The following is a 68,499-nucleotide window of genomic DNA, read 5'->3' as shown; positions in this document are numbered from 1 at the left end:
CAGAGGCGCCTGGGTGGCTCAGTGGGTTAAAGCCTCTGCCTTCAGCTCAGGTCATGATCCCAGAGTCCTGGGATCGAGCCCCACATCGGGCTCTCTGCTCAGCAGGGAGCCTGCTTCCTCCTCTCTCTCTGCCTGCCTCTCTGCCTACTTGTGATCTCTGTCTGTTAAATAAATAAATAAAATCTTTTAAAAAAAAAAAAGAAGAAGAAGCAGCTTAAAATCAACTAAGAACAATCTGGTCCATAGATAATCAAGTACCAAGTTATATGGTTCACTTGATAGGAATAGATCACAGAAGGATCATTAGTGAAAGTTGTTGCATTTTATATGTGAAGTGTTAAAAGCCTACATTAGATTTGGTTAGGGCAATAGAAATGAAGAAGAAAGAATAAATTTAAAAGTTTTTAAAGGATAAAACTTGATAATGACCTCATTCCTTTTTGGGGAGAGTAATATTATCAAAGGAGGATAGAAGTTAGGAGCAGGACGTTTGAGGCAGGGTGAGAACAAAAAATTCAAATGGAAATGATCCCTAACTGGTTGATAAGCCCCAGAGAGGATAGACCTTGACAGAGAGATTTCAGAATCTCTGCAGACATGGGAATTTTGAATTCTTATGAGGGCTGGGCCCTTTTTGGTTTGGCCACACACCTAGAATGCAGTGCTTCTGAGATCTCAAAAGAAAGCCAGGGTTGGTTCTCTGTGCCTGGCCCTGAACTCCCACCAGCCTGTCTCCCGAGCACCTAAGGTGGTTGGAGTCATTGCTGAGCCCTGGACACTCCCAGCTGCTGCTTTGTGCTTAGCTTCTGGGAGTTTCACCACTTGTGTGCACCTGAAGTTCCTTTTTATTTTATTTTATTTTATTTATTTATTTATTTATAGACTCTCTTTTTTTTTTTTTTTAACATATTCTCCACGCAATCTCTACATAGGGCTTGAACTCATGACCCCAAGATTAAGAGTAGCATGCTCCACCTCCTGAACCAGCCAGGCACACCCCTCACCCCCAAAGATCCTTTTTAGAAGTTTTTGAGAAGTGGGAGAATTTAGGAGCAAGACTGGTATGGGGATGAGGGAAGTAAGTCTAAGATCTGAGGTTAAGGAATGTTTGGGAATTTAGGATGTGACCATGCCATTCTGACTGATGTAAAAGACTTCTCTAGTTCACTAAATGATGTGATGATAGATGACATAGAACGAGAAATCAGAAGAAACTGAGAATAACAGAAAGGTAGAGAATGAGAGACTCTTAGCAAAATTAGACCTCAGTAAGTAATTCTCAGTGGAGAAATTTGGAAATGTGACTAATTGATTGCAAAATTTTTGATGAGAAAAAAATCAGGGAAAGGGTTTCTGGGTCTAAGGCATGGAAGATATGTTAGAATGTGGGAAAAAAAAGTTGATCATTTGTTATCATTAATGTAAGGGAAGTGAGAGAAGGCATAAAAAGAGAATCAAGTACTAATTATGATCAGATACTGTAGTTTAAAGTTAGAAATGTGTTTATAATGCAAGAGTTTGCTGTGCCCCCACTGGATTGGGGGAGGAGGGAGTCTTGGACACAAAGAGAGTTGGAATGAGAATGGCAGAGGTTGTGAAGTTAAAGACAGGGATGGGGTATGAGACTTAAGTACAGATAATAGAATTAGAGAATTCGTATCAAGGTAGTGATTTGGGTTAGTTGATTTTGACATTTACCAGCTGAGTTTCCTTTACTTCATATAATGGTGGCTTATTTTTCAGAACAATAAACGACTTGAAATCTTCGAATGCCATGGCCCTCGGGCTGTTAGCTGTCTTGCCACAGCACAGGAAGGCGCCCGAAAGCTGCTCGTTGTTGGGTCTTATGACTGTACCATTAGTGTTCGTGATGCACGGAATGGACTCCTCCTCAGAACTCTGGAGGGCCACAGCAAAACCATTCTTTGCATGAAGGCAAGTACAGGGCAAGAGAAGAGGAGTGGGTTGTCTGTCACCCATAGAAGGGTTTGAGTGGCAATTCCCTTGTTGTCTAATGTCTTGTTTAGAGCACATCATCTTGAAAAGAGCAATGATATTACAGTGCTTGCGTCACTGTACTGTATTTTAATGTATTAACAGAGAGGTGTATTTTATTATAGAATGTACATATACTTTAAAGCTCTCTTGGCTATTTCACAATCATTCTGAGGAGGCAGCAAACCCAATAATACGTTGTCGATTCATCCCAGTACCTGGTGGTAGGACAGAAGTTTCACTTTAGAAAATTTGAGGAACTTACTGTTTTGTCCCTAGTTCATGCTCATTTCAAAGTAGGTTATAAATTAGAATTCAACAATGTGCTTTACAGGTTACAGAGAAAGCTCAGACCCTTATACCAAATCTAACTCAATGAATTTTTTTCTTTAAGGTGGTGAATGACCTTGTGTTCAGTGGCTCCAGCGATCAGTCAGTCCATGCCCATAACATTCATGTAAGTTGTGTTGATGTAAAGAAATCTTTAATGGAATGATGGTGAAAGCTTGAAGGATTCCTCAGACCTCCTGCAGTTCAAATGAAAGCCCTTTTTCTAGTGAAAAGCTTAATAACAGTCTGTACCTGCATGAGCTCTTGGAAGGTAGTGAGCAATCTGGAAATTCTGACCCGATCAACATTTTTAATGGGGGACAGATTCAAAGTTTATGTAAGGTTTAGTTTGTTTCATTTGAACTTGAGATAAATTGAGCAGCTGAGGCTCCAAGAAAGTGTGTATGTTATGTAGTTTAAAATAGAACAAATAAAAACATCCAAGAGACTCTGCTCGGGTCCTAGAGGCAGCTGTGTGGAGCTCAGTGCCTGGCTATAAACCTGGGGACAGTGCAGCCTCAGGGACTTGTCCAGGTGCAGTGGGATGAGAAAAATGGAAATACGTCAACACCTACAAAATACACGCAGATAGAGTTGTGGGCCTTCCCTTTCTGTGACACCAGCTTCTCTCCGTCAGGGTACATTTCGTATATGTTGTATACCTGTATTGTGATAAATGCTTGTGTGAGTACTTCAGCTGTTAAAATTAGTTCAGCTCCCTTACGTATAAGTAGCTTCGGAATTATGACTTAGGGAATAATGGAACCCGAAATCTCAAAAGTCGAAAGGAATCTTGAAAATCAATCTAGTGACTTGTCTCTTTTTGGATGCAGACTGGTGAGCTCGTGCGGATCTATAAAGGTCACAATCATGCAGTGACTGTGGTGAATATCCTAGGAAAAGTGATGGTGACTGCTTGCCTGGATAAATTTGTTCGTGTCTATGAATTACAGGTAGAATTTAGATCTACTCTTTTGCTTCAACAATTTGGGGAGAAGATCTGCCTGGGTTAGGTGTTAAATTTTTTTTTAAATATAGTAAGGTTGAGGGTGGGCCCAGAAATCTGCACTTTTTCAGAAGACCTCTAGATAATGAAGTAGATGGTCCGTGGGCTATACTTTCAGAAAAATACTCCGAGGCTTGTGGTGAGGCTCAGGTCCCTACCGGAGGGTTACAGGCTGCAGCGGTAGTCTCTAAAGCTTGCCTAGTGCTCCCCGTGTGCAGTTTCAGGTTGGAGACTTTGACACGACACAGAAATTACGTTTCTGTGAAATTGCTCCCGGTGCCCCACATAGTGCCTCGGGTATGGTTTTAATCCTGCCAGAGGCCTCCGGGGATTATGCTTATTAAACACAGTATATGAATAACCTTAATTATCTTTCTGTTTTGTTCCTCCACCTAAGTCCCATGATCGACTGCAAGTTTATGGAGGACACAAAGACATGATTATGTGTATGACCATCCATAAAAGTATGGTGAGTATTATTAGCCATGTCACATATTGCTTTAAAATATGTTCACTAAAAACTACAAACTGATGATAATGTTCCTCTCTATCACTCCCAAAGATGATATCTGTTTCTGATATGCCTCATTATTGAATCCTTTATCTTTTGGTGTAGTATCACTGAGAAGTAACCCAGTGACATTGTTGAATATTCTCTTTGCTATATTGATAAGTGAAAATAATTACAATAAAAATCTGATACCCCCATGAAAGAGAAAATAAGTTTAAGACCTGTCCCCTAAAAATTGAGTGGTGCTTTTTCCAGAGCCATTACGATCCGAACATAACATTGGAATGGAGTCAGGAGACCTGGCCAGTATGGCGAAACGAAAGCAGTCAAAAGTAGAAGCTAATTCACTCAACCCTGCTAAACCTCAATTTATTTTATTTTTAAATTATGGGGTTGAAGCAGAGTGGATGTTTATCAGATTCTGATTAGTAGCACCTCTTATAGCGATGGAATGCAGCTGGCTCCCGTGTAATGCGTAGTATAGCGTGCCGTGCTCAGGGGCCTGGGGTCCTGGGGCCTCCAGCCCTGCACTGCTGCTCTCAGCTGGGCTCTCAGCAGTGGCTCTCTAAGAAGCAGAGCTTCACAGTACCTGCGCTAGAACATACTTAGCCATGGTAGGACTCAGGGCTGGCCTTGGTTTTGGTTTGTGTTTTCTTACAGCCGGCACAAAGAGCTTTTGACACATATTTTGAGGATGTTTAGTTATTGATTTTTTTGTGTGTTTTGTTTTGGTCTAATACGAGAAACCACTTTTTCCAGATTTATACTGGCTGTTACGATGGCAGTATTCAAGCTGTGAGGCTGAATCTGATGCAGAATTACCGTTGTTGGGTAAGGAGTGAAACTGTTCTCCTAGCAAGACTTAGGAGTTGCTTAATGCTAGGCTAATTTATAGATCGTCATTAGCATCAATTAAGCACTTTTATATTTGAGCATCTACTTTTTGCCTCCCACTGGAGGACAAGGAAGCTTATTTTTATTGTTTTATTTTTTATTTTTAAAAATGATTTATTTATTTTAGATGGAGGAGGAGAGAGAGAGAGCACGAGAGCGAGCATGAATGGGAGAGGAAGAGAGAGAGAGGGAGAGAGAATCAAGCAGACTCCACACTGAGCATGTAGCTTGACATGTGGCTTGATCTCACCACCCTGAGATCACAACCTGAGCCAAAACCATGAGTCGGATGCTTACCCAACTACGCCACCCAGATTCCCCAAGGAAACTTATTTTTTAAAGCTATACATAAAATGTTTCCATACTTCTTTCATGAATAATATAAGATTAGATATGAAGTATGGCTACATATTATCCCTTCAGAGGTCCTCTCTCTGGTGATTTTTGCTTGTTTTATTATAAATCAGTACATTTTTACAAAAATATCACTTGTTACAGAAGTACAGTTGACCCTTGAACAGTGTAGGGGCTTAGGGGTACCAAACCCTGTGCAGTTGAAAATCCACATATAACTTTTGACTCCCTAAAACTTACCTGCTAATAGCCTCCTCTTGATCAGAAGCCTTACCGATAACACATATTTTGTATGTTATATGTCCTATATACTGTTTCCTCACATTATGGTAAGCTAGAAGAAAGAAGGTGTTACTAAGATTTAAGAAGCGGTGCCTGGCTTCTTGACATGTGACTTGATTACGGGGTCATGAGTTTGAGTTCCATGTTGGGCCTGGAGCTTACTTAAATAAGTAAATAAAATCATAAGGGAATGAAGATAATTTACAGTACTGTACTATATTTACTGAAAAAAGTTCACATGTAAGTGGACCCGTGCATTTCTTTTTTAATTTTTTCAATTTATTTATTTTCAGAAAAACAGTATTCATTATTTTTTCACCACACCCAGTGCTCCATGCAATCCGTGCCTCTATAATACCCATCACCTGGTACCCCAACCTCCCACACCCCCGCCACTTCAATCCCCTCAGACTGTTTTTCAGAGTCCATAGTCTCTCATGGTTCACCTCCCCTTCCAGTTTACCCCAACCCCTTCTCCTCTCTAACACCCCTTGTCCTCCATGCTATTTGTTATGCTCCACAAATAAATGAAACCATATGATAATTGACTCTCTCTGCTTGACTTATTTCACTCAGCATAATCTCTTCCAGTCCCGTCCATGTTGCTACAAAAGTTGGGTATTCGTCCTTTCTGATGGAGGCATAATACTCCATAGTGTATATGGACCGTGCATTTTGAGACCATGTTGTTCAAGGGCCAACTGTATGTGAAATAAAACGTGGAAGTGCTTATTTTTGTGACCTGCCCACTATCCTATACTCATGTATTCATGGTTTGGTTTGCTTTTTGGTTTTCTCAGTGAAGGACACAAAATATAGTACAGCAGGATCTAGAATACAGAGGGTTAATTCACCTACAGAAATGGAGAAAATACCATCTGGTTTTAAGGGTGGAGGGATGGAATAGTGCTGCAGGAAAAATCAAATTTGCATTATTTTATAGAAATGAACCTGTTAGAATTGTAGGGTTTAAGATAAGCAAGCCTTGAGGGGAAAAAACCAAGACAAAGAGTCTTGATGCTTTCTGACTAACAAGTGAAATTGAGAATTGAGTCACATTTTTAGTAAAGTAGGAATTTAAAAAAAAAAAGAGAGAGAGAGAGGCGCCTGGGTGGATCTGTTGATTAAGCATCCAGCTCTTGGTTTCAGCTCAGGTCATGATGTCAGGGTCATGAGATTGAGCCCCAAGTTGGACACCATGCTCAGTGGGAAGTTGGCTTGAGATTCTTTCCCTCTGCCTCTCCTCTCTCCCTCTCCCCACTTGCATGCTAAATGAATGAATAAATAAATAAATAAAATCTGTAAAAAGTAAAAACAAAGATTGTGATTCAAGTGATAAAGATTCTCTGTAAAGTCAGTCTTCCAGGGTGTAGTTTTCTTTGTCAGACATATTTATTTTCAAGTTCACGAGTCAGCAGTTCTCAGAAATTGTGAAACTGAAGCCCCTTCAGTATTATAGAGAACTCTTTGCCCTTTTTTTTTTTTTTTTTAAGATTTTATTTATTTATGTAGAAAGCAAGCAGTGGGGGAGAGGTGAGGGTGGGGAGGAAAGAGAGAATTTCAAGCAGACTCCCGGCTGAGCATGGAGCCTGACTCAGGGCTCCATCTCATGATCCTGAAATTGTGACCTGAGCTGAAATCAAGAGTCAGATGCTTAACTGATTGAGCCACCCAGCAACCCCCTTTTTATAATAAATGGACTAGGGAACACATTTTATGATGGCAAGATAAAAAAATAAAGTGGCTTAAACTGAATTTTATGGTAACATGTCCGTCAATATTTGCTAACCTTTTCCTCTAACAATGTGGCTATCTGGGTGCCTCACCTTCTCAGTAGAGCAAAGTGTTGAGACTTTCCAGTCACCTCAGAATATTGGTGATTGATGTGGGTGCCTCCAGCTTTGTTATATTTTCTAGCCAAGAATTAAAGAATAAGGGGCTTGCTTTTTGCTTCTGCAGTCCGTACAGGATACAAGCGAGGACTGCTCTAATTGTGATTGCATGGTTCCTGTACTTGTTCTGCTTACCCTTTCATTGCCTTTCTCCCTAGTGGCACGGCTGCTCTCTGATATTTGGTGTTGTGGATCATTTGAAACAACATTTGCTCACTGACCATACAAATCCAAACTTTCAAACTCTGAAATGTCGCTGGAAGAACTGTGATGCTTTCTTCACTGCAAGGAAAGGATCCAAACAGGTACGTGAGTGGGACCAGAGGCCTACCTGGGGTCATTGGACTCCTCAGAGCAGGCAGACCTTTAGGCCTTATTAGAATGTTCAGAATTGGAATAAATAGAGTTTAGGGATTTTCCTTTTTATTATTATTCAGAGATTTGGGGAATAGCTTAATGAGGTTTCAAATGATGAATTAGGTAGTCCTTTTGAGAGTTTTTGAGAAAGAGCCTTAAGAGAATGTTTTTAAATGTTTCTAATCTAATAACTGGACCTGGAGGATTATTACAATATTTTTGTGTGAGATAAGAACTGATCGTTAAGTGCACAGTTTCATATAAATCGCCTTCCATGTATGGATCTTAGAATGTACCCGGGAAGCTCTCCTTGGCTTGAATTTTCTCTTGTCTTACTACCAGCTTTTCTCTCACAGGCCCTTTTCCCTTTATTCCTAGGACGCTGCGGGACACATTGAACGACATGCTGAGGATGACAGCAAAATTGATTCGTGAAGTTTTTTGCCTCCCATGTTGGGAAGTTATTGTTTGAACTAATTTTACTTTGGCCCTTCTCAGAGGCCACAGTCTTCCCTTCCCCAGAGAAGCAGGGAGGGAGAAAATGGTTACTAGCCAGGCTTACCACTAGTGTAAGTCTGGGCAGCTCTATGGGATGATAGGTACACTTTAAGTTCTTACTGGAGGTTTGTCAGATTTAAACAGATTTTAAGGAACCATACTTCTCTGGGACAGCATGGAACGTAGTAATCTGTGCTACTAGTATTCTCCAGATGTTGATTAAAGATACAGATCTTAATTCGATGCCCGGTCTGACCCTAATCATATCTATTTTTTTATTGCTTTTAGTTTGTGATTTTTAGTTTATGTTCTTATGATGGTTTAAACCGTAGTCCAGCTTTTACGTACAAGTTTGTGCAAATGCTAGATTTTTAGGATCACTTTTAATTTTTTTAGTTCTAATAACTGGGTATTTAAATTAGAAGCAACTAGTTGCCTTTCTTAACAATTATGTGCAGTGTGTTTCACTATTCTCTTGCCTTGTAGATGGACAGAGCTGGCTTTATATGCCAAAGGGACACACAGTAGATTTTCAACAGCTAGAGTGACTGCTCTGCTGATTATATTTTAGGAATTCAGCAAATCACATAATGACAGGTCCTCACTGACAGCATTTCCTATCAGACATCTATGCACATTTGGCTGGGAGTGCTCAGTTCAGGAAAGTACACAGACCTAACATCTACCTTACAATGTTGCTGTTAGGCCCCGGGCGCACACGGTGTAGGTATTGTCAGGCTGTTTGGACTGGAGTGTAGCCTTTATTTCCCTCTCCAGTTTCTGACTCTAGGCCTGTTGTGGGTGTGAAACCCCTTAGTTTGCTCCATTGCCAAACCCTCTCCGTTCCGCTCTCTGGCTGTGCCTAGACTCTTGGCAGCCATCACATACTTCCTCTAGGCTCCCAGAGTGCTTATCCCCCACCTACAGCACCCAAGATGGGGGAGTTAAGATAAAGCATCTGCATACAGTCTTTAGGATCTCAAGCAGCTTTTTAGAAACTGATTTCTGAAACTGGAGTCTTGCCTTCACCTCCCTTCTAGCTGGCAAAGAAGAGTAGAGTATGAGGAAGGTAAAGACTCCAATTTTCCACTGAGAACAGCCAAGTTAACACAGCCTAGTGAGACTGCTTTTGGAATTTCTCTGGACTCTTGAGAGAAGCTGTAGAAGTGTTGCTTTCTAGCCTTTTGTTTCTGGATTCTCAAAACCATGAAAAAGTCTCCAGAGAGCTAGAAGAAGGGAAAAGAGCCCAGTGCCACATATGAGACTTGGGGATGTGATACATACTGTTTTCTGGGATTGCCGAGCACACAGGTTTCTCCAGCCCTGTTTGTGTGCACACATCTACTCACAGCTCTTCACCTGGGCTCTGGGGCTGGGGACTTCACCCAGCTTCATGAGGGATTTCAGGAGGGTATGATAGTGAATGCAAGACTAAATATGTGTTCTTTTTTTCCAGGGAAGGCTCTAGCGGTTCTTACTGGAACCATAAACAAGAACTAATCTAGGAGGTACTACCAAATAATGAATGGCCCCACAGACTATTTACTTCTATCCTTATGAACAGGAAAACTTTTTTTTTTTGACCGCACTATTGATGGTTGCATGATACTTGAGAGAGAACAGAGGGAAGATTCTCTTACATAAAATGTATCTGTGCTATTTCTTTATGAGATTCAGAAGCTTTCTTACCTCTCCTTCCCATTTCTTATAAGGATGACCAGAGCAGTCAGGCTGTTGTGTGGATTTGGGAAGGGTGATTTCCCAGGAAGGCGTATTGGAATTTATTACTAATCCTGGTGTTTTACTCAGGTCTGTAGTGATGCCGCGTTCCATGGTGACTGGGCAGTGTGCTATGAAAGTCTTCCATGCTCTGTTGCATGGGTGCCCTTCTGTCCTGCCCGAGGACATGTCTGAAAAGAGGAGAGTGGTGGAGCTTTGGTACAGCAGGAAGGGGTTATGTGAAGTGCTGGGCAATCGTGGGGAAGGTATGAGCAGATTGACAGAATCAGTAACAACTGATTTGGGTTTAATTTTGGTAGAATTGTGCACAGTCTTTCTGCCTTTGTGTGTGCAGCTGTGACTGTTCCTTGTATGTGTGTATGGGTGTGGGTACCTATATTTGTAATACTTTTCCTCATTTCACAAACTTTTTTTTTTGAAGCCATGGTAATACCGTCTTTCTTTCAAGAAATTGTAAAATTCTTCTAACCCCAGGTTGGTGTGTTATCCTAAATGCACGGTTCTAGCTGTCTATTTAGAAATAAAGGCACCATAAGCATCTTGGCTGCTTATGGTTGTGTTATTGCTTTTAAGAGTCTTGAAAGTTACACAGAACTTAGGCTGCTTTCTGTCTTTAACAATGTCTTAACTGATTCTAGCCTTCTGTCTTCCCTTAGAGAAGAGCTGTGGCTCAGCTTTTTGTGTTGACTTGGTGTTTAGTACTTAATGAAGGAAGGGAAATGTTCCATGACCTGATAAAACCCACCTCGTTTCTTATAAGGGGTTGGGGGCCATTATGAGAATGTTATCTTTAGTTGCCTGTGTCTACTTTGAATGGCTGGAAGCCAAGAAAACCATAGTATCCGTCCGTTGGTGTGCATATGCTAGTATTTTAATGACAGTTTACGGCAAACTATCAATCACTTCAAGTTTTTTCCTAAAGTTTTTAATCAGGTTCAGAATGTGTTTTAACACACTCCTCTGCTGAGTGATAAAGCAGTTAAACACATAAGAGCAAAGAATTATCTCCACCTGATGTTACTTGAATTTGAGGGAATGCCATTGCTACTACACTCCTGCTTTTGTGGGGGAAACTGTTTTCCTGCCTCAGAAGTTAGCAGTTGAGTGTTTAGCTCCTGACCTACCTATGATGTATAGGCAATATTATTGCTGTTTAAGTGATCATTTGCCTAACAGGGGCTTTTTGGTTTTGGTTTTGGGGTAGATAATATAGTAGATACCTTTAGTGACTAGGTATGTGGATGGTATGGTGGGAGTAGATGTACAACACTTAGTGGAATGGCATGATATATTTTATGGAAGAGAATTCACTGGAGGGGAGATCACAGTATATTGTGAAGTGGGATTTAAACAGCACATACCCTCTGGTTTGTGCAAACAACTATAATTTGTATACGCTGACTTACAAATTTTGTTTCTGCTACCAAAAGGAGAGCTCCTAGAACTGTTACGAAGGCCATGCCTGCCACATTGGGAAAACTGTGGTTTCATCCCTGCCCCAAATCATCATGATCTTCAGGATTTCAGAGTGACTGATAGGGTAGAAGCTATGGTGGAGGTGATTTGGGCTATACTGAGTTCCATGTGTAAGTGGATATGAAGTCCTTGTATAAACCAGACATAGTGCTTATTAGACAATAATCTCTAACCTCACCTCCAGACTACAGCTGCTGGGTCACATGGCAACTAAAGTTTCCTAGATTTGCTTTACAGTTGAAGGTAGTAGCCCAGTTGAATTGGTGGGGGAGGAAGTCAAGGAGGAAAGGCTGTTGAAGAGCTTTTCTCCTGCTTAAAAGAAATATATGCCCTAGAGCTGCTCCAGTACCCTTGGTATCTGAATTTTTTTATATATTGAATATGGATTCGAAGAATGAAATCAGATGACATTTGACTGCAAAAATGTTTATAAGCAAATAGCTTAGCCTTCTTACATTTTGGTATAAAGCTGTGAACTTCATAACTTTGTAAAGCAAGATATAAAGCAAATTCAAGAGGATAATAAAGTACTTTTACTAATTGTTTACTTTTGCTACCTTATCTGCATATTAATAGCCAACCTTTTTTTCTCCATGTCGTGATAGACTGCAAGAAGGAAATTGGGTGGAAGGCACGAGATGGCTATAGATATACCACACACCATGGTCCGGATAAGTTTGGCAAACAGCTACATTTAAGGATTTGTCCAAGGTCATAAGACTGTTAATTAGTTAGTGAAGGAACTAGGATTAAAACTACATCTTTGGGGTTCAAGATGGCTATGTAAGAAGATCTTGAATTCACCTCCTCCACAGAAAACAAATTTACGGCTATATAAGGAATAATTTTTCTCTGCAGATGACCTGGGAACTAGATTAACAGCACCTCCACAGCAAAAGAGAAAAGAGATGCATTGAGACAGGTAGGAGAGGCAGAGACTCAGTCTCCCTCTGGATCCTACCTGAGGTACGATGACCCACTATCAGGAAGGGATCCCATAAATACAGAGCTTTTTATCGAAGAGTGAAGTGGATATGCCCGCACTTCAGGCATCCAGACCCTTGTGTCTGGAACCAGAAAGACAAGCTCCCAAAACACATGTTTTTTTAAAAAATCAACAAGGGGAACCATAAGTTCAGGGGAACCATAGAACTGTAGAGAACAAAGAACCTGCTCGTAAAGGGCTCACACGCCCATGCATGCATCCTGAAATCCATTGCAAAAATAATTTGAAAAGTACCTAGACTACAACTGAGGGAGAGACCCATTTGCTAATCCTAATGTGGCTGTAGGACACTTCTCAACTGCAGTGACTTTCTCTGGGAACGGAAGCACTGGCTGGTGCCATTTTTGCAATCTCATTCTAACTAGCTGGTAACAGAGCTGGTGGGCACCATGTTTGGGGCCCTCCCTTTAGCCTGCCAGCACTGGTAAGCATCCTTCTTGTCCCGCTGAACCTATGCAAGCAGCCATACCACAACTGGGCCAAGTGAGTATATTGCATCTGGGCTGGGCATGTTCCATGTCCACCCTCCCCTCCTTGCAGCAGTTGTGCCACAACCAGATGGACTCAATAGATAGGTATAGAACATTCCATTCAAGCAGCAGAATACATATTCTTATCAAGTGCATGTGGAACAATTTCCAGCGTAGGTGAGCTGGGCCACAAAACAAGTTTCAATAAATTCACTATTGAAGTCATATCAAGCATCTTCTCCAACTACAGTGGTATAAACCTAGAAATCAGTTATAATAAGAAAACAGGAAAAACCACAAAAATATGGAGATTAAACAACATGCCACTGAACAGTCAATAAGTCATTGAAGAAATCAAAGGAGATATTAAAAAAATACCTAGAGACAAATGAGAACAGAAATATGAGATACCAAAACTATGGGATACTGCACAGGCCTACCTCAAGAAAAGATAAAAATATCACATAGTCTAATGTTATAGCTAAAATAACTAAAAAAGAAAAAAAAAAAAAGAAGAAAAGAAACAGGTCCCTGGATGACTCAGTTGGTTAAGCAGTGAACTCTATAGATTTTAGCTCAGGTCATGGTTTCAGGGTTGTGAGATTGAGCCCCAAGTCAGGCTCTGTGCTGGGTGTAGAGCCTACTTAAGATTCTCTCCCTTTTCTCTTCCTCGCCTCATGTGCACGCTTGCTCTTAAAAAAAAAAAAAAAAAAAGGAATGAAGCCCAAAAAGTAGAAGGAAGAAAACAAATATATTTATATAAAAAATCGAGACTACCAAGATAGGAGAGAGATAAATGACTAAGAGCTGCTTCTTTGATAAGATAAAACTAACAAACCTTTACCTAGACTCACCAAGAAAAGAAGAGGACTCAAAATCAGAAATGAAAGAGGAGACATGATACCGATACCACAGAAATACGGAGAATCGTAAGAGACTTACTATGAACAATTACACACCAACAAATTCGGTGACCTGGGAAAGATAAATTTCTAGATACAAAAAACCTACCAATGCTGAATCAAGAGGAAATAGAAAATCTGAACAGACTGATTGCTCCTAAGGAAACTCAATAATCAAAAATCTCCCAACAAACAAAAGCCCAGGACCAGACAGCTTCACTGGTGAGTTCTCCCAGACATTCAAGGAAGAATGAATACCAGTTCTTATCAAATTCTTCCCAAAACATGGAAGAGGAGGGAACATTCCCAAACTCATTTTACAAGCCCATCATGACCCTAATACCAAAACCAGACAAGGATGACACTAGAAAATTACAAGCCAATATTCCTGATGAATATACATTCAAAAATCCTCAACAAAATACTAGCAAGTCAAGTTAAACAATGCATGAAAAGGGTTATACCCTGTGGTAAAATGGGATTTACTCCACTGATACAAGGATGGTTCAACATTTGTAAATAAATATGATTAATTACATTAATAAAAATAACGATAAAAACATGATCATCTTCATAAATGGAGAAAACGTCTTTGACATAATTCAACACTCATTTATGATAAAAAATCTCAAAAGTGGTGGGTACAGAGGAAACATACCTCAACATAATAAGCCATATATGACAAGCCCACAGCTAACAACATAGTCGGGGGAAAACTGCAAGCTTTTTCTCTAAGATCAGGAATGAGACAAGGATGCCCACTTTCACCACTTATTCAACATAGGTATTAAAAGTCCTAACCAAAGCAATTGGCAAGAAAAAGATATAAAAGTCACCCAGATTGGAAAGGAAGAAGTAAAACTGTCACTATTTGCAGATGATATGATATATATATAGAAAGCCCCAAAGACCCCACAAAAAAAACAGAATAAAAAATTCAGTAAAGTTTCAGGATACAAAATCAATATATATAAAAATATGTTGCACTGCTAAACACTGATAATGAACTATCAAAAAGAAATCCAGAAAAAAATCCCAGTTACAACTGTATCATGAAGAATAAAGTGCCCAAGAATAAATATAACCAAGGAGGTAAAAAACTCATACACTGGAAACTATAAAACTAATGAATGAAATTGAAGAAGACAGAAATAAATGGAAAGATATTCAGTGCTCATGGATTGGAAGATTAATATTGTTACAATGCCTGTATTACCCAGAGTGATCTACAGATTTCAGTGCAATCCCTCTCAAAACCCCAGTAACATATTTCACAGAAGTAGAACAGACAATCCTGAAATTTTTGTAGAAGCACAAGAGAGCCCCAAAACCCAAAGCAATCTTCACAAAGAAGAGCCAAGCTGGTTACTCCCTGGTTTCAAACTGTTCTACAAAGCTATAGGTATCAAAATAGAATGATACTGGCACAAAAACACACCCAGGTCAATGGAACAGAACTGGGAACCTAGAAATGCACCTACACTTAAATGGACAATTAATTTCTGGCAAAGAAACAAAGAACATACAATGAGAAGGGACACTCAGATACACAGTGTTGGGAAAACTGATCAGCCACATGCAAAAGAATGAAGTCAGACCATTATCTTATGCCAAACATAAAACTTTACTCGAAATGGATTAAAGGCTTGAATGTGAGACTTGAAACCATAAAATTGCTAGAAGAAAACAGGTGGTAAGCTCCGTGACATCAGTCTTCACATTGTTTTTGTGATCAGACTCCAAAGGCAATAGAAACAAAAGCAAAAATAAGGACCTGGTAAGTTAAAGGGTTTCTGCGCAGCAAGGAAGCCATCATCAAAACGAAAAGGTAGAGGCACCTGGGTGGCTCAGTGGGTTAAAGCCTCTGCCTTTGGTTCAGGTCATGATCCCAGGATCCTGGGATGGAGCCCCGCATTGGTCTCTCTGCTCAGCGGAGAGCCTGCTTCCCCCTCTCTCTCTGCCTGCCTCTCTGCCTACTTGTGTTCTCTGTCTGTCAAATAAATAAATAAAATCTTTAAAAAAAAAAAAAAAAAGAAAAGTTAACCTACTAAAATGGGAGAACACAATTGGAAACAATACATCTGATAAGGGGTTCATATATAAAATATATGAAGAACTCAACAACAACAACAAAACCTATTAAAAAATGGAGAGAAATAGACATTTCTCCAAAGAAGACATTCAGATGGCCAGGAGGCATGTGAAAAGATACTTAACATTATTAATTATTAGGGAAATGTGAATGAAAACCACAGTGAGTTATTACCTCACATCTGTCAGAATGGCTATTATCAAAAAGATAAGAAGTAGCAAGTGTCAGTAAGGATGTAGAGGAAAGGGGACTGTCAGACACTGGTGGGCTAGAAGTTGGCACAGCCACTATGGAGAACAGTATGGAGATTGCTCAAAAAATAAGAATGACCATGTGATCCAGCTGTGGAACTACAGAGTATTTATTTGAAGGATACCAAAACACTAATTTGAAAAGATAAATACACCCCATGTTCACTGCAGCATTCTTTGCAATAACCAAAATATGGAAATAACCTAAGTGCCCGTCAGTGGAGCCATGAATAAAGAAATTATGGTGTATATGTATGGCGTACTGCTGAGCCATAAAAAAAGAATAAAATCTTGCTATTGGCAACAGCACAGCTGGACCTTGAGGGTATTAAGCAAAGTGAAATAACTCAGAAGGACAAAGACAAATACTGTACGGTTTTGCTCCTACATGGAATCTAAAACAAAACTCAAGATACAGGAAACCCATCAGTGGTTACCAGAGGGGGAGGGGTTTCGAGGGCAGGGGGTGTGGGGGTGATAGGCACGAAAGTGGGCCGCCGGTAGGGTGATGGATAGTATGCAGACTTTCGGGTGATTATAGTGTATACAGATGTCAAATCACAGTGTCGTATACCTGACACTCCTCAGAGACAAAACCCACGCATACATCTCTGTTCTATTACACTCAGGTGACTGGCCCCTCTGGTGTCAGGGCGACCCATTTATTCTTGATACTCGATACACCAACAGCTCTTCCCTTTCCTTTCCTTGCTGATCTTGAGACATGCTGGAGTGATTCCCATGTTTAAGAAATACCAATTGACACGGTTACCAGGGGGTCCAGGTTCTGTTTGTGTGTGCATAGGTGTCTTTGTCTCTGTCTGACAGTGTGACCGTAACACTGGAAGCTACTCTGCCCTGCTCTGGCTGATCCTCTGAATGTGAAAAGACAAAACACAACTGAACCAGCCATACACATGCCTTTATTTAGATCAACTCTTTCTTCAGAATACAACCGAACTTATGGGTCAGACACCCCGAAGTACCCAGCCCTCTTCCACTGAGCTTGTTTATGCTGGGGCAGGCCCCTCCTGAAACGACGAGACAGAACCAAGTGCTAGTTGGGTTACTGTCCCGTGGGTGGGAGAACTTGAAGGCAATGGAGAGGCTAGCACAGGAAGCGTGGAGGGCCACTGCCGGATGCTTCTGTGAACAACCTAGGGCAAGCTAAGGAGAGCATTTGCTTCACAGCTGAGGCCACTCAGATCCTGAGCAAACCTCTCAGCTGGGCTCCCACGAGCTGAAGCAGACAGACACTTGGCTCCATGTATGTGGCGAAGGGACAAAATTGTGCTCTCTCATTCCTTAACTGAAGGGTGGATGTGGGTGTGACAGATGGACAGATGCCCTGAGGCCGAGTGGGGAGCGAAGTAGAGGAGGAATAAGACCGATGAGGCACATGGAGGCTTGCTGCGGGGCAGGGTGGGGGGCACAGCTACTGTGTCCTTTGAGGTAAGTGGCTCTAGATATATTGGATGAAATGGCAATCCTGAGTGATCTGTACGGTCTTGGACGAGGCCAGCTTGGTTCAGGCATACATGGTGAGCTGCAGCCACTGAAAGAGTTAAGTCCCGAGATCAGAGTGCAGCCAAGGAAAGCGAGCCCAACCCTAAGGGTCTGATGGGGGAGGCGGGAAAGGGACAGTCCCAGCATGCCCAGTCCCGGGAAGATTTTCTAAGAAGCGATTTAGGGCCTGCTCCCCTTTCCCTACTAGGAAGGTATGTTTTCCAGCAAAAAAGCCCTTTACGATCTGAGACCCCTTTGGGGCCTTCCCCCCAGGACCCATTCCCTATGAGCTTGCCTTTCTGCTCCTTTCCTAGCCCATACCTCCCCCAGCATTTGGAAGTGAGGAGTTCACCGGCCCCAGTCGGCCTCACTGGCTTCCCACCTGGAATTTTAAGAACAGGGTAAATCGACTGCTTCTGTTACGCTTTACCTCTAGAACGTTGAGTTTGATGATACCATCTCCATCCTTGTCAAATGCATTAAAAGCTCCTGTGGGAAGAACACACAGGCCAGAGGCGAGTTACAGACTCCCTTCCCCTCCACTGTTGTGACTTTTCTTCAGAGGACCGTGTACTAAGTGGTGTCCTTTGGCACAAAACCGTGCCAGGCAGGGTATCCACAATCACCCTCCCTTCACCAGCCCGTTCGGAGCTTAAAGCGGGCCTTTGCCTTTGTTCAGCTTGGAAAGAGGAGACTGGAAGGTGGCCAGGCCGAGATTCCCACCGCTGCAGCGGTCTGGCCCCAGAGCGCGAAAGGGCGGCCCCCCACTTACTGAACATGCCCTCTAGCCTGACGAAGCAGCAGATAAAGCTGTCGAAGTCTATGTTCATGTGCTTGTCTGCATAGCGCATGGTAATGATGTCGTAGAGCTGGCTGTTGAGGTGGAAGCCTGTGGAGGACGGGGTGGGGGAGGAGGAAGTAGTCTGAGTCCTTGCCTGCATTCTGTCCTGTTCCCTGCCTCACAGCCACCCTGTGTCACCCAGAAACACTCCTTCCTCCCCCCGCCCCCCGCAATCCTTTGGTTCCACCAGCCCTCGTCCCTGCTCCCCGACAGCCACTGCTTTCCCCAGCACCTGCATCATTGACTGCGTTTCGCATCTCATAGCTGTTGATGGTGCCGGAATGGTCTGTGTCATAGTGTTTGAAAATTTTCTGGCAATTGAAAATTTGTGGACAGAGGTCACACAGTAAAACACTGAATTAGCCCCCGCACTCCTTCACTCCCATGCTTCCTTCTCTCCTTACCTGCCAGGCTTTAATCTTCTTCCAGAGGTGATGGAACTCTTGCAAGTTCAGCCTCCCAGAGCCGTCTGTCTGGAGGAAGGAGGTCAGGGCTACAGGGCACGCATAGCGAGATCCCCCTGGACCAGGAGAAGGGGTCCCTGCGACTTCCTCACAGGAAGGCTCTGCCCCAGGTAGCCTCCCATTGCCCTGTCCTGGTATTTAACCCTCCCTTCCTCACCTCTGCAGTCAGAGTTCGTGTCTGCTCTAAAACCCAGGGGACAAGTCTCCTCAGGACCATTTTGGCTTGGGCCAGGTCTTAGGCAGAAACCCAGGCCTGAGGTGAGGGCAGAATTTAGGGGCTGGATACAAACCAATGCCCTGCCCAACTGTGCCTCGTCCAACAGCCCCCTTCAGACTAGTAGCCTAGGCCTCAAGTCCTCCCTTAGGCATGGATTTGGGCCTTTTTGACTGGGCACCCCCCATTGCCTTGGCCCCCGTGGCTGCACAGGGGCTGATGACAGAGAAGCGTGGTTGGGAAGGGTGGCAGGAAGGATACATCCATGAGAGCAATCATGCTACGGCAGGACTCCAGCGTGAACCCTTGTGTCTTCAGGTCCTTATCTGGGAGGTAGGGAGAAGAGTGAGGAGCTTTCTTCAGGTAACTGGACCTCCCACTCCTGCCTGCCCGCCTCCACACACAGCGTGAGCCACTCACGTTTGTTCACCACTGTGTTAAGGATATTCTTGAGCTCATCTGCACAGACCTCCATGTCCTGAGGAGGAAGGGAGTAGAGAATAACCGTTCTAGAGGACAGCTCCTGATGGAGCACGTGGTTTGCAAAACAAGAGCCAGCTGTCCGTGTGTGTAAGGTCTCTGTCACTACCACCCTGTCATGGGAAGCGGGGACTTTTCCAAGGAAGACACGGCACCCTCCGCGTCCAGACTGCACTGGGCGGCTCAGGGTAGGAAGGCCTCCAAGCCACCCCAGCAGATGGTGGTCTCGGACCTGACTGGTGGACTTCTGTGCTACCCATACGTAGCCCCTGCTTCCACCAAAAGCCATACGACCCCTCCTGAACAATAGTGAGATAACTGGTCATTTGAGCAGTTAGTCAAGGAGAGGAGTCAGGACTGGTGGTACTCACATCGCCTGCTATCTGCCTGAAAATGTTCCGGAATTGCAGCTGCTCCTCACTCTCTTGGTCAGTGTTGCCAGGCCGGGGCTGTGGAAGCATAAAGGAAAGCTGGTTTCCAGTGATCCGGGAGATGGGCAGACCCATGAAGGGCCGAAGGAGCCAGGGTGCCTTCCTAGCCCTAGGTGGCTGCAGGAGCCAGGTACAGCACAAAGGCTTTTCTCCCTGAGCTGAGCCTAGTGAGCTGGAGTGAGACTCCTCTAGGCCCCAGTGACCCTTCCTTCCAGACATGCTAGCCAGAGAGGTTACAGCAGCCATGCAGATGTATGGACAGCCACCCGTGTCCCTCTCTCCCACCCCCACCAGCTAAAGCCTCCCCACCATTTTCAGCTTGACCTTCTCAACCAGATGAGTCCCAGAAGGACAGAGGGGACCAGACCATCTGGGTACCTCCGGCTACCTGCGTCATCAGGGTGAAGTCCTCAGAGAACCCCTACTCCACTGCAGGGACACTGCAGCATCGAGGATGTGGCTGGGGCTTTGTCTGTGGGCTTTGGTCCCTTAGCCCCACATCCTCTAAGCTTTAGATGCCTCCTCTCCCCTCTTCAATAGAATACCCTTCCCAGGGCTCTGCAGGCCTCCATTTCTGAGGTCCACCCCCTTTTCTGCCACTGTCCTCTATCCTCTCACTGTCAAGAGCTCAAGGATACCAGGAAGCAGGAGTTGCTCTGTCCTGAGCCCTCTCAAGCTGGTTGCATCTCAGGCTTTGGCTCCCGTTTCCTTCACTGTCCAGGCTGGGGGCTCCAGCGGGCAGACTCACCCTGTCCCTCCCAGGCCGGGGACTGGCTTGGCGTGGTTGCCAACCCCCAAGACATTCACGTAAGCATCACCCCCAATTTTAGGAAAACTCGATGCGAGGAAAGATCAGTGGGATATATCTAAACCTCCAGATGTTACAGGGACACCCCCCCAGAGCCCCTCCAATCCAGAGGACCCCAGTGTGTACTGGCCACCCCATTCATGCCACATGCTCAAAAACCTGTGGGGATTTCTCTTGCTTATCAGGGCTCGTTTTGTCTTTGCCCTCCTCTGATTCCTGGTCCACACCCAGTTCCTTGTTGCTGTTTGCTCTGTCCGAAACGAAGATGATGGGCTGGAGAGAAGAGGGAAGTGGGGAAGGGGCAGGAAGGAAGCAGGGATTACAGGCTGAGCGGGCACGTGGACACAGCCCCCCTCCTGGAGCAGCTTTGTCCAGTGAAGAGAAGAGCAGAGTTGGGAGCTCTTGAACCTCAGTCCAAGCTCCATCCCTGCCACTAGCAAGCTGTCTGGGACTTGGGGAAAGACGCTACGTGTCTCGGACCTCAGTTCCTTAGCTCCTGATGGTGGGAGCTCTGAGGGGTCGTTAGCACACGTGAAACTGCTAAGAATGCTCAAAGCAGTGTGAACTAGTGCAGGGATTTTCAAATATTTTGTAGGCTTTTTTTTTTTTTTTTGAAATGGAAATACTTTTCAAATCAAATTTCCCTAGAAGCCCAGTGTATTTGAAGTCTTTAAAAACCAGCTGCTCCGCTCGATGAAGAGGGTAGAGCTTTTTTCCCTCGGCACACCCACATCACCCATGGCAGCTGGGGGGCACCTCCAAGGAACCTCTAGCACTCCGCAGAGGACTGAACAGAGGGCTCGGATTAGTGGCATGGTCAGTGGGGGAGAGGTCGGAACACTGACCTGTAGGTCCAGCCCTGCCCTCACACACAGGAAATGTCCTCTCTGGCCTCAGGTTACTCATCCATACATATGGATGACAAAACCTGCTTGAACTTTCCCATAGGGCTCTTGGGGGAAGGGGACAGGAGATACCGAATATAAAATTGTACCACAAAACATTTAAGATGCCGCACAAATATAAGGGATATTTTCGAGACATGCTCATGCAAGTGAAGAGGACACAAGAAGAGTAGAGAGCAGCTGCCATGCTATGCAGATCCTGGCTGGAGACATACGTCCCACAGGGGAAGCCAGAAGAAGGCTAAGCCAGCAGAGCTTATGGCTGCAGTGCAGAAGGCAATGGGAAAACCGGAGTCTCTGACCAGTTTCTGAATCCCCATCTGCCTTTCCATGCTATGCATCTAGAACAGCACCCATGGGCAGACCTGTGGAAATAAGCTTCCAGAACTTTGGTTCCCAGCAGGCCCCAAAGCCCCTGTCTTGCCCTGCCTTTCAAGCCAAAGGTCTTGCGCAAGCAACTGATGCTTGCAGGGATCCTAGAGCAAGCATGGGTCACAGATGGAGGGGGAATGTATGCCTGTGGCCATGGGGTGGCCATGGGCCACCTTTGCTAAGGCACACATCTCTGGGCCCAAGTGTGGGTCTGGATAACACAGGCCTTGGTGTGTAAGGAGCCTGAACCAGATTGGTGAGAGTAAGAAACTTGGGTCTGGAGCAGACAGACATGGCTTCCAGTTTCCCCACTCATTAGCTGTGTGTCCTTGGGCAAACTTCTTCACTTCTGTGAATACGTGTAAAATAGCTATAGAAAGGGAATGATGATAGCAGCTACCTTGTAGATACTGTTGTGACAGAAAGCAATGCATTTTTTACCCTCAACACAGTGCCAAATCTCTGGTAGGTACTTGATTAATATCAGCTCTGGTATGTACCAGCATTAGTACTCAGAGGACCTCTACGTTGAATCCTTCCAGGAACCACCATAAACACTAACACTGAACCCTGTCCGATGGCCTATGGCTACTACCTCATGGGCGTGTGGATGCCCAAAGGTCAGTCATTTCTGGATGGCACTCAGAGTTGTCAACCCCAAATTCAGAAAGGGTTAGCCATCACGGTAGATCTTGGAGACCATGGGAAGGTTACGGGGTAAATGGAGCAGGAATGTAGGAGGGAGTTTGAATTGCTTGACAACTATAATCTTGAATTCTAAAACCACACAAGGAAAACAGTGCCCCCCCCTCCCCCCGGTCCCAGATGACAGCTTTGCTCTGAGGCCCCTGAGCTGCTCTTAGCACACATGGTCACCATCAGCAATGGTGTCCTTACAGCAGAGTGCTTATAACCAGGATACTTAGGAGGAGATCTTAGAGGCCCTGGTGACTCTACCACAGCCTCCCAAGTTCCCAAGAGGGGAAGCTGTCCAGGTAGCTCTCATTCCTCATTAAACCAGCCTCTGGGATTATGGGGGTGAAGATCTCTTCCCTCTACCCCACTGCTGCCTAGACAGAGCATGCAGAGTCCATTGGTTCCCACAGCTTAGAGGAGCCTGCGCTTGGAATGGGAGGTCACTTGGAATGGGAGGTCTAGAAGGGGACTTAGAACAAGAGCTTCCCCTAGAACAAGAGCGCCGGCAGTGACTTAGCCTCTTTGGGTATCCTCTTCCACCCCAACCCCAGCAGGCCAAGAAAATAGGAGGAGTGAGGAGCAGGCAGAGGAAAGGAAGGAGGGAGAAGGAGCAGCCCCATCTACAGAGCAGGTGGCTGGCATCCCAGGATGGTCTCCATGGAAACCCTCACACACCTATCTCACCATACCATGAGAAACCACCGTTGCCATTCCCCCCAAGAATCAAGTCGTGCTTAGCAGAGCTAAATCCACTTCTGAGAAAGAAGGGGTGCTCCTTTGGGTTTTTGCAAGAGGCCTATTTTCATTGGCTGGCCATCCTCTCCCTCCCTCATAGGAGAGGTCGGCCTGGTGGTGCCCAGAGGACTCTGGGGCCAGATGGCCTGGCTCCCAGTGCTGGCTCTGCAGCCTGGGACAAGTCAGTTCATCTGTCTGTATCTTGGCTTCCTCTGAAAGTGGGGATAATAACAATACCAATCTCACAGGGTCGTTGTGGGGACGGAGTATACCCATGCGAAGCAACCGAAAGAGTGCCTGACACGGGGGCCCGGGGAAGGCAGGTTCACATACACACACACATGCACAAACACACTCTGTGTCTACCCACTCACCCTGTTACACCCACCTTGGTTTTTTTCTTTTTCTGCATAAGGAAAGGAAACAATAAATGCCGAATAAGTGAAAGTCAAGTTTCCAGAAAACCCAGTGCCTTTTGGCTTCCCTGTGACTTGGTCCTCAGCTTGGGGTGAGGTTCCGGGGTCCAGGAATCTGGGCTACATAGAGCCAAAAGAGGCCTGGGAGTTGAAGGGAGGGGAAAAGTGTCTGGGTCCAGAGCCTGGCAGCTACTCCAACAGCCACTCTGCTTTTATAGCCCATTCCTATCCTAGACACTGCCAAGGAAAAGGATCTTTTGGCTAATGATTTGTATTTTTAATTGAAGTTAGTTACTAAAACACCAAAAGAAGTGGCTTACCTAAATTGGCCTAAAAATGAATGTTGTCTGATTTACAGAGTTTGGGTTTTTTTTTTTTTTTCCTGTTGTTGTTATTGTTGTTGCAAATATTTAATATAGAGACTTAATATGGAAATCTAGGTTTGGGGCTTTAAAAAATAAATAAAACTTGAAGGTGTGGTAGGCTTCATGTGCTGGTTACCGCTATGACAAAAATCTGGGGAGCTGAGAGCAGCTGTTGTCTGCACCTTCCAGATGCCGCGGTCACCACCACTCCCATTGTCCCTCCAACACTGAAGCTTAAGAATCAGTTGAGAACTACAGGCAAATATGCCTGTTTGGGGACATCCAAACCCCCACCTTCCTGCCCTAGTCAGGTGGCATGCCAGCTCCCATACACTCCTGAGTTTGAAACCCCTGGTAAATACACTATTCGGATGACTAGTGTTTAAAAGATGAGAATAGCGCGCCTGGGTGGCTCAGCGGCTTAAGTGTCTGCCTTTGGTTCAGGTTGTGATCTTGGGTTCTTGCGGATTAGAACCATGAGTGTGACTCCCCAGAAGACAGTTTGGTGGGACATTTGCTGTCCCCTTATTGGCCCAAGTCACGCAGAGCACAAACCAGGCCCAAAGGCCCAAGGTCGGCACAAGACTCCTTAATACAAGGAGACAGCACATATGCCAACTCTATGCTTGAAACTCTGGGATTCCTAACCCTGGGAGCAGGTCTCCATGTGGTGACCAGGGAGAGCCCGAGTCTGGGCTCCAAGAATCTGGATGTCAGTTCCATCCCTGCCGCCTGTGAGCTTTGGGAACCCAAAGGAGCCATTTAACCCCACTGAGCCTCTTCTGGCTGGAAGAGGCTCAGTGGGAAGTAAGGAAGTAAGCCTCTTCCTTACTTTAATGCCAGTGATAATCATAACCTTACTATATCTCAGAAATCTTGCAAGGGTCAAGCGAGGTTAACGCATGGGAGAAGGACCTCATAAGATACAAGGCATGTGACTAATAACAACCGTGTGGGAGCCTGTGCTGTGCCAGACCCTTCACATATATGATCTCACTGATTCCCACTTCACAGAAGCCTTGCAAGGCACCTCTGTTATCTCTATTTTACAAAGTAGGGAACTGAGGGGTTACATAACTTGTCCCAATCACCCAGCTGATAGGTGGAGGACCCAGCTTTTGACTCTGACTCCAGAGCTGGTGTGTATTTTCTGTATCTGAGATGGGCCCTTATAACCCAAGCCAACTGCTGCTGCCCTTGTTGTCCCTTCCCGTGGATGGCCTTGACCCCCTCCCTCTGGCGGCTCAAATCACTACTCCCCTCCAGGACCCTCTTCTGTGCTTCCTAGCCCTTGGGCAGACTGCATGGCTCCAGCACCGTGAGGTCTGTTACTCTAGTCACGACAAACAGAAATTGCAGAAATATGGAAGAATTGCTCTGCACGCCCCAGATGCCCATCTTCCTCTGCCAATACCGCCTCTCCCCTCCACCACCCTTCTGTCCCCTGCCTGGATCGTGGAATGTGACCCTCAGGGCCTTTTCACACATCAGAACCAAACCACTCACCACTGGCCGGTCCACAGAGATGGTGTTTTCAACTTCCCTGTGAGAAACACAAACGGGAGGGACTGTCAGAGTCACCAGGAGTGGGCAGGAAGCACAGAGAGGATTTGCTCAGGACACTCAACTTCTCAGAGCCAAGTCGGGACTGACCTCAAAGGAACTGCAGGAACTAATGTCTCCCACCACGGGGACCAGCCCTGTGTCGGCGCTATCCCCAGCAGCCAAGGGCACACACGTGGGTTCTTGTTGGCTTTGCCCAGAGCATCCCAAAGCCAAGCCCAGCTACCTACTCATGCCTTGTGTTTCTTTTGGGGCAGAGTTCAGAGGATTTGGGCTTTATGAACTCATCTTCAGTGACCAAAAATGCAGGATATGGCCATGCTGGCTTCCCCAGGCCACCTGACCTAAGGGCTCCATCACCCCCAATGCCTCCTATCCCTGTTCCCTACTCTCTTTCTTTCTTCTTCTTCTTTTTTTTAATTTTAAAGATTTTATTTATTGATTTGACAGAGAGAGACACAGCGAAAGAGGGAACATAAGAAGGGAGAGGGAGAAGCAGGCATCCTGCTGAGCAGAGAGCCCAATGCAGGACCCTGGGATCATGATCTGATCATGACCTGGGATCATGACCTGAGCCCAAGGGAGACGCTTAATGACTGAGCCACCCAAGCATCCCCCCCCCCTCTTTCTTTCTTCTTATCACTTATCTCCCTCTAACACATATATGTATGTTTCCCCAGGTCTTGTTGTCTCCTCTTAAGAATGTTAAGCTCCATGAGGGCCGGGATTTCTTTGTTCAATTCACTGCCCTATCCTCAGAGCCTAGAAGAAAAGTGCCTGCAACACAGTAGGTGCTCAATAAATAACTGTGGGATGACAGACTGAATGGAGATGTGGCCAGTGGCTCAGGAGCAGAGGAACAGGGTTCTGCTGGTCAGCATATCCCAGGACTCCTAGAGGGGACCGGTCTAGCCACCCCATGCCTCCAATCTCTGGAATGGGCTTTTAGGGACAGGTGGGGCAAAGGGGGCTGACTCACTCTGAGAGGTTCCTCTTTTCGGAGAAGACCCGGAGGATGAATTCTCCCTCCTGGTGGGGCTCATAGGTGGAGGGCACAATGACGTACTCGCTGGGAGGAAGGCGGAAGCGCTCGGACACCTCTCGCATGTTAATGTAGGTCTTGCTCCTGGCCTTGGAGGCATTGTACAGGAAGAAATCCTTCTGCAGGTGCTGCTTGTTCCCGTGCATCTGACGGAGAGAAGAGCCAAGGGATGGAGCTCCTTGAGAAGGATGCCCTGTCCTGCTTACAGTCCCCCTCCAGGGGTCTCTTCCTGGCTCTGGTCACCCAGTTCACAGTCATGATTAATGCCTCAAATAGCTCCACATCCCTGGAGTTCCTACCCCATTTCTTCCTCCTTTTCTGTTGTGATTCGGAAGTGAAAGTCAAGTCTATCATTCTGCCACTTACCAGAACTGCTGCTGGTCAGTTCCAAATCACCTCCAGGCTGAGGAGGGACCCCAAGGAGGCAGAGGGGCCTTGGCTGGGGTCTGAGGGAGGCGATTCCTCCATCCCAAAGAGGGCAGTCACCCTCAGAATGCGTGTGACAGTGTATTAATTGTAAGTGTGAATGTGTATGAGTATGAGCAAGTGTGTGTGTGTGTGTGTGTGTGAGATATGAATATAAATGTCTGAGAGCATGTGTGTGACAGTCTCTAGTGGGAGAGAGGGCACATCGTGACGGTGACAGTCGGGAGATCACCCTGATGCACCCTCTCTGGAGTTCGTGACACAGGCAAGACCCTCCCCTATCATAGTCCTGCCCTCAAACCCCACCAGGAAGCTTCCCGATGTGCCACTGATGGACACAGGACCCCCGGGCAACGCTGTGCACAACTGCTGACTGCTGCCGCTTCGATACCTCTTTGGGGACCTTGAGGAAAAACAGAAAAAGAAGCTGCTCAGATTCTGTGGATTTCACATCTGCACAGGGATGAAATGCACGTGGGACGGGAAAGCCAGCCACTGTGGAATGCATGCAGAAGCCTGATTTCCCACCACTGATCCGGCCAGCCCCAGCCCCACTCCACTCCTCCATCCCGGGTTTTTGCTCCTGTAGCAAATATCTAGGAGATTCTGACACAAGTGGGCCTGATACCAGGAGTTCTGGGAGGGGACACTGAGTACTGGGGAAGTCCCCAAACCCTCCACTCAGAGGAATGTGTTGCTCCTGGCCTTGGAGGCCAGGAGTGGAGTGGAGTATCTGGGGTGGTGTGTCAGTGGCTGGAGTGTCTGGGGCGGAAGCCAGTCAGGAACTGCACACCTCGTAGATGGCAAAGCCAATAGTGAAGAGGTTGGCCCCCAGCTTCCGGTCCTTCCGCCGGTTCTTCTGCATCAGGGCCACCAGGAAGCTGCAGATCACCTCCGAGTCGTCGGGGTCATCGTCCTCCTCCAGGAGCTTCAGACGGTACTGTGGGTTGGTCCAGAAAGTGTCTGTGCCCCCCAGGAAGGAAATGTGCATTCAGATGTGCCTCTCAGGGAACGGGCAGGAAGAGGAGTAAGACAGAGGAGTCCTACTGATCTCCTGCCCCTAACTGCTCAATAAATACAGAAGGAGTGATTCAGGCATTTGTCAAACGATGTGGGGGGAGCAGTGGGTAGCCCACACCTTTCTGCAGATGGAGCCCCCCTGCTTGGCTGTGTGGCTCCTCCTCCCTCTCCGAGCTGTGATTATCATTCTCTGCTGATGGCTTCCCTTTCCTCACCCGCCCTTGAAATGCTGTTGGCCCCTGGGTTGTGGTCTCAGGCCTCTCTCCCACCCCACTGTTCTGCACCCCCTGGGCTGTCCCTGCGTAAGGATGATGTAGACCCCAGCCCCGTCTCCACCAGACTCCCTCCGTCCCTCCTTCCCCTCCTCTCTTCCTCCTGTCTTCCTTCCTTCCTCTTCCCTTCTTTCCGTCCTTCCACAGATACATGTTGACTTCTAGTCATACCACCAAGAACCATTCTAATCCATGCAACCAATTCTCTACGGCACATCTTCACCTGGCTATTCTACAGGGGCCTCAAACTCCCCAGGTCCCCAGCTCAACTCCCCTCCCTACAAGCCCACAGCCAGCTCCACCGTAAAACCAACAACACGTCCAACTTTTTCTCCTGTGTGTCTTATGCTGTGACACTGACACCCTCCCTTGGGCTTCCCCAAACTGAGAAACTTGAAGTCACTCGTCAGGGACTCCTCCCAATATCCTGTCCCCTGAATCTGCCCTCTTCCCTCGATATCCCCCACTGGGACTTGCTCCAGCTTTCTTCATCTCTGGCTTGCAGCCTTGCAGCTGAGGCTAATTCTGTGTTCAGTTCCAACCCTCAGCATTACGAATGCAGCACCCTCCTGACACGGTGTCCTGCTGTTACCAGCTCCCTACTGCACACTCCTCGGCATGGCAGTTTCCTTCTTGGTAAAATGGGGAGGGTCTCATAAGATCAGATACTCCCAGAACATAGTACTGGCTCAGTTCCTCCTGGAGCCCTCCCCCAACCCTGAGCCTCTCCCACCTGGGAAGTTGCGGCAGCCTCCGGCAGAGCAGCCCCTCACCCAGCGGCCCTCGTTCACAGACACCGTCCAGGTCTGCAACTTGTCGGACTCCAGGGCATCAGCCGTGAGGTTGCAGATCTCCAGCTTTGTGAAATGGTAGATGAAATCGTCATAGGACATCCTGAGAGGTTGGAAGAGAGAGGCCCGTGTGGGAGGCTGGGAAAGGTAAGACTCGGGGACAAGCTAAGCACGATCAGACCATTCAGACGAACTTGGGCGTGGTGCCAGAGAGGACCCTGTCACTCCTCTCTAGGGTGAACACTATCCACTCTCATGTCTCCACCCCATACTACCATCTCTTCCGGTAATGATTCAGACTTCTGTGTCCTAGGTGGGAGAGCTTGGCAGCAATTCAGTTCTCCAATGGAACCGTGTCCCTCTGCACTGGACCCAAGCACTGCGCTGGGCTTAGCAGAAAGACAGTTTAGGGAAGGACAGACAATGAAGCAAGCAAAACAGAGATCCCGAAGAAAGTTCCCTTTAAGCTGAGAGTTGAGGGCCACTTAGAAACGATCAGAGTGAGGGTGAGCGTGGCACTGGGCGAGCAAAGGAGAGCTGCCTTGGCTAGAAGACAGCTCCACAAAGGCCAGGGAGCAAGTGGCTGGAGTGGCATGTACCACAGAGGGGCATGGGCGAGGCAGGAGCCACATCATGCTGGCCTGGTCCCAGGCTCAGTCACCACGGTGACTGGGCTGGCTCCTCGCAGAACCCCATCCTTGCTGGGCCTCGGACTGGAGGAGAATAGGGCCCAGATCTCCTGGGGGCTGCGGTCTGATGGCCTCTTTCCAGGCACTGAGGTTTGAGAAATCAGCTCCCCATCTCATCTCTTACCCTTTGGAGTCCCTCTGGGTTCTGGACTCACCAGAACTCTCCATCCTCAGTGACCTGGTGCTGCAGACGGGCCTTCTCATCTTTGTCCACAAAGCTCCAGTCCTTCCAACTGGAGGGAAAATGGAGGTATTATGGAAGGAAGAAGAAGGAGAGGCCTGATGTAGGTTGGGACAGGAGTAGCAAGAGGAATATAAAAAAACTGAAAGAGTAGTTCACCTTCTAATTGTAGCAAGCATGAAGCATCAAATTGGAAATCTGATCTGATCCCCTCAGTGTAAAACCCAATAATGGCTTCCCACCATCCATAGGAATAAGACCTTAAATGGGTTTGTAAGGGCTTGATCCTTCTGAGGGCTGAGGTGGTTTTTTTGTTTTATTTTGTTTTGCTTTTAAATCCCTCCTCACACTTTAAAAGTTGATCTCTGGACATAGAATGACTGGATTCCACTTGGTTTTAGATTTTTTTTTTTTTTTTTAAGTAGTCAGGGAGCCCAACATGGGACTTCAACTCACAACTCTGAGATTAAAACCTGAGCTGAGATCAAGAGTCAGGCGTTTTACTGACGAAGCCACCCCAGCGTCCCCCAGGATTCCATTTAATATTACCAGTACTAGCTGTGTAACCTTGGGAAAGTCACTGAACCTCTCAGCATCTGTTTCCCCAACTGCAAAAGTGGAATGAGTATTATCATCTACTTAGAGGGCTCCGATGAGCAATGAATGAAATTATGCATGCAAAAGTTTTAGAACAGCACCTGCCCTCTAATAAGTAACTGTCTGAGTTCTAAGAAAAAGACCAAGCATGTAAACATTTCCTTTCTCCTATCACCCCAGGAAATAGCCTGGCTGCGTGTTTCTAAAGGCTGGCTGGTCTTCCACACTCTCCCCAGGAGGGAGGAAATGAAGCGCATTTGTGTTTCAGGCATGCTGAGGAGAATAAAGCTAAACCGGGTTGTCCTTGGCAAGGTGAAGGATTGCGGAAGGGCTTGGGGTCAGGGAATGCTCGAGGGAAAACGGAGGTTCCGGAGAGCAGAAGGAGGGACCCAGAGCAGGGAGCGTGGTCTCCTTGAGTGATCCAGAGATGGGGCCCACTTGTCAGCAGTCCCTGCGTGGAGGCATTGGTAGGATGTGGGTTAAGGCTGGACACCAAACTATGGGGCTGGAGAACACAGTGAGGGTCCCGGTGGGTGGCCTGGGCCAGTGGACAGCTGATGGGGCACCACGGGCCTTCCCAGACCAGAGAGCCCAGATCCCATGCCAATCTCTCCCACAACCTTTTCTACTCTTCCCATATCCCACCCAAACTAGGTGAGGGGCGGGTTTATCTTCAGGAGCTTTATCTTCATTATTAGTGGTTGTTTTGTCCTTCCCACTGGAACTTGACATTCACAGGGGCAGGGCCTATGTTTCCCTGTTCATTTCTAAGTTCCCAGGTAGTAGCGTGGGGCCTGCCACCTATTTGGCACAGAAGAAGTGGGGATTTGTTTCACTGCTGAGGGAAGGAACATGGTCAGTGTCTGCAAGAGGCCATAAGAAGACTAGAGTCAGCAGATTATCCCAGTCTCTCCGGGGAGGCTGCCTGTTCAGGAGCCAGCCTCAATGCCCAGACCTGTGCCTGCTGTCCAGCCAGTGCTCAGTGACGCTAAGTGAAGGTAGAGCTGAGTGAATCAGCAATGATGGCGCCCTGGGTGGAGGTAAGCCCAGAGGCTGAAGAGCACAGGCACAGCTACTGAGTCCTGCTATGTCCTCTTGGGAATGAAAGAGCTCAAGGGGCTGCCCCACCCCCCACTCAGTGTAAGCAATTGGGAACCAGTGATTGGTGCCCTCTAAAAGCTCTGTAAATGTTTTTGAGCCATCATATAACTTTCCAGTGTTTGTTATTTTTCCTACACCCAGTTCGTTCCTCTCGGTGATAATTAGCAAGCTCGTTCGGGGGCACTATGTTCTTTTTATGGGGACACTGAGGGAGAGGAAATCTTAGCACTGGCTAGGTACTCTCCAGCTTACCACGTGAGCGGTAACACTGTTCCCATTTTACAGACAAGGAAACAGAAGGGAAATCCAGACTCCAGCCTTCAAACTTTGTTTCTACTGGACCTACCCCACGCTTTCTAGAAAGTTTTCTTTCCAGCCAGTGGCCATCTGTAGGGTCTCTGGATCCCCCAGCTCCCCTCGCTCCTCTGCGGGCCCTTCCCTGGAGCCCATGTCCCCTCTTCTCCTCTGAGGATCATGAGTTTTGAGGGTAATTTTAGACCAAGCATCTGTAGTACTCTCATGGTGTGGTATTCAGCGAAGCCTGGCCCCAGGCTCTGCGGGCCCCCCTCACCTACCCATCACTCCACGAGCCGTTCCACTCCACCTGGCCCCAGGGGTTCCGGAGCCGCACCAGCTTCACTTTCTCCCCCTTGAACAGGGCCTTGGACAAAGAGAAAAGGCTCTCTTGGTCTGGGCCTTCCTGGAAAGGTTTTCTGTCTTGCCCTGAGAGCTAGGGTGGTGTTAGGGAGAGAATCCTGTACAGGGGCTGCCCTGCCAGGTCCTGGTCAAGGAGACTCTGTGGAATGGCAGGGGGAATGCCAGAACCCTAGAACTGAGTCTGCAGAGGTCAGGGCTTGACTGTCTGCTGAGAAGTGATTTTCCTGGCCATTATGAGCTTTGGGGGAGAATGGGCATGGTGAATATTGTGGGGCCACTCGAGCACTCTAGGTATCTTTGTTTGAATTAGAAAAAAAAATACACCTTGCAGGCCAAGGAGCTACAGACAAATGGCCCCCATAGGTGGACCAATTCAAAAAAAGTGCCCCTTCCTCCAGTCTCTGCCCATCCTTGTGGATGGGGCACAGCCTGCTCAGCTGTGTGCAGTGGTCCTGACAAGGTTCCTGTCTCCAGCCAGACGTGTTAGGAAGAGCAAGATATTGTAACTGTTCACCTCCCAGAGAACAGGAAACACGAGAGCCTGTGAAATTAATTCCATAAAACCGAAGTGATTTCTATTTGCTCCCTGGAAATGTTGGAAAAACTGCCATCTTTAGCACTGAAAGCAAAGATGACTTGAGCACCACCTGGTGGCAAGATCCACCTTGACAGTTCCAGGGGCCCCCTCCAGCCACAGGCTCTGGACTCAGACCTTGAGCAGAACCCCACCCCTCCCCCCGCCCGCCCAAGAGGAGGCAACCCTGCAGAGGTGAAAGGGCTCAGGTAGCTAAGTCCTGACTTTGGGAGGCGACCCAAGTGGCTCCCAAGCCCGCCTGCCCTGCCAGCCTCACCTCCTCCAGCCCAGTGACCGAGTAGGCATGGCCCTTGACTAGCCCACACGCCATTCTTGTTTCATACTGAACCGGAACAATCGTCTGTGGAGCAAAAACCAGACAGCTTGTCAGGGGTTGGATGCCAGAAGTTCTGTCACCTCTGAGACAAAGCGCACATGAGATAATTTTCCAGGTTCTGTGAGGACAGGAATCCTCCACGCTCTGAAAGGGGGCCTCCCGGCCACGCGAGGACCACTGCTGGCCCTTTTAGACAGTCAAGAAGACATAGCCCAGAAGAGTGGTTTCCCTCAAGCTGGTTGCCCTGAAAAGGTCTGTTCTGACCACCACAGATCCATGTGAGGCTGCGACAATGTCGAGGTAGGTAAGACGATCCCTGCCCCTCGTTTCTGGATCTCTTGGGGTCTTAAAAGAAGAAACAGGGACAGATGGAGGCTGTCCTGGACTCGGGCTTCCCCTTACCGTGAGCCCACCCAGAGCTGACTCTTCCCAGTAGAGAAATGAAGTGAGAAAAGAGGTTAGATGAAACATATAGGTCCAACCTCCTTTCTGTATATCCCCTCACTTCCTCCAGATCCACCAAGAACATCATACTCAAGAAATCAAGAGTCACAGCATCCAGGGAGGGAATTTGGAGGCCAGAAGCAAGTCCTTGCTTCAGACACGACTCAGCCTAAGGAGGCAGGGGAAGCTCTTCCATTTTCAGAAATCCCCAAGGGACAGCCCCAAGAATGCTTGGCAGAGGGTAGGGTCTCCAATGCCCAGGGTGCTCTAGACCGTTTCTCTGTGGTTTTACATGAGCTCTGGGAGCCATGCCGGACTGTGCAAATCATGAGCCTTTTCAAGTTTGGGGTTGTGGATGGACCCTGGGCTTTTTGGCAATTAGCCTCTTCCATATCTCAGTCCTTACGTGACCCAGACCATACTGAACAGATAGGGATAGGGCAGGAGATCCACACATCCCTCACGTCTAGACCTGGGACACCACTTGAAACGACTCCGTTGGCATTACTTATGCACATTTCCACCGGCAGTCTGTCCCAGAGGATCATCACGACACACACAAAGACGTATCTCTTAGGATGTTCACAATAGCATTCAAGATGGGATCGGGAGGGACAAAAACCATAAGAGACTCTTAATCTCACAAAACAAACTGAAGGTTGCTGAGGGTAGGAGGGTAGGGAGAGGGTGGTTGGGTTATGGACATTGGGAAGGGTATGTGCTATGGTGAGTGCTGTGAAGTGTGTAAGCCTGGCAATTCACAGACCTGTACCCCTGAAACAAATAATACATTATATGTTAATAAAAATAATTAAAAAAATAACAACCAATACAAGAAAGGGAAACAATTCCATTTTCCAATAATAGGGTATTGGGTTAACAAACTATAACCTATTGCTATGTTGGCATACCATGCAGCCACTAAAAAATGCTTTAGGAGACACATTAACAATATAATTCATACTGGCACATTATGAACATAAGGCTAACTGAACAAAGCCTAACTGCAAAGAGGTACATAGACTATGAGATTTTAAAAATAAACATTTAGATGAACTGTATGCAAAGAAAAATCCTAGAGGGATGTTTACTAAATACTTAAGAGTTACTACCTTTAGATGGGAGAGAATGTAGGTTAATTTTTCCTCTGTTCTTTTCTGAACGGCTCAGTCAGCATTCTTCAGTGAACATGCGTTATTCCGAAATACTCAACTATAAGCGCCATGAGGGAAGAGACTGTTCTAGTGAACAAAAACTATTTTGTTTGTTTGCTAGAAGAGTGTCTGGCACTCACTAGGAGCTCAATAAATATGTGTTGAATAAACAAATGAATGAATTAGAAGAGGAGAAGTATTTTAGAATACGTGAAGTCTCTCTTGTATTTCTACTTGTTAATTTGTTATCAGAGAAACTGCCAGGACCACAGGATAGGAAGGAGCTCCCACAGATATTCCCTCCAAATCCGGTTTCTCCCACCTTCTTCAGGAGCCTTGGAGAGGGCAAGATATTCCAACCCAGACCCTTGGGAGGCCCATGCAGAGGTCAGTGTGCAAGCACTGTCTGTTGAGGGGAGTCTAACACCAGGAGGCCCCGGTCATGCATGCCAGAGGGGTTGGTCAGTCCTGACAATTGGAGGTGTACACACCCGGGTCGGTCTGTCCTCTGAGCCTCTGGGAAGGAGGTCTGAGTCCCTGAGCTGCGAGTTATCCATATTCCTCACCATCCGTGCAATCAAATCCCCCATTTTCAGTCCAGAAGGAGAGGTTCCATAGGTCATGTTTGTGCCATCCTGAGGCCCAGTGGGGACAGGGACAGTCCAGGAGAAGGAGTGAGAGCAAACAAGGGAGGGCGACAGAAAGGGAAGGAGACAGAATGAAGGAAGGGGACAGACAAGGAAAAGAGGAGAGATAAACGGTGTGAATGGAGACAAGATGGAGAAAAATGATACACAAAGAAAATGTTCATCGATGGGTGTTTAATGCTAGCTGATCTTCCCATGCTTTCGGACCCATTTGGATTATGGGGAAAGGAAGGAAATTCAGGAATTCTGCTTGGGTCCCTTCCTCAGTGATGGAAAGCGCCAAGACTGTTACACACTAAGCAGGCCCCAGGGCAGGTGTGTTTCCTGGCCAGGAGGCCTGGCCAGTCTACCATCTCCTTCCCCTTGGCCCCAGTCTCGGCTCACACCACTCCACTGCACTGAGATGGTGCCTGCTGACCAAGCTTCTCCCAGGTGACAACACAAAGCCCACGTCCTAAAGCTCAGTGACTAGGAGGCTGTCTTAGGGAATGGCGGGCTCTGGTCCAGAACAGGTATGTGGTCAGCTTAATTAGGCCGGGCTGGGGCTGAGCAGCACCAACCACAGGAGGCCCATGCTGACACAGGCCTCTGGACCTATTTGTACCTCAAGTCCCGGGCTTGGAATGTCTTTGCCCCATCTCTTTGGTGAAAATCCCCAGAGACACTTCTTCCCTGAAAAATTTTCAAAGTTGAGAGCCAGTCCCTGCTTCCTAAAACAAAACATCTACCACATCCCAGAGGAAAGCCCTACACTACTCTACATCACATGAGGGGCTTCCTGCACCTTGGCTGCTCCCCACCCTGCACCCCACACCCCCAACTTACATCAATAGAGCAGCCCATGAGGGAGCCTCTCTCGATGGCTTTCTTCATGATCTTGTACATGTCTCTGGGAGCATCCTTGATCTCAAAAAACTCGGTCACCCCTCCTGTGAAGTCCTCCATGGCCTCCGTAGTGTTCCCACCTTTCAGAGCCTCATAGGAACCGTGAAGCCTTGGGGAGAGAATGAAGACCAGTCCCAGGTCCCAGCATTTCAGGGGACATGACCCAGGAGCCATGCCACCAGGACTTTACTCTCAGGTCCTGTGCTGTCTTCTTGCCTAATTCCCCAACAACTCTGTAAGCTAATGGGATAGATACTGTGATTTCCTTTCTTCGCGTTGTAGAAACTGTGCTCCAAAGGCTAAGTGGCTTACCCAAGGCACCAGAGACCCGGAAGCACTGGGACTGGAACCCAGCTATTCCCACTTCCTGGTAGTTCTCTTTCCACCACATTCTAAACCCTAAGGAAGGGTTCCATTAGATCCATTAGTAATGGCTGGGGTGGAGCTTCCAAGGTGAGAGCAACATGACTTTTTTCATATACTACAAGATCAGGATGTTGAGCCAAGACAAACCCTGGGACGTGAGCTTCAGAGATACAATGCTCAGATCCAAGACTTGCAACACCAACCTTTAACTTGGAAGGCAGAATTAAAGTGCTCACGATAGGAGGCCGAATCCAAAGATCTTCTATACATGACTTCATTCTATCCTTAAATATAGCATGTTTAGTTACAGACATTGCTGCCTGGACCCGATCGTCTCGGACTCTGGGTCACAGTTGAACACACACAAACACATACACACACACCACAAATGCCTCCTCTTGTGACAAGACTTTGGGCTGGATTTTACAGCTGCCCCAATCCCCACTTCTAGTCCCACCTCACATCCTTGAGCATTGCCTTACTTAGCATAAGCTTTCTCCAGCAGAGCACTCCAGAATTCATTGCGGTGGTTGGATTTGGTGAAAACCAGTTGGTTGTTGTAAGTTGGCAGGCAGTCATCAATAACCACATCTACCCAGTCTCCGTAGCGCCAGAACTACACAAAAGCATCAAGGACAGAGGCACATCGTCAGATCACCTTTGGGATACTTTTCTCTACTCCAACATTCCCTTGAGTCTCTTTGGCAAGCAGCCCCATTTCCTCTGTTTGGCCTCTTGGTGCTTGTCCATACTCTTGGGTTTAGGGTGTGTGCATCCTTCTCTAACTGGACTGTGAGATTCTTGAGAGCAGAAAGTGGGGTGCATACCACTTTCTCCCTTCCACACAGTCCAGCCCAGTCCTGGGAATGGTAAGTGCTCCGTGCATATCTGAGGACTTGAGATTTTCATTCTCCTGCTCTCCTGGGTCTACGTATTATAGTTTAGGTATCTTAGCTGACTTTAATGTGCACTCAGGGTTCAGAACTACTGGTCTAGGTGAAGGTGATGTATTGATTAAAGATCAATCAAGAGATGACACACAAGGTAGAAATTGCTGCTGAAGAAGAAAGATTGACAGGGAAGAGGGAAGTGCCCCAGAATATACTCTGGCTATAACAGGAACATTGTCTAATCATTCCAGTTCTGGATGTTTTGTTTTTTCTTTTAAGGTTTTATTTAGTTCTTTGAGATAGACCATGAGCTGGAGGGAGAGGAAGAGAATCTGAAGCACACTCCATGCTGAGCGCAAAGACACGGGACTCGATCTCACGGCCCTGAGATCATGACCTGAACCGAAATCGAGAGTTGGCCACTTAACTGACTGAGCCGCCCTGGTGTCCCTGGATGTTGTTCTTTCTTGAACAAATCAGTTTTAACTGAAGAAGGCCAAATAGGGTTTTATTTCCTTTAATGACATTTTCTCCCTTATTGAAAAGAGAGTAAAAATCTACCTGGTTTTTATATATTACGGCCCTTCAGTCATAAGACCTTTTAAATATCAGAGGGAAACTGGCAGCTTGATGGCCCAGGAAGGAAACAAAAATGGGGACCTGGCTGCTTTACCCATGCTCTGGGAGGGTGGGGGGGCAGCAGGACTGAACCTGAACAGAGGCCTTTTCTGAGGTCTTCAGTGCTGACATATAAGGTCAGGAGGAACATCAAGTAATGCTTTGGATTGGTTCTGGGACATTAGGAGCTTCCGGGGCTGGAAACAGGTTGATGCCTCAGAACCCCAGACTCTGCTAGATCCCAACATGTGGAACTCACTTCAGTTCTGGGTCAACACCAGGATTTGGCTCTCTGATAGGACAATCTGGATCTAGAAAATTTCCAGTGGTTTCATTGAATCTGGAAATGAAAGACTCATTTATGGGCTGAACCAGAAGCCTGTGCCCAGACCGACGAGACTTTCCTTCCAGGGCCTAGAAAAGGTGAGTGCAAGATTTCATGCAGACCTGCCTTCAAGGGCAACAAAGAAAAGGAGCCATAGTCAGGCAGGGCGCAGGGCTTTCCCGTTGTGAACCTACAAATTCCCAATGCTAGTATCTTAGGGACCTACTTGAGAAGGGCTGTGAGTAACAACACAGCAGCCAGCCAGCTGGAGAGGCAAAAATAGATCCACAGGCCAGCAAACAGGATGTTTCCTGCCTTTCTGGGGCCTAGCGGAAGGTGGGGGTGTGGGAGGGGTGATGGACTTAGGGGGCAGAGTAAACAACTGCTTCCTCAAAAGGCCTGAGGCCTTAACGGGGTCACTGCCCACAGCCAAGGCTGGGAGGGTGGGTGGAAACTTTCCTGAAGCTGCTGGGAAGTCAAGGCCAGGAGGCGCAGGGGTGTGTGTGTGTGCTGGGGGTTCGGCGGGTGTGTGGATGGCAGCTGGCCCTCTCAACTACACTCCAGTTCCCTCACCTGGAAGTGGAAGATCCCTGCGTAGTTCTCGGTGAAACTCTGATCATGGGGTATGACTCGGAAAAGCAGGCGCTCATTCAGGGTCAGGCAAGCAATAGCTGCGAGAAACCAGCAGTCCCCTGCAGGCAAGCACAGGGCAGAGGTCACCTCCAGGAAAGAGAAAGACCGGATTCCAGCTGACATTTCTATGTCTCTGCCAAATGAGTTCTCTTAGTGTTCACTGTCCTGCTTCCAGAGGTGTCCACCCAGAGCAGCTGGCTAGCAGTCCCTGGACAATTTGGTCAGGGTAACTTCTGACTTTTGACTGGTTCGCCTGAAGGTTGTAGGCAATTCCTCCATCTGTAATATAAGCTCACTTCCTTTTTGGAGCTCAAGGAAGACAGAGCAGTAGTTCAACATTGGGTCATTCTTCCTAACACCTGTATGAAATCTTTGCAGTGGTAATGCATTTCCCCCCTCGGGGTGGAGCCTGGGCATCTGAGGACCACCGGCCAAGCCCCCTGGAACTGGAAGGAAAGTCTGTTAGGCAGATGCCTGGCAACCAGTTTATAGGTGGCATGAATATATTGCTCACAGTGGAAGGAGATGGGGACATTCTCTTATTCCCTGAACTTCCTTTCTGGCAGAGTATGGTATATAGTCATTTTTCTCTCTCTCTCTCTCTCTCTGTGTGTGTGTGTGTGTGTGTGTGTGTGAGAGAGAGAGAGAGAGAGAGACAGTGAGCACCCAGGGGGCATGCCTGGTACACTGACAGTCACAGAGATGCGCTCTAGGGAGGCTGGTTTAAGTTCTGCAAGGCCCTTGTTTTGCTGTGTGGACGTGATGGCATCCTTGAGCTGGCAGAGGGGAGACCAAGAGCTGTCAGAAGGCCTCCTCCCCACCCTGTCCTGCTCCCCCGCAAGAAGAAGCAAGCCTCCCCTTTGAAACAGTTTCTCTTAGAAGGTCCAGACTATGAGCTCACCCAGGGCTCTATAGGCAGCTTTCTCCAAAGTGTAGGAACCCAGATACTGAAAACCTCTTCAACCTCTCTTTCTGGGGCCAAATTTGTTCCACTGGGTCTTGGATGCTCTTTCTCCTCAAGTTGTAAACTATATCTGTTGATGTTGTCTCCAACTTTGCCTCACAGAGCTTTCCTGCGGTCCACCCTGAAGAGACTACTTCAAGAAGAGCCAAGCTAACCACCGAGACAGAACACTGGACGTGCACCCCCGTGACAACTGTCATCTGTGTGGAGACTCCTTTCATATGGAGTGCTGCTGGGGCAATTTCAACAAGAGTTTGGGTCACAGGTACGCTTTCTGTGTGCAAACAGCTTCCATACAGATTCCAGGGATGTGCCTGGTGTGCAGACAGTTTCAGAGCACTCTTTTAAGGGAGTGGGTACAGTTAGAAGCAAGGCTTTTCTCTTGTGGAGGGAGGTGTGCAGATGGCCTTGAGACTCTCGGGAGGCCTATCTCCCATGACATGACAAAGAATTGATGAGGGATGTGGAAGGAACAGAAAGTAAATGAAGCCATCACCGGCACACAGATACATGGGCATGAAGTAGTGTTCTAAAAACCTTCTCTCGCAAATGCTTTAAGACCCAAACCAGATTACTGTCCCTTCATTTCCTGCAAAGGACCACACCTTTATTGTCCCTTTACTTCCGGTAAAGGGACCACACCTAATCACCCCTTGATTGTCTGGAAAATGACCAGTGACGCCAGGGGACTTGCCTACCTAGATCTCCTTGACAGATGTCAGTTCTGTTGGCTCCACCAATGATAAATCGTGGATTCTCACAAATTTCCTGTGAAACAGAAAAGAAATGACAGTAGTAGGAGCTATTGTTTAGTGAGGTCCATTATGTAAGGTCATACTGACATCCCACATCAGAACCATTGTGTATACCACTCAGATAAGCCCCCAGAAACAGCCTGTGAATTGGACTCCATCATTCTTATTTTTCAGATAAGGAAACCAGGACTCAGAGAGGTTAAGGAACTTGCCCAAGGATATACAGCTAGTCAGTGGTGGAAGCCAAAAACATGCCTCCTTTTCCCACTGTTTTACATTGTTCCCACACGCTGACATACAATCTGTGTAAGGATATACCTGGAGAGGGCAGCGTCAATACCACCTTATTTTTGGAAGGGACAACAGAAAGCAGGGCTGTTGCTTTTTCTTTCTTTCTTTCTTTTTTCTTCTATGCCAGGAAAATAAGTGCAGGAAGGAAAATAAAGACTTTCTTGTCAAGATGTGGTAACATAGCTATTTAGAGTCAGCATATATCCCAGGGTCTATAGGACTCAAGAGCTGGAGAGAGCAGAGTAAATTTGCTGTGGGCTTTGCAGGTCCCCTGGTCAATTGAGGGTACTTTTTTTTTTTTTTTAAGTCATCACCACACCCAGTGTAGAGCCCAACTCAGGGCTTGAACTCACAACTCTGAGAGTTCTAGACCTGAGCTGAGATTAGTGCGCCCCAAGGGTACATTTCTTTACTCAAGCTAACCCAGTAAGCACCAGGGCCCGCAGTTTCAGGTTACTACAGATTACGTGCAGTCCACCAGAGGCCAACAGAGGGCGCTCTTGTCTCTCCTGCTATGTCTTAACGCTTTGTTTTTTAACTTGGAAATTCTTGAAATAATTGTAGATTCTTTGTTTTGGTTTTAACACCATTCCTCAGAGTTTGAAGAAATATTGCTATCTCTGTGACCCAGCCCTCCCTCTCTCTGTCTCTCCTTGTGTGTGTGCGCGTGTCTCTCTCCCCCCATGCCAGCCCCCAACATGACAACTCCATATACCCGAGTGAGGAAAGAGTTGAAGCTCCCTGTGCTCGGGGATCTCTCCCTCCTACTGGATGGAGTGTCTTGCTTATTAGATCACACCACGTGCACCTCCCATCTGAAACTTAAAGCAATGGAAGGATAAACCCTAAACAAGAATTCCTAAAAAGGTTACCTGTAGGGGGAAGGAGGGAATAAAGTGGTGGGAATAGTGATGAAACTAAAACTGAATATAACTGAAAAAAGTTTTGACTTAGGAACCGAGTAAATTTGTACATAATTAAAAGCCAAGCTGTGCCTGGCTAGCTCAGTCTGTAGAGCGTTGCTATTCTTTCTCAGGGTGGTGACTTCAAGCCCCATGTTGGGCATGGAGCCCTACTTAAAAAAAAAAAAAAAAAAACTAAAAAATTAAAAGCAAAAATTGAAGGAAAGGAAATTAAAAAACAACAATAACAACAAAAAACAGTGTAAAAGCTAAAAGCAAACTGAAGCAAAGGAGCCTAAGTGCATATCAAGTTGGTGACATAACCTTGCACATAAAAAGAATTCTTTCAAGTGACTTAAAATATAGTATTTGACTCTTTACTCCTCTTGGGATATATCCTAATGTCAAAAACCCAAGCCATAAAGAAATATGAGTCATAAGAAATGATAACAATAATGTCATTATTTCAAAACTTTGACATGTATGCTATATGATAAGAATTTATATTAATATCATTAGGTACCAAGATTTTTTTTTACCATAAGAGAAAATATGTAATATTAAATAATTTAAGTAACAAATCTGCAATGTTAGAGTTGAATTAGATATATAGATATAACTCATGATGTATTTTTTCCCCTAAGAAAATATTTCCTATCTCTCTGCATTAAAAAACTAAACAACCCCCCACCAAAAAAATCCCCCCCAAAAAATTAGAAGCAGTAACTATCTGGTAATAAAGAGAACATCACGTCCAGATTGGGGGGGGGGGGCGGTTGTTGTTGTTTTTAAGATTTTGTTAATATTTTTTAAGTAGTCTCCTTGCCCAGTGTGGGGGTAGATCCCACAACCTTGAGATCAGGAGTCACATGCTTTACTGACCCTGAGATCAGGAGTCACATGCTTTACTGAACCTGACTGAGCCAGGTTCCCCAAGACTGTGGTTTTTAAAAACCATTTCCCACAAAGAAAAGGTAAAACTCATTATTCCAGACAAGACTCCTTCTTCTCTCTCTCCCTTTTTTTTTTTTTTTTAACATTTTATGTACTTGAGAGAAAGCGTGCCCATGCGGTGGGGTTGGGGAGGGGTTGAGGAAGAAGGAGAAGCAGACACCCCACTGAGCCGGGAGTCAGAGGTTTGACAAGATCCCAAGATCCAGTGATCATGACCTGAGGCAGATACTTAACCAACGAGTCGCCCAGGTGCCCCAAACCTCCTTCCTCTTTAAAAAGAAGCCAAGTAAGGTATAGCGGACATGTTTTTTGGTCTCCCCAGTATTTTGCTTCCTTGGAAAATACCCCCTTCTTCCAGGATTGTACCTCACCTTTTCACTGGGGAACAGGTCCACGGTCAAATGGCCCTTCTGGTGAGCTTTTCCCTTCACCCAGCTCTAGCCAAATAGTCGGGGCAATTAGTGAATGAGAGAGAACTGGGTCAGGGATGGGCACGTGATCAAATCTGGGCCAATCAGGTAGGCTAAGGCTTTTGTTATAAGGATAGAGGAAAAAAAAAACAGTGGGCCCTTGATCTACCCTGAGATGGGAGGCACTGGACCCTGCACAATCAAAAATCCACATATCACTTTTGACTCCCTAAAAGCTTAATACTAGTAGCCTACTTTTGATTGGAAGCCTTACCAATAAACTAAACAGTCGCTTATTAAACACATATTTTGTATATTATATGTATTCTGTACTGTATTCTTACAATAACATAAGACAAGATGAAAATATTAAGAAAATCATAAGGGAGAGAAAATACATTTAAAGTGCTGTACTGGATTTATATATTTTTTAAAAATCCGTGTATAAGAGGACCTATGCGTTTTAAACAAGGGTCAACTGTACATTCTTCTGCTAGAGTTGCTAAACTGATAGAATGTCAGCCTGAAGCTGCCAAGTGGCACATCTGCCCCTTGCAAAGTTAGTCTGCTTGAGCATAAAGCCAGCTCAGAGGGAACAGATGGGAATAGGGGGAGAGGAAGGAGGTGATGATGGATAGATAAACAAATGATAGATCTACAGATAGACACTATTAGGGACTATGTCTTTTTTTTTTTTTTTTAAGATTTTATTTATTTATTTGACAGAGAGAGATCACAAGTAGACAGAGCGGCAGGCATAGAGAGAGAGGGAAGCAGGCTTCTTGCTGAGCAGAGAGCCCAATGTGAGGCTCGATCCCAGGACTCTGAGATCATGACCCGAGCCGAAGGCAGCGGCCTAACCCACTGAGCCACCCAGGCGCCCCAGGGACTATGTCTTGATGACACGGTTTGAGGGCTGGATTTAGGTGTATCTGAATCCAACATCACCCTTGAACATTCAAATTCTATGAGTTTTTTTTTCTCTTTGGTTTAAGCTATCTTGGGCCTCTCCCACTTGCCAGCTGAAACCCTTGACTACTGGATGTTCTGCCCCGTTATAAGGATTGTATTACATAGTGACTGAAACACAAGACTTACAGCTACATTTTTTAGTTGTTACAGGTATAGCTTCTTCTCTTTAGGACTATGCATTCAGATGCTGGCTTCACCAATTCCAGGACTGGCTACTTGAAAAGGTAGCAGCAACTACTAATTACTCTGGTCATTCATTATCTGTTTGGAGGTCCAGGTATCGGAAGGGAGTTACCTTTTTTTACAGTAGTAGATTCCCCAATATACCACATTTACCTTCAACACTACCTTAGCTATGGTTCACCAAACATGAATTGAGCCCCTAAGTATTCACAGAGCTGGGGGAATTGATACAATACAAATGAGAGATCATCCAGCCTGCCCTCCGGAGAAACCCACAGCCTAGGGGCTCTTAACTGTTTGTCCTCATAAAAGATGTCTGTTCTGTGAGGATCAGTTGCCAAGCTTACTGAAGTTTAATTTATAAACAAGCTTTGGTTTGGCTAAATACCCTCTCCCTACCACCTACTTCTTCCTCTTCCCTTACTTAAAAACACTGCATAAATATCCCCCAGAAGGTTTAAGGCCTGCCTGTGTTGGCTGATAAGAACAAAAGGTAAATTATCCCAGCTCTGTTATTTTAGCTTCTGGACCAAAGATTTCTGGCTCTTCCTTTGGTTATAATTTAGCCTGGAGACTGGATCTGTCAATGATGGAATCCCAGCAATGAACAACAGATGACCATTTCCTCAATCCTTGGGTACCATGGTTCGCACAGTGACTCCAAACTTTTATTGTTTACCTCCATTGGTAAAATATTTTGAACATGCAACCCTATGTAAGTATTCTTACTGGTTTTAAGTTATATATGTGTATATTGATTGTCCTAACATATACTGTGCATTATAAAATAAATAGAAACATACACTTAAAAAGGTGGGGTAAAATAGGTATATGTGGACTTCTGGTTTAGTTCCAACATGTGAAGAGCTTGGAAGTCATTGCTCTTGTCCCCACCACAAGAAAAAGCTGAACAAACTGAAAATCAGCATCTTTGCTTGGACTCATCAGAGAACTGAGATTGTCCACTTGTGTCCATATTGCAGGGCAATCCCCCACCCTGCAATATGGACACAAGTAAAACTAGAAATGTACAGCTGAGATGTGCTTATCTAGAGCAGAAGCTGCTGAAGCCATAAAGTGATGGTAACACTTAACAGGTATTTTGGTTAATTTCTGGAGGCTGAGTGTGAACTAGCATGAGAGTGAGAAACTTCTTGAGGTCAAACTTGGAACAGTCCTCCTCACCTCCCACCCACACATTCATGGTTTTTACTGCCAAAAATCCCACCAAGTTCTCATGGTGAAGGTCTATGAAAGATCCCCCTCTTTTCCAGAGTCTTATCTAAGTTGGGGGAAGGACACTGAGTCCCTTCCAGCCCCCTTTAGCCTTCCTTTCTCACCTAAGAAGGGGTGGGTGGGAAGAATGCTATAGAGTGGGGAAATGTGTATGAAGGTCACATGGGCCCATTCAAAGATGGAGATTTAGTCATTCCCCCTTAACACCCTATCAACAGGGCTTCATTGTAATAACAACCACTTAGAGCTGAAGACCTTCAAGGTGCAAACACTGATGGGGAGAACTTAGGAAAGCCCAAAGGCAAGAGAAGGGTGAGGCGAGGGGCAAAACAAAAATACTAGAGGTATTTGAAGGTCTGGTCCTTACAGATATTGGAGGCATTAAACACCACACAGCTCCTAGTCAGCCTAACATAAATCTTCACACCAAAGGCTTCTCCATCCCATTTCTTACTACTGCACACAACTTGTCTGGCTTTCAGCAAAAACTGCAAAGGATGCCAAAAGGCAAACAAAAATAGCCTAAAGAGAGAAAGCAGAACTAGGGTAGGATATGACACAGATGTTCAAAATCACCAGGCAGGAATCATTATTATAATAACCATGATGAGTATGTCAAGGAGTCTAATGGAAAAAGTAGATAATGTGCAAGAAAAGATGGGTTAATATAAGCAGGGAGATGGAAACACGAAGAAAGAATCAGAAGGAAATGATGTAAATAAAAACCACTATAACATATATTTCATCGGCTCATCCACAAACTGGGTAAGACAAGGGGGGAAAAGCAGTAAGACTGAAGGCGAGACAAGAGGAACATCCCAAAGTTAATGCAAAGGGAAAGATAATGGAAAATCCCAAAGCCCCAAAACCCGAAGCAGAACATTCAAAAAAACTGTGGGATAATTTCAAAAGGTGTAACACATGCGTAACCAAATACTAGAGGAAAAGAAAGAGCAGAAGAAATACCTGAAGTAACAGTGGCCAAGAACTTTACAAAATTGATGACAGATACCAAACCACAGATTCAGAAAGCTCAAGGAACATCAAAGGGTGTAAATGCCACCAAAATACAACAACATAAAACTGTACTTAGGCATATTGTATTCAAACTGCAGATTTTCAGAGACCAAAAAAATGTTGTAAGAAGCCAAGAGGGGAAAAATACCTTTCCTATAGAGGAACAAAGATAATAATTACAGCAGACATCTCTTCAGAAGCCATGCACACAAGAAAGACTGGATTGAAAATAATTAACTATTAACTATTAATTAATTATTAATTAAGCTCCACACTGGGGCTTGAACCCCTGATCCTGAGATCAAGATCTGAGTTGAAATCAGGAGTAGGATGCTTAACTGACCAAGCCACCCAGCTGACCCTGGACTGAAATATTTAAATTGGTGAAAGAAAAATCCAACAAACTTGAATTCTATATGTAAGAAATTATCTTTCAAAACTGAGGGAGAGGAGCACCTGGGTGGCTCAGTGGGTTAAGCCTCTGCCTTCGGCTCAGGTCATGATCTCGGGGTCCTGGGATCGAGCCCCACATCGGGCTCTCTGCTCAGCGGGGAGCCTGCTTCCTCCTCTCTCTCTGCCTGCCTCTCTGCCTACTTGTGCTCTCTGTCTGTCAAATAAATAATTAAAATATTTTTTAAAAACTGAAGGAGAAATAAATACTTTCTCAGACAAGCAAAACCGGAGAGAATTCATTGCCAGTGGACTTGTCTTTAAAGACATGTTAAAAGAAGTGCTTCAGAGAGGAGGAAAATGATAGAGGTGAGAAACGTGGACCTACATAAATAAAGGAAGAAAGAGCTCAGAGAAGGAATAAATGAAGGTAGAATAAAACTAGTATTTTTCTTATTCTTAATCTAAAGATAACTTTATTTAAAGTAATAATAATAACAACAACAGTGTGTTGAGTAATGATAGTGTATGCATAGGTGAAACGAATGAAGGGAAGCCAGGGAGGAGCTGGGCATTTTCTATGATCAAGTGTTAGACTGCATATATAATGGCATAGTGTTATTTGAAGGTGGAATTAGATTAGTTGTATATGTATATTGGAAACTATAGCATAACCGTTAACATTAAAACAAGTATAACTGATACACTTAAGAGAGGGGATAAAATGGAATCATGTAGAATATTAAATTACTAAAAAAGCAGAAGAGGGGGGAGAGGAGAAGCAAAGAACAATGGTAACAAATAGAAAACAGTTGCAAGCATGGTAGATAGGAATCTAGCTGTATCATGATCACTTAAATATGAATGGTCTAAATCCGCCAATGAAAAGATAGAGATTGTGAATGTGGATAGAAAAGAGACCTGTCTGTATGTTGTCTACAAGAGACTCCCTTTAAGTGTAAAGCCTTGGGGAGCTAGAGAAGGATATGCCATGCTAGCACTCATCAAAGGGAAACTGGAGTAGCTGTATTAATTTCAGATGAAGCCGACTTCATAGCGAAGAATATTAGAGATAAAGAGGTGTATCACATAATGAGAAAGGAAGCAATTCTCCAAGAAAACACATAATCCTAAATGTGGATGCATCACTTTGCTTTGTGAGAAGTCTGGCCGGTCAGCATGGACCTTCCTGCTTAAACAGAAGCGGCGCATCCCTAAGGAGACAGCCTCGGGCGCAAGGTTCACAAGGCAACTCCAGCCTCCCACAACCTCCTGTTTCTTAACGGTTCACCACCTTCCATGGAACTCTCCTTGAACTGTGAGCCTCAGGGCTCGTAGCCACTCCACTTTCCCCTCCCCAGAACACCTACTCTCAAGAAGACATGATTATCAATTAATGCTTACTATTTTACTATGCATTAAAGCCAACGTGTTAGCTCTCTTAAAAATATTCACAGGCTCCAAGACCTCTAGACCGTTAGAGTAACCTCTTGTTCGGGAATAGAAAATAACATGTCCAGTTTCAGGAGGAAGCAGGAAAGCATTCTGGGGGCACATGGGTCAGAGAACCTTGATGAACCCCTCACTCAGGTAGAGAACCCACGGCTTCAAGGCTCTGGACCACCTGATCTCCTGTCCCCAAGAACTGAGTCCTGAAGCCCCAACCCTCCCATCCCTACCTTTGGCCTTTTCCAGGTGATGGCCTTCATCTTGGTTTTCTGGCTCAGCTCATGGGAGCCTAGGGCCTGAACCCCTGCTGGGAACACACAGTCTTCAAAGAGGCACTTCTGAGCTAGGCACCGTCGTCTGAGAACCAGGAAATCCTGCCCCTCAAACTTGAGGGGCTGTGTGACAGTGCCCTCTCCATTTCTCCTGTCCCGCTCCCTGATCACGCGGTCACAGAAGAACCCTGGCAGCAGGTAGGGCATGGTGACCGCTCAGGGAGTAGAGCTAGGCCTTCGCTGTGGCCTCTCTCCCCCTGCACCCTCCGTCCAGGCCTAATCCTCCCGTGAATGGGCCGAAGCCTATATAGCTCCTCCACCCTCAGCAGCGCGATGCAAATGAACACAGCCCAGAGAAAGGCCGTGGTCAGAGTCAGCAGCTTTGGCTGGAGGCCCCTGAGCCCACGGTCAAGGGGCAACACCATGCCAGTGAGAGAGGGAGCCAGCAAAGGGAGTGAGAGAGCCAGGGACAGCCCCAGGACAGGCCACAATGGCTTGGAGACCTGTAGGCTACTTCCACCAGCCTTGCTGGGATTCTTTCTATAAAAAGAAAAAATATAATTACCAAGAGGCTTACCCTGCCTCAGCAAAAGGCATTCATGCCTTTGACACGGCGGCCAATGGGATATAGCATGGGGCCTTCGAAACATGCTGTATACACTAATCGTATACAGGCTGCTGAATGCATAGAAGGAATCTGCTCCAAGCCATTGTCTGAGGTTAATGAAGCCTTCATTCTCCTGATGTCCCTGCCCCATCCCCCCAAAGACCTTGACTAGCCATTCAGAGACTCTAATCTGTGGAGGGTGGGTAACTCAACTTCAAACGCAAGTCCCTGTTGGAGCGGGCCCCGTGGCAACAAGCAAGCTTCCACTGCTACAAGCTCAGGACCTTTGAGGCAGAAAACGTGGTTGGGGAGGGAAGGCTTCATGTGCGTCAGAATTACGTTCATAAGAAAGCCCAGTTTTTTCAAAGTTTTACCGTGCTTAGATGGAGAGCTCGAATAAAAGCTGGGAGGCAATGCGGGGGGACATTGGGGCCTGGCAGTCTCTCTCTAGGGGGATGCTGGCCCTGTCCTGTCACTGACTCCTACCAGTCCACACCAACCCTGGGTTGGGTGGTCTTTGGACGACCTGCATTGGAATCACCTGGGATGCCTGTTTATTTTATTTATTTATTATTTTTTTTAAAAAGATTTTTATTTATTTATTTGACAGAGAGAAATCACAAGTAGATGGAGAGGCAGGCAGAGAGAGAGAGGGAAGCAGGCTCCCTGCTGAGCAGAGAGCCCGATGCGGGACTCGATCCCAGGACCCTGAGATCATGACCTGAGCTGAAGGCAGCGGCTTAACCCACTGAGCCACCCAGGCACCCCAGGGATGCCTGTTTAAAATGCAGATTCTCAGGCTTCACCCTGGACCCAAGGATTCAAATATTCTTGGTAGGGGTCTGGGATTCTTCAGTTTGAAGAAGGATCCCAGGAGATTCTTACATCCACTGGGGTTTGATCCATGACATTAGCATTACAGAGTAGCATAATAGCTCAATGTAATTTTGGGGTCAGTTCTTTTAAGAAATAAGCATATTTTTATTACATTTATATAAGAACAAAGTTTTTTTAAAAAAATCAAACAATACAAAAGGTACATAGAGGAATAGCAGTCTCTTGCCCTGTAAATCCCTCTCCTCAGAGACAGCTGCTTTTAATTCTTTTTTCTTTTAAGATTTTATTTATTTATTTATTTATTTATTTATTTATTTAGAGAGCGAGAGTCGGGGGAGGGGCAGAGAGAGAGACTCTTAAGCAGACTGTGCTGAGTGTGGAGCCTGACTTGGGGCTTGATCTTATGACCCTGAGCCAAAATCAGGAGTCAGACGCTTAACCGACTGAGCCACCAAGGCACCCCCACTTTTAATTCTTTAAGCAATTTTTCTGGTATTTACCTCTATATTTCTAAATAATATCTTTTTTTAAAAGATTTTATTTATTTATTTGAGAGAGATCATAAGTAGGCAGAGAGGCAGGCAGAGAGGAGGGGGAAGCAGGCTCCCTGCTGAGCAGAGAGCCCAATGTGGGGCTCCATCCCAGGACCCTGGGATCATGACCTGAGCCAAAGGCACAAGCCTTAACCTACTGAGCCACCCAGGTGCCCCCTAAATAATATCTTTATATTATTGCTTTTAATTTATTGTTATTATTTTTTGAGTCCAGTCTTTTTTTTATTAAAAGATTTTATTTATTTATTTGACAGAGATCACATTATTTTGACAGAGATCATGAGTAGGCAGAGGGGCAGGCAGAGAGAGAGGGGGAAGCAGGCTCCCTGCTGCTGGATGCAGGGCTCAACCCCAGGACCCTGAGACCACGACCTGAGCTAAAGGCAGGTCTTTACCCACTGAGCCACCCAGGTACCCCTAAGATTCAGGCTTTCATCATAGCTCCTTCTTTACTTTTTTAAAAAAAGATTTATTTATTTACTTATTTATTTGAGAGGGTGGGGGCATGAGCACAGTGGGGAGGGGCTGAGGGAGAGAGAGAGAGTCCCCAGCAGACTCTAGGCTGAGCACAGAGCCTGATGTGAGACTTGATCTCAGAATCCTGAGATCACTGCCCAAGTCAAAACCAGGAGTTGGAGACCCAACTGACTGAGCAACACAGGTGGTCTTAATTTATTATTTTTAGAAACTATCTGCAGCTTTCCTATTCTGACAAGTGAGATTTAGTTTTCTCACATTATGCTTTGCCCACCATCTTCCCAAAATAGTTATGCCATAAATTTTGGTTAAATTAGAATTCAGTATTTACTTGAGTATGATTAGTTACCTATTCACTTCTTAGCTAAGTGCTATGCTGTATTACATTTCCTTTCTGTAGAAATGTTTTTTTCTCTTATTCTTTATAATTCTTTGATTTTCTATGTATTTATCAATGCTTTCCCTCAGCAGCAGTTTCTCCAAATACTTAAACTCATCAGATAACCTAGTGGTTCCACTGTTCTCCCGCTAAGGCCTTCCTTTGCAGCTTCATTCTCCCGTACAGCCTGGACTGGCTGCTCTCCAGGTTAGGAGAGGTGACCTGGGACTGACTGTCCCTTTCTGGGTAGAATTCCATTTCCTGGAACTTAACTCTTCTTTAGTTTACTTCTTGATTGAATTGGCAAACAACTTGGAGCTTCCTAAGAAAGTATGGATGGGAGGTACATCACCTGAGTCCTTGCCCAGCTAACTCTGATTTCCACTCTTTTTATATATATGATTTTTAATTTTTTTACTAACATATAATGTATTATTAGCCCCAGGAGTTGAGGTCTGTGAATCACCAGGTTTACACACTTCACAGCACTCACCACAGCACACACCTTTCCCAACATCCATAACCCAACCATCCTCTCCCTACCTCCCTACCCCCTCCCCTTTAACCCTCAGTTTGTTTTGTGAGATTAAGAGTCTCTCACGGGGGGCGCCTGGGTGGTTCAGTGGGTTGAAGCCTCTGCCTTCGGCTCAGGTCATGATCCTGGGGTCCTGGGATCGAGTCCCGCATCGGGCACTCTGCTCAGCAGGGAGCCTGCTTCCTCCTCTCTCTCTGCCTGCCTCTTTGCCTACTTGTGATCTCTTTCTGTCAAATAAATAAATAAAATCTTTAAAAAAAAAAAAAAAAGAGTCTCTCACGGTTTGTCTCCCTCTCCATCCCATCTTGTTTCATTTATTGCTTTTCTACCTCCCAAACCCCCCACGTTGCCTCTCAACTTCCTCCTATCAGGGAGATCACATGATAATTGTATCTCTGATAGACTTATTTCGCTCAGCATAATACCCTCTAGTTCCATCTGAATTCTACTTTTGCGCGTGATTGAGAATTTGGCTAGGTACTTTAAGTTGAAAAGCATTTTCCAGAATTTTTATGGGATGGTCATTGCTTCTAGCATATGGTGTTGTTGAGAAATATGGTATAACCTGATGAGCATTCCTTTGCATGTGACCTATCATTTCCCTCTGAAAGCTTTAAGGGTTTTCTATACTTCTCTCCTATTCCTCCTTCCACCAGTTCCAAAAGCCATATCTATGTGCTTTGGTATGAGTTTATTTTTTAAATTCTTTGTGCTGAGCACTCGGTGACTCCTTTCAATATGGAGACTTTTGGTCTCAGTTCCAGAATATTTTTATATTATTCCTTTTCATTTCTCTCCCTTTCAATTCTTTCTTTCTTTCTTTCCTTCCTTCCTTCCTTTTTCCTTTCTTTTTTTTTTTTTTGAAACTTCTAAAAATCAGATCTTAAATGTCCTCTAATTTTATTGTATTTTCCTAATTTGGTTTGTTCTACATCCTAGATTTCCTTGATTTTATATTTTAACCCTGCTATTAAAACTTTAAATTTCAACTCTCATAGTTTTCTACAGTATATTATTTATATTATATATTTATATAATGAAAAGTTTCAGAACTACAGAAAAGTTTAAAGAACAAACATCCACATAGTTTACATTTAGATTCAATAATTGTTAACATTTTGTCATCTTTGTTTTACCTATCTATATATGTATATATAGATCTTCTTTTTTCTTTTTCTTTTTTTTTTTGCCTAACTATTTGGAAAAATGTTGACAGTATCATGACACTTCACACCTAAATACTTGGAAGCATATATAGCATACAGCAGGCATCTCCTAAGGACAAGAGCACTTTCTTACTGACTGTAATGCCCTTATCACTAAGAAAATTAACTATGATTCTCTAATATTATCCAAGATCTATATCCATATGCTAATTTCTTCCGTTGTTCCCCAAATCTTTTATAGCTTCCTTTAAAAAAAGATTTTATGTATTTTTTTGAGAGAATGAGAAAGAGAGAGCATAGCAGGGGTGAGGGGAGGGGCAGAGGGAGAAGCAGACTTCCCACTGAACAAGGAGTCACACATGGGACTCCATCCTAAGACTCCTGAAATCACCACCTGAGCCAAAGGCAGATACTTAACTAACTGAGCCACCCAGGCATCCCTATAGCTGCTTTTCTTTGAACTAGAATCCAATTAGTTTCACACATTGAAATTTAATAATTTAATAATCAGATTGGAGGTGCCTGGGTGGCTCAGTCACTTAAGCATCTGCCTTCAGCTCAGGTCAAGATTCCAAGGTCCTGGGATGGAGCTCCATGTCGGGCTCTCCACTCAGCAGGGAGTCTGCTTCTCCCTCTGCTCCTCCCCTCACCCCTGCTCATGCTCTTTCTCTCTCATTCTGTCAAATAAATGCATAAAATATTTTTTAAAAAATTGTAATATTTTCTATTTTTTAAGGTTGTAAATCAATACAGAACTCAAATTATGCACAACAATAGCAGATGAATTGGTAGAGGAGTAATTGGAGTCAAAGTGCCTTGTGGTCCTCATACTGTTTGAGGAAAATAAAGCTTTTGATCAATTTCACGCTTTGTCAAGATGAAATTTATGTTAATATTTAGGGCAACCACTGAAAAAAACAGAAATAGTCAATAACTTCTGAACTTGTAGAAAGAAAAGAAAACAACAAAACACTTTTACATTTTTCAGGGGAGGGGGACAGGAAGAGGGAGAGAGAGACTCTTAAGTGGGCTCCACACCCAGCATGGAGCTTGACCTGAAGCTTGATCTCATAACTTTGAGATCTTGACCTGAGCCAAAATCAAGAGTTAGACCCAGGGACACCTGGATGGCTCAGTCATTAAGCATCTGCCTTTAGGTTAGGTCAGGGCATGATCGCAGGGTCCTGGAATCAAGTCCTATATCAGGCTCCTTGCTCAGCTGGGAGCCTGCTTCTCCCTCTGCCAGCCATTCCCCCTGCTTGTGCTTTCTCTCTCTCTGGCAAATAAACAAATAATAAAATCTGTTAAAAAAAAAAAAGAGTTGGAGACTTATCTGATTGAGCCACCCAGGCTCCAGGAGAAAACACCTTTAATACATTTTTTAAAAGGCAGAGAGAGGAAAAATGAACATTTAAAGAAGCACTATCAACAGAAAGGTTATGGTTAAGATGATAGAAATAAATCCAATATATATCAATGTTCATAATCAGTTGCCTTCAGTTAAAAGACAAAGGTTTTTAGATTGGAAATTTTTTTTTTTAACTCTAAGCAGTTTATAGGAAACACAACCAAGATATGAGGTCACGGAAATCTATAGCAGGTCTATTCAACAGTGAAACACTAGCATTGACTGGAATTCTGTTATTTCCTTTATTATTTAAATAAATTTAAAGTAACCAATTCTGTTATCTCCTTTATTATTAACATGATGCTGGAGAGTTTAGCCAGTGCAGTAAAACAAGAATTAGGTTGCTGAATACAGTTGTGCATAATGTACTGGGTCACCCTGCCATGACTTACAAATGGCCTAACTATACAGAAACAGAACTTACAGACAAATAACTTGGGATCTACAGTTAAATTGTTAGAATTACTAGGAGTTTAGCAAATATACTGGATATAAAAGTCAAATGCATGTTTATGTCTGAGAAATTGAGTACATTTTTAAAGAAAGAAGCCCTTTCTAAAAACAACAAAAATAAAAGATGCTTAGGAAGAAATCTGACAAAGGATGTTCAAGACGTTTAAGGAGAAATTATCAAAGAACTTGATTAAAAGGTACTGAAGGAGGGGTACATGGGTGGCTCAGTCAGCTGAACGTCTACCTTCGGGTTGGGTCATGATCTTGGGGTCCTAGGATAGAGCCCCACATCAGACTCCCTACTTAGTGGGAAGCCTGTTTCTCTCTGCCTGCCACTCATGTTTCTCTGTCTCTCTCTGTCAAATAAATAAATGATATCATTTTTTAAAAGATACTAAAGGAGACCCAATTAAATGGAGAGACATCCCTTTTTCATCCATAGGAAGACTAAATATTGTCAAAGAAACGCATTTTTTCCAGGTTGATTCAGTGCAATCTCAGTAAAAGTCCCCTCAGGAATTTTTGTAGAACTCAACACCCTGATTCTAAAATTTAAGTGGAAAGGCAAAGAGCCAGATAGGGTTAAAACAATACTGAAAAGGAAAAACAAGTTGGGTGTATTTGCTCTACTGCAAGACTTATTGGCACAAGGTGTGGAGCTGGTACAAAGATCAATAAACACAAGTAGAACACGGTAGAGAGCACAGAAACAGAACTACACATAGTTAGACATTTAATCTGTTTAAAAAATGATTTTGCAAAATAGCAGAGAAAGGATTTGAAGAAAAAAAAAAGTTGTGCTGGGAATTTTAATCATCCACATGGAAAAACAACAAAATATGATCCCTGTCTTATATAAGAAAAATCAATTCTAGATAGATGATAGACCCAAATATAAAGGCAGAAAAATTGTTTCTAAATGATAATAAAGAAGAATGACTTTGGTTTAGGAAAATTTTTAAAAAATTTTAAAATTTTAATTTTAATTTTTTTGAGAGAGAGACAGAGCATGTATGCAAGCAAGCAGGGATAGGGGTGGAGGGGCAGAGGGAGCAGGAAAGAGAGAATCTTGAGTAGGCTCTACACCCAAGGTGAACCCAGTGTAGGCCTTGATCACACGACCCTGAGATCATGACTTGACCCAAAATCAGGAGTTGGAAGCTTAACTGGGCCTCCCAGGTGCCCCTAGGAAAAACTTTCTTAACAGAACATAAAAAGCACTAGCTATATAGGAAAAAAATAAATAAATAAATAAATAAAATATATATATATATATAAAGAATAACTTAGAACTTTTATTAAGAGCTTTTAATTAAGAATTTATAAAATAGGGGAACCTGGGTGATTCAGTGGGTTAAAGCCTCTTCCTCCGGCTCAGTTCATGGTCCCAGGTCTTGGGATCGAGCCCCACATCGGGCTCTCTGCTCAGCAGGGAGCCTGCTTCCCTTCCTTTCTCTCTGCCTGCCTCTCTGCCTGCTTGTGATCTCTGTCAAATAAATAAATAAAATCTTTAAAAAAAGAATTTATAAAATAAGAAAACCCTTAAAACAGTGAATAGGCAAGTCACAAAGTGGGAGAAAATATATTTTTTAAGATTTTATTTATTTGAGAGGGAGGGAGTGCACAAGCAGGGGAGGAGCACAGGGAGAGGGAGAGGGACAAGCAGACTCCCTGGTGAGCATGGAGCCTTATGCAGGACTTGACCCAAGGCCTCTGGAGATCATGACCTGAGCTGAAGTCAGATGCTTAACAGACTGAGCCACCCAGGGACCTTGAGAAGATATTTATAACACATCTAACCAATAAGCAATCAGTATCCAAAGATGTCTACAATTCAAGTTGAACAAGACCAACTCAATAGAAAAACTAGCAAAGACAGGTATTTAATGGACAGCGAGATAACAAATGGTCAAGAAATACATGAACATGAACAGATGCTCTGCCTCATTCATAATCAGGAAAATGCATCTTTTCATACATTCCTTGGCTATTTCTGTCCCTGACCCTCCCATTTCCAGCATTTTACTGCTAAGTTATTTCAGCTTCCTCACTATGATATCTACAGCTCTGTCACAGTCAGAAGGAGCTGCTGTCTTGTGGAATATAAGGGGAGGCAGTCCTAACTATTTACTTTCACCAGAACTTACCTCCCCCACCATGGTGCCATCATGACTACTAAATTGAGAGCGGGCTCTCAATGGGGTACCTCATTTTTCCTTTGATTTACCATCATCATTCTTTATTGACTCACTGTGCTCAGTATGTCATTTACAACATGCCATTTAATCCTTACAACAACTCTATGGAAGTAAGGATTTTCTGGTTTTCTATATTCTTTTCATAGATGAGGAAACTGAGACCTGAAAATGGCCTGCTTCGCTCTCTCCTCTGCCCCTCCCCCCGGCTTGTGCCCTCTCTCACTATTTCTCTCTCACATATAAATAAAATCTTAAAAAAAATAAATAAAAAGATGACTGGGAGCACAACAAATGACACAGGTAGCTTGTAGGGGCCTCCCACTGTCCAAAGATGAAACAGTTCGAACATCAAAAAAAAATCATGACGTAATGGATTAAAACATATTGTAATGTTTCCTGCTAATCATACCCTTAATAGGGTATTGTTTTTTTTTTTTTTATTTGACAGACAGAGATTACAAGTAGGCAGAGAGGCAGGCAGAGAGAGAGAGAGAGGAGGAAGCAGGCTCCCTGCTGAGCAGAGAGCCCGATGCGGGACTCGATCCCAGAACCCTGAGATCATGACCTGAGCCGAAGGCAGTGGCTTAACCTACTGAGCCACCCAGGTGCCCAAGGGTATTGTTTTAAGTTGTGATGTTTAAGAATACAGAGAACAGGGATGCCTGGGTGGCTCAGTTGTTAAGCGTCTGCCGTTGGCTCAGGTCATTATCCCAGGATCCTGGGATGGAGCCCCGTATTGGGCTCCCTGTTTTGCTGGGAGCCTGCTTCTCCCTCTCCTACTCCCCCTGCTTATGTTCCCTCTCTCACTGTGTCTCTCTCTGTCAAAAAAATAAATAAAATGTTTAAAAAAAAGGATACAGGGAACATAGAAATTACAATCCATTCTTGTTATTCGTGGTAGTTATGTTTTATAATGGTGCTGTGAATGCCGAATTAGTGAGTAGGAATCATTGCTCTTGGAGGAAATACAGGATTAGATTCCTGTGAGTGTCTAGCCACATTTTTATCAACCGATGAGTACACATTCTTCAGTGTGTTTCTGTTTAAAGACACCTTATTTAATCTATTTTACTGAGTCATTAACTTTGAACTCACAGCCAACAGCACCAAAATTTCAGTGTGAATGACTCTAACACATTTCTTTTCTCCCTAAGGCACACCGTGGATTTCTTGCACTTAGGAACACAAGACAGCACTTCATAGTTTAAACAGAGGAAATCACCGATAAGAAGTGCAAAAAATGTGAAAAACGGGATGCTATGTAGACTATGAAAAGGACACCCATTTACAGTATGAGGGCTAAGATGAGAAAGCCCAGTGTCATCCTGATTTCATCTGGGAATGTGCCTAGGGGGCGACTCAAAATTTTCACTGCCCTATGCATGTCTGCAAATGACCACAGAAACACCATAAATGCTGATTTTAGGGTTACAAATTAATTTTAGTGCGTAGGTAAATTCAGAATCCATGAATAATGAGGATTGGCTGTATATAGATCATGGCACTGACCTCCCCCGTGTTGGAAAAACCACATTTACAGGGTATGAGTTGAAACATCTAAAGGAAGGATAAGATTATTCACAAACAAGGAGTATGACTATGTACAGGAAATCTGCTGTCTCTATTTCACTATCTTCTGGGTCAGACTAGAGAGAAGGTGCAAAAGTTGTGGCCAGGAGATTTCTGGCTAGAAGTAAGGATGAACATTCAGGCCGTGAGAGGTACGCATAGGATATAAGCAGGTTATCGAAGGGGCTGAGGGTGTCTGTTTTCCCTTCAAAACTTTGAATTCAGGGAAGGAACGCGTCTTCCTGGAATGGCTGAAAGCTATTCCCAAACATCCCAAACCATCCTAACATTTATAAGTTTTTTTTTTTTTAATTTCATTTATTTGACAGACAGAGATCACAAGTAGGCAGAGAGGCAGGCAGAGAGAGAGGATGAAGCAGGCTCCCCGCTGAGCAGAGAGCCCAATGCGGGGCTCGATCCCAGGACCCTGGGATCACGACCTGAGCTGAAGGCAGAGGCTTTAACCCACTGAGCCACCCAGGTGCTCCACATTTATAAGTTTTTGCTAGCAGTTTTAATACTGTGTTCTGTGTTCTATAATAAACTTCTAAAAGTTGTGATGGTGATTATTTAGACTTGAAGTTGGGATGAATATGGTAAAGGAAGTGTCAGCTACTTCTTTTTGTTTTGGTTTTTTAAGTTTTGATCTTAATTCCAGTTAACATACAGTGTAATGTTAGTTTCAGGTGTATGGTATTGTGATTTCACAATTCCACACATCACCTGGTATTCATCACAATTGTCCTCCTTAATCCCCACCACCTATTTTACCCATACCCCACCCACCTCCCCTCTGGTAGCCCCCAGCCTGTTTTGATAATTAAGAATCTGTTTTTTAGGGGCGCCTGGGTGGCTCAGTGGGTTAAGCCGCTGCCTTTGGCTCAGGTCATGATCTCAGGGCCTGGGATCGAGTCCCGCATTGGGCTCTCTGCTCAGCAGGGAGCCTGCTTCCCTCTCTCTCTCTCCCTCTGCCTGCCTCTCCATTTACTTGTGATTTCTCTCTGTCAAATAAATAAATAAAATCTTAAAAAAAAAAAAAAGTTAGGGCGCTTGGGTGGCTCCATGGGTTAAGCTGCTGCCTTCAGCTCAGGTCATGATCTCAGGGTCCTGGGTTCGAGTCCCGCATCGGGCTCTCTGCTCAGCGGGGAGCCTGCTTCCTCCTCTCTCTCTCTGCCTGCCTCTCTGCCTACTTGTGATCTCTCTCTGTCAAATAAATAAAATCTTAAAAAAAAAGTTAAAAAAAAAAGAATCTGTTTCTTAATTTGTCTCTTTTTTCCTCCATTTGCTGATTTGTTTCTTAAATTCCACATACGAATGAAATCATATGGCATTTGTCTTTCTCTGACTTATTTCACTTAGCATTATACTCTCTAGCTCTATCCATGTTGTTGCAAATTGTAAGAGTTGATTCTTTTTTAATGCTAGAATAATATTCCATTGCATATATACCCCACTTCTTTTTCCATTCATCTATGGAGGGACACTTGGGTTGCTTCCATTTCTTGGCTACTGTAAATAATGCTGTTATAAACATAGGGGTGCATGTATCCCTTTGAATTAGTGTTTTTGTATTCTTTGGGTAAATATTCAGTAGTGCAATTGTTGGGTCATTGGGCAGTTCTATTTTTAACTTTCTGAGTAAGCTCATACTGTTTTCCCCAGTGGTTGCACCATGTGTCAGCTTCTCCTAAGCAGGGCACTCTCCAGGTGTTAGCTGGGGCTCACAGATTCTCAGAAATCTGGAACTCCCACTTCATAGCCTCTGAGAGGAGAGAGCCTCTTCCCCCCACCAGCGTTCAGGGGGTTTCAGGCAGTGTGCTTCTGTACACCTCTCTCCTTCCCCACTACTGTGCTTTCCACACTCTGGTTTCTGGGTGTGCTGGCTCATCCTGTCTGTGTAACTGAAGGTATTAACTTCCTCCCTTTACCAGTAAGTTACTTTTTACTTGCCTCAGGCTTTTCACAAGTTCATGAGTAAAGAAGTCTTTGGGTGGCAGGGCACCTGGGTGGCTCAGTTGGTTAAGCATCTGCCTACAGTTCAGGTCATGATCCCAGGGTCCTGGGATGGAGTCCCACATCGGGTTCCCTACTCAGGAGGGAATCTGCTTCTCCATCTCCTTCTGCCTCTCCCACCGTTTGTGCTTTCTCACTTGCTTTCTTACAAATAAATTAATAAAATCTTAAAAAAAAAAAAGATGTATTTGGGTATCAGGTCAAGTGGATGGATGACCCTGGGGTATGTGGCCTCTTGCCCTGTTGCTTCCCTCCCATCCCACTCTGGTTTCTGTTCTGACTCCTTCTGTCTTGTAAATAAATTAGCATTTTTTTCTTTTATTCCCCCCACTAAACAACCAACATGTCCACCTCCAGAGAGAAATTATTCTTTCTGTAATTATTAGAATCTTCCCAATTTTTCTTTAAGAGTTCTCTTCATGAAGAGAAAAGCTAGAATCTGTCATGCTAAGGATTCATATTTTGTTAAGGACACTTCGCTAAGTATCTATAAAAAAAAAAAAAAATCAAGGGCGCCTGGGTGGCTCAGTGGGTTAAAGCCTCTGCCTTCGGCTCAGGTCCTGGGATTGAGCCCCACATCGGGCTCTCTGCTTAGTGGGGAGCCTGCTTCCCCCCCACCTCTGCCTGCCTCTCTACCTACTTGTGATCTCTGTCAAATAAGTAAATAAAATCTTAAAAAAAAAATCAAAGGTAATTTTGTAGTGGTGACAAGACCTGACTTGAAAAATGTAATGATTTATTTATTATTTTTGCTATTTTAAAATTTTTATTTATTTAAGTAATATCTACACCCAGTATGGGCCTCAAACTCATGACCCTGAGGTCAAGGGTCACATATTCTTCCAATGGAGCCAGCCAGGTGCCCCTATTTATTATTATTATTATTTTATTGAAATATAATTAACATACAGTGTTATATGAGTATCAGCTTACAACATAATGATTCAACAATTCTATAAATTCCTCAATGTTACCTCATTAAGTGTCATCACCATCTGTTACCAAACAACAGTATTACAATCTTATTAACGATCTTCCCTATGTTGTACTTTTCATCTCCATGATTTACTTATTTTATAATTTTATAAGTTTTACTTATTTTACCTCTTAATCTCTTTTTATCTATTTCACTCATCCCCCAACCCACTTTCCTCCTGGTAATCACCAGTTTGTTGTCTGTATTTAAGACCCTTTTTGTTTGTGTGTCTCTTTATTTCTTTGTTTGTTCATTTGTTTTGTTTCTTAGATTCCACAGTTGAGGGAAATCATTTGGTATTTCTCTTTCTATGTCTGACTTATTTCACTTAGCTTTATACTCTCTAGGTCCATCCACATTGTGCAAATGGGAAGATGTCATTCTTTTTTATGGCTGAGTAATATTCCTCTGTGTGTGTGTGTATGTGTGTGTGTGTGTATACACTTGGGTTGCCTCCATAACTTGGCTATTGTAAATAATATGCAGTAAACATAGGGGTGCATATATCTTTTTGAATTAGTGTTTTTGTTTTCTTTGGATATATACTTAGTAGTGGAATTACTGGATCATAATGTATTTCTCTTTTTAATTTTTTGAGGAAGCTCCATACTGTTTTCCACAGTGACTGTACCAATTTACAATCCCACCAACAGTGCACAAGTGTTCCTTTTTCTCCACATCCTTGCCAACAACTGTTATTTCCATGTCTTTTTGATTCTAGCTGTTCTAACAAAGTGATATTTCATTGGTTTTGATTTGCATTTCTCTGATGAAATTGGGCAAGAGTAATCAGTTTCCCAGAGGCCCTGTTCTAGAAGCCATTCTCTTCTCTCGAAGGGTTTGTAATCAAGAAAATTTGGCTCAACAACTGGAAAGTGTTGTATGGTTTGCTTTTGGATTCCAGAAATAGATCATAGAAGGAAGGCCAAAAGGAATCAGTTTGGCCTGGAGACTCAGTGCATGAAGCTCTCTAGTAGAGGAGGAAAAGCAGTGAGGCAGTATTGGTGAGTGAGTGAGAAGAGATTATGGGTGTGCCTGGACAGGTGGCCTGGCTGTCCCCTCTTTGAAGAGGGAAATGCTGAAAATACAGCTTCATCTTAACTAGAATTTTAGCTGGCTTGAATAGTTCTCCCCTTATCACCACCACCACCACCACCACCATCCAATTGTAATATGTACTGATTGCAAAGAAATATTCACATTGGCTTTCAGTGATTCTGTGCCTCAGAGAATAAAAACAGGAAGGGCCTCTCCTAGGACACAGTCTCTGTTTCAGACTGCTTAAACCTGGTAAAGTTTATGATGTATAAGGAATGCATGGGAAACTTACATCTCCAAGAAGTGCTTTACACTTCAGAAAGTTCTGGAATCATTTCAGTGTTTGAATTGCAATCAACTTGTGTGGTTGCCCTTTCTGGCCCTTAATCACTTCACTTGTATGTGAGGGGGTATTGGTGGTGGGAGCACAGGTTGAAACAGACAGGTCTTCTGGTGCCCCCAATGTCACACTAGCAATGATAGCATAAATTTTAGGACTGACTTAGCACCTAGAGCACAATAGACCCTTACATTGTTCTTATTAATATGCAAGTCTAGCTTTTAAGACTAAAATCCACTCATAATTTCACTAAAAACAGCATTTGTAAAGGTTCCCCCCCCCCCCACAGTTGTATTAGAAAAGGTTTTTAGGGGGTACCTGGGTGGCTCAATCAGCTAGTGTCCAATTTAAGCTCAAGCTCATGTCTTGATCTCAGGGTCATGAATTCAAGCCCTGCGTTGGTTTCCATGCTGGGCATGGAGCCTACTTAAAAAAAAAAAAAAAAAAAAAAAGATTCTAGGAACACCCCCTCCCTCTTCTCCCCTCTACTGCCTTGGAGTGCTGGGCTGCCCTTATCTCTTGGTGCTCAGCACCCTCGGCTGTGGGTTTTCATTCATCTCTGATTACCCGCTGGGGGCCTGGCCCTTTCCTGGCAAACAGGTCTGGAGATGACCAGGAATGGTTCTTGTTCTCAGCAGATGGGGAACAGATGTGTGAAAGCTTGAAAGAAGTGATAACTGAGCAGTGGAGAGAGGGTGAGGGGAGCAGATCAGATAAAAACAAGAAGATCATTCCAGACAGAGAGCATAAACAAAGGCCTTGAGGTACAGGATCTGGGAAAAACAAAGCAGCTGAATGCATCAGGCTCCAGAGGAAAGGGTGAAAATGACATGGACAGGTAGGCTGGGGCCAGCATGGGAGGGCCTGTAGCTCATCTAAGGAGTTTGGACTTATCCTGAAGCATGCAGGGAGGGGAGAAGAGTGTTATTGAAGATACTCCAACAGGGATGTGACAGGTCCCAGTTCTCTGGCAGCAGGGCAGTGACTGGGCTGCAGAATGAAGCTCTTGCTAGTCCTTTCTTCCAAACTGAGGGTCCTCAGGGCAGTCACAGGCCTTACCACAGAATTGTTAGGAGTGGAAAGGAACCTTGGGGAACACATAGGGTGAGTACAGCATTGGACATTTGATCTCAGGTTAGAAAAAAAAAACAAAACAAAACATGGCTAATCAATGACACCAGGTCCCAGAGTAACTTGATTAAGCTAATGAATAGCACTGGGCCTCAATTTTAGTGATCTCCTGGGGGTAGGGGGTGGTGTCAGTTTTCTCCCTGAATGGGGTTAGCTCCCCTTGCCTTCTGATCCCATAGCAACTGAATATTCTCTATTGACAGCCTTCCCTTAAAGATTCTGGAGTCCAGGAGAGCAGGAATTTTTATCTATCTTTCTTTTTAAAAAATATTTATTTATTGGGGCACCTGGGTGGGTTAGTGGGTTAAGTCTCTGCCTTCGGCTCAGGTCATGATCTCAGGGTCCTGGAATCGAGCCCTACATTGGGCTCTCTGCTCAGCAGGGCTCTGCTTCCCCCTCTCTCTGCCTGCCTATCTGCCTACTGTGGTCTCACTCTCTCTCTGTCAAGTAAATAAATAAAATCTTTCTAAATTTATTTATTTGGGAGGGAGAGGGGGCAGAGGGCGGGTGGATCTCAAGCAGACTTCCCGCTGAGAGTGGAGCCCAGTGCTGTGGGGCTCCATCCCAGGACCCTGTGATCATGACCTAAGTGGAAATCAAGATCAAGCTTAACCGACTGAGCCACCCAGGTGCCCCAATTTTTGTCTGTCTTGTTCACTTCTGTCTCCCCAGTTGCCCACTTTCTGGCTCTAGCAGATACCCCCAAATTCCTTGAATTAAGAATAAGAGTTGGGGTGCCTGGGTGGCTCAGTGGGTTAAAGCCTCTGCCTTCGGCTCAGGTCATGATCCCAGAGTCCTGGGATCCAGCCCCACATCGGGCTCTCTACTCGGCAGAAAGCCTGCTTCCTCCTCTCTCTCTCTGTCTGCCTCTCTGCCTACTTGTGATCTCTGTCTGTCAATTAAATAAATAAACAAAATCTTAAAAAAAAAATAAGAGTCATATGGGAGGTCTGATCAGAGAAGGGAGTGGCGGGATAGGATTTTCCATCTGATCACAGTAAATGAAACCTGGAGGCTGGAAGAGTTACCTAAAGAGAAGGGGTTTTAATCCAGGCTATCATGCCATCTCTGGATGTACTTCCCTCAGTGTGCCTTTCTCATTTGTGGGGTGAGGTATGTGGACAAAAATGATTACTAGGATTTCTCCTTCTCACCCTAACATTTTATGCGAGGAAAACAGGTCTTTGCCAGCTACTCCCCTCTTCCCAGGGCTTCTGTGTTGCAGAAAGTCATGGCTATTGACAAAGTAAGGGACAACCTCATGATTTTAGCCCAAGAAATGGAAGGACTCTTAGAGACTTGTTCTGAGAAAAAGGTATTTACTTTTATAGGATGAATTATACTGGGTTCCCATTATACAAAGCAAGGTGTTTTTCAGAAAAAGAGATGAACAGAGTGAGAACGGACTCGGCTTCTAAGGACGGGGGACTGCCGGCCTGCAGCCAGAAACCTTCCTCCTCCTGCCCATGCGCACTGCGGACCTCCTGCCCATGCGCGCTCTGGACTTCCTGCCCATGCGCACTGTGGAGCTGCGGGAAGGTGCTGAGGGCCAGGACTTCTCTGAGGGAAAAAAGCCAAGTGTTTGAGCTACTCACCGGAGGTCTCTTCCAGATGAACTGGATGGGGAATTTCTGGCTGTAAAAGAGAGAGGTCTCATCGGGTGGAAACTCAGGATCCAGATAAAGAACCTTCTTTTCCAGACATTTCTTGTGAAGCTGCTCAAATGTCTTCTCTTTAACTCCAATAATGGGGAAATTGCGGCTGATGATGGCCGAATAGATGCCGCTTGGGTTTGTGCCCCCGGCCTCCGTGGTCTTACCTTCGCCTGGCGGGGGAATCGGCCCCGGGGACCTGGGCTCAGCCCCCGTCCGTGGGGCCACAGATGGGCTAATGACAGTTGGCATGGCAGGCAAATTGGGGAAAAAAAGGTTTTGTTTTTTAAAGAAAACAAGGTACAGCTCCCTGCAGGGGAAGAAAGCAATGGCCAAGGGGAAGTTGGAGTGATTCTGTCATCTGAGAGAAAAACGTCCACATCCACATTCGGAGCTATAGCCCGTCAGAAGGTCATCCAGCTTCTGTCCATCCTTAAAGCCGAGTGGTGATCCCGAAGTCGGAGGTTTCCCGAGGCAGGAGACAGGAGGATTTCTGGGGGCTCCTGCCGGCAGCTAGCCTGCCAGAGGGAGAGGCAGAGGGGAGAGAGAGGGTTGTGTTTCAGGGGCCTGGAGAAGCTTGAGCCAGGAAAACTAAAAATAGACATGAAGGAAGAAGAGGAGTATGAGAGCCAGGGAGGCTTCCGGCAGCCAGACGACGCATGAGGTGAGAAGGACCCTGCTGGGGACGTTTCCCCGTGGTCATTGAGTGCTGGTGTCGTCGGGAGGCGGAAAGGGCATATTTGAGGAGGTTGGATGCCGAAAGTAGCAAAAAAACTGCTCATGCGTTATTGAGTCGGGACATGGACTTTGTCCACCCATCAGCCCCCAGATGAATGGAGAGCAGTACTGAGAAAAAAGGTAGCCAGGGTGAAAGTGAGATCCTGAATTCTGGGGGAATATTCTAGACATGGTTGAGAACACAATTTTTACTTTCTAAAACTCTAGGATATCAGAACATTATTCAGCTGGATTTGCATCTCTTACAGAATGTTATGGTGTCAGCGTTTGGTGGAGCTGTCTGGGTGGAAAATGCTGCTCAGCAGAGTCCCCAGTTGAGAAGAATGTCTGTCTCTTTCTTGCCCACTTGACCTAGACACCTCTTGTCTCTCCCCACCCCCAAAATAAACACTGGACCAAATTTGCTACAAAAAGTGCACTTGAGTAGACTGTGCAGACATACCACATTAGACAACTGGGTCAGAAGTGGAATTGGTTACTGAATTGGGTTCCCTTTTGAGTCCCAGGGGAGGTCATTCCAAAAGAATTGGTTTCAGGGAACGGAACTGCCTGCCTGGCTTCCGCTTTGTGTTGAACCCATGGTAGCTACTGCCTGGACTGTCAGATGGCTACATTCCACTTGTGGCTCAGTGGCCGCTGGTCCTAGACTTGTAGCCCTGCCTCTTCCCACGTGACCAGTCTCACCAGCCGAAGGCTAGAGCTATAAGAGGAGGTGGGGAGTGACTGCTGAACTAGGGAGGATTACCAGGCTCATGATCACTGGGGCTACAGCTTTAAGGAGACCTATGTCTGGAGCTGCTGCATGTGGGGACCCTCAGCTTGTCCTCCTGTTCCCTAGGACCAGGAAATGCCCAAGGACCTTTACTACTACTCTTGGAGAGGCAGGATAGGGGAGGGCAGCCTTAAGGCTGATTGTGTGGATTCAAAGTCTGGGCATCCTGCTTGCTGGCTGTGCCTGTTTAACTTTAGGTGAGTTACTTCTTCTTTTTTTCCTATGGCTCAGTTTTCTCACTTATAAAGTGGGTATGTGGATAGTCAGTCTGCTATTGAGTTATCATAAAAATTAAACAACTTGGGGCCCCTGGGTGGTTCAGTGGGTTGAGGCCTTCAGCTTGGGTCATGATCCCAGGGT

General features: G+C 45.1%; 2 protein-coding genes across 6 annotated transcripts in view; one reads left to right on the top strand and one right to left on the bottom strand.

The window, feature by feature from the left end:
- The window catches only part of ZNF106 (zinc finger protein 106), a 70,414-nt gene extending 58,532 nt beyond the window's left edge, over nucleotides 1-11,882 (top strand). For both annotated transcript variants that reach the window (XM_059372622.1, XM_059372621.1), the window contains exons 16-22: nucleotides 1,744-1,935; nucleotides 2,390-2,452; nucleotides 3,159-3,278; nucleotides 3,729-3,800; nucleotides 4,602-4,673; nucleotides 7,423-7,569; nucleotides 8,000-11,882. In XM_059372622.1, the coding sequence (XP_059228605.1) occupies nucleotides 1,744-1,935; nucleotides 2,390-2,452; nucleotides 3,159-3,278; nucleotides 3,729-3,800; nucleotides 4,602-4,673; nucleotides 7,423-7,569; nucleotides 8,000-8,056 (723 nt within the window). In that variant the 3' untranslated portion in view covers nucleotides 8,057-11,882. The remainder of the gene's footprint in view (nucleotides 1-1,743; nucleotides 1,936-2,389; nucleotides 2,453-3,158; nucleotides 3,279-3,728; nucleotides 3,801-4,601; nucleotides 4,674-7,422; nucleotides 7,570-7,999) is intronic.
- A 5,075-nt stretch (nucleotides 11,883-16,957) lies between these two features.
- Nucleotides 16,958-67,521, bottom strand: CAPN3 (calpain 3). Of its 4 annotated transcripts, XM_059372616.1 has the most exons (24): nucleotides 66,573-67,521; nucleotides 41,164-41,233; nucleotides 39,442-39,560; nucleotides 37,518-37,651; nucleotides 36,610-36,778; nucleotides 35,629-35,772; nucleotides 33,480-33,563; nucleotides 32,547-32,632; nucleotides 30,248-30,325; nucleotides 29,346-29,506; nucleotides 28,114-28,283; nucleotides 27,712-27,723; nucleotides 26,832-27,040; nucleotides 25,796-25,832; nucleotides 23,897-23,914; nucleotides 20,960-21,073; nucleotides 19,933-20,010; nucleotides 19,502-19,559; nucleotides 19,343-19,407; nucleotides 18,808-18,876; nucleotides 18,636-18,714; nucleotides 18,335-18,451; nucleotides 17,993-18,051; nucleotides 16,958-17,611 (listed from the first exon to the last, which is right to left on the bottom strand). In XM_059372616.1, exons 1-24 carry the CDS (start codon nucleotides 66,879-66,881, stop codon nucleotides 17,585-17,587), a joined length of 2,466 nt encoding a protein of 821 aa, XP_059228599.1. In that variant the 5' UTR covers nucleotides 66,882-67,521; the 3' UTR covers nucleotides 16,958-17,584. The 4 variants fall into 4 exon arrangements, with proteins under 4 accessions (XP_059228599.1, XP_059228600.1, XP_059228601.1 ...); XM_059372617.1 differs by lacking the exon at nucleotides 23,897-23,914 and having other exon boundaries at nucleotides 66,573-67,517; XM_059372618.1 differs by lacking the exons at nucleotides 20,960-21,073; nucleotides 23,897-23,914; nucleotides 35,629-35,772 and having other exon boundaries at nucleotides 66,573-67,504.
- Nucleotides 67,522-68,499: the final 978 nt, after the last annotated feature.

This window comes from Mustela nigripes, chromosome 13 (assembly GCF_022355385.1).
Source record: "Mustela nigripes isolate SB6536 chromosome 13, MUSNIG.SB6536, whole genome shotgun sequence".
NCBI classification, from domain to species: Eukaryota; Metazoa; Chordata; class Mammalia; order Carnivora; family Mustelidae; genus Mustela; species Mustela nigripes.
This window is presented reverse-complemented; position numbering and strand designations above follow the sequence as displayed.

What these genes read in the sequence shown, in the direction of transcription:
- CAPN3 (XM_059372616.1), bottom strand. Translation starts at nt 66,881, where the DNA reads ATGCCAACTGTCATTAGCCCATCTGTGGCCCCACGGACGGGGGCTGAG. An exon ending in CAGGGATCTTCCACTTCCAG is followed by an intron (nt 37,652 to 39,441) that starts GTGAGGGAACTG and finishes GCTTTTGTGTAG; the next exon opens with TTCTGGCGCTACGGAGACTG. An exon ending in TCAAACTCAACGTTCTAGAG is followed by an intron (nt 17,612 to 17,992) that starts GTAAAGCGTAAC and finishes TAACTCTTTCAG; the next exon opens with TGGCTGCAGCTCACCATGTA.